This window comes from Rattus rattus, chromosome 2 (assembly GCF_011064425.1).
Source record: "Rattus rattus isolate New Zealand chromosome 2, Rrattus_CSIRO_v1, whole genome shotgun sequence".
Classification (NCBI taxonomy): domain Eukaryota; kingdom Metazoa; phylum Chordata; class Mammalia; order Rodentia; family Muridae; genus Rattus; species Rattus rattus.
In genome coordinates, this window is record NC_046155.1 from 119,290,559 (window position 1) to 119,360,390 (window position 69,832).

The 69,832-nt window shown below is 46.5% G+C and overlaps 4 protein-coding genes across 5 annotated transcripts in view; 3 read left to right on the plus strand and 1 right to left on the minus strand.

Moving 5' to 3' along the window:
* The first annotated feature begins 3,342 nt into the window (after window positions 1-3,342).
* On the plus strand, window positions 3,343-32,630 carry Sec11a (SEC11 homolog A, signal peptidase complex subunit). The gene is made up of 6 exons (XM_032893330.1): window positions 3,343-3,692; window positions 15,072-15,181; window positions 20,801-20,950; window positions 25,443-25,562; window positions 31,770-31,827; window positions 32,103-32,630. Exons 1-6 carry the CDS (start codon window positions 3,642-3,644, stop codon window positions 32,151-32,153), a joined length of 540 nt encoding a protein of 179 aa, XP_032749221.1. The 5' UTR covers window positions 3,343-3,641; the 3' UTR covers window positions 32,154-32,630.
* Window positions 32,631-41,817: 9,187 nt separating this feature from the next.
* Nmb (neuromedin B) lies at window positions 41,818-44,666 on the plus strand. 2 transcript variants are annotated; one of them, XM_032895981.1, is made up of 3 exons: window positions 41,818-42,173; window positions 42,705-42,877; window positions 44,411-44,666. In XM_032895981.1, the coding sequence occupies exons 1-3, from the start codon at window positions 42,017-42,019 to the stop codon at window positions 44,462-44,464; spliced, it is 384 nt and encodes a 127-aa protein (XP_032751872.1). In that variant the 5' UTR covers window positions 41,818-42,016; the 3' UTR covers window positions 44,465-44,666. The 2 variants fall into 2 exon arrangements, with proteins under 2 accessions (XP_032751872.1, XP_032751873.1); XM_032895982.1 differs by having other exon boundaries at window positions 41,826-42,173; window positions 44,406-44,666.
* Window positions 44,667-45,660: 994 nt separating this feature from the next.
* On the plus strand, window positions 45,661-53,837 carry Wdr73 (WD repeat domain 73). The gene is made up of 8 exons (XM_032893331.1): window positions 45,661-45,742; window positions 46,185-46,252; window positions 46,455-46,543; window positions 46,850-46,938; window positions 47,467-47,531; window positions 51,548-51,712; window positions 51,984-52,349; window positions 53,215-53,837. The coding sequence occupies exons 1-8, from the start codon at window positions 45,702-45,704 to the stop codon at window positions 53,445-53,447; spliced, it is 1,116 nt and encodes a 371-aa protein (XP_032749222.1). The 5' UTR covers window positions 45,661-45,701; the 3' UTR covers window positions 53,448-53,837.
* An 11,385-nt stretch (window positions 53,838-65,222) lies between these two features.
* The window catches only part of Zscan2 (zinc finger and SCAN domain containing 2), an 11,668-nt gene continuing 7,058 nt past the window's right edge, over window positions 65,223-69,832 (minus strand). Inside the window, exon 2 of the mRNA XM_032893332.1 lies at window positions 65,223-66,802. Coding sequence (XP_032749223.1) covers window positions 65,361-66,802 — 1,442 coding nt within the window. The 3' untranslated portion in view covers window positions 65,223-65,360. The remainder of the gene's footprint in view (window positions 66,803-69,832) is intronic.

A 69,832-nucleotide genomic window follows, 5' to 3' on the forward strand; every position in this document is an offset into this window, starting at 1 on the left:
TACAGAAATTCTACCTTGAAAAACCAAAACCAAACCAAAACAAAACAAAACAAAAAACAAAGAAATAAACAGGTCTGTTCTAATTACTAGCGTGTTTTTTTACATTAGTTTATTTTGTGTGCACATGTATCTACATGTGTGCTTCTGTAGGTGTCATGGAGCACTTGTAGAGGATCAGAGAACAACTTGAGGATTGAGGTCAAAGGTCAGTTTGTTAGGCTGCAAGTACTTTTACCTGATGAGCCATGTCAAAGGCCCTTTTCTTCTTCTTCTTCTTCTTCTTCTTCTTCTTCTTCTTCTTCTTCCTCTTCTTCCACTAAGGTTTCAGGTTTCATCAGCTGTATGGCTCTCCTCTCCTTTTCTCCTTCTCACAGTGGAAGCCAGGCTCAGCTGGAATTCCTGGGCTCTGATGATCCTCTGGCTTTGTCTTCCTAAGCAGTGGGAAAGGGGTTTGTGCCCCACCACACCGAGCTTAGGCTGCTGTTTGACCATATGTCATCAAAATCACCTGTTTAACAAAACTTGCTTCCTAGAGGTTTATCACATTCCACATTAGCATGTTTTTATTCAGCTGCTCACCAGAAAACAACAGACTTGTGGATCAGTGAGCAGTCGTCTTTAAGCTAGATTCTTGGTCAATGATTTACTCTTTTACTGAGTTTAAAAGTTCACTACGTGGACTGTAGAGACCGTTGAGCAGGGTAAGGCTCTTGCCACCAAGGTTGACAACCAGAGTTCAATTTCTGGGATTGTGCATGTTGGAAATAGAAAATTGACTCCTTAAAGTTGTCCTCAGATCCACACATGGACACCGCAGCACATACAAGCTCCTCCCTAGTCAGTCAATCAATCAATCAAGCAATCAAATGGGATTTTTAAAGAACCCAGTGCTTGTGGGTATGGTAGTGCATACCTTTAATCCCAGCACTTACAAAAGCAGGTAGATCTCTGTGAGTTCAAGGCTGGCGTGGTCTACACATCTAGAGAGTTCCAGACCAGCCAGAGAAAATCAATGAGGTCAGTCTCAAAACAAAAGAAACAAACAAAAAAACCCCCAAACAATCGAAAAATTTAAAAATTAAAAACATAGCACTCAATATCCTGGTTTATGTCTTGTACAACTTGTCTATGCTCCTAACCCATTTTTGTGAGTTGGTGATAAGTGTAACAGTAAAATGTCAAGTTTAGCCTTTAATATACATGAAATAACATCACAGCAACTATGTTCTTTAAAAGTTACTGTATTTATTATGTGTGAGTGCTTATGTGGCATGGTTAATGTGTGGAGTTCAAAGTGCAATTTGTGGGAGTTAGTTCTCTTCTTCCACTGTGTGGATCCTGGGTATTGAATTCATGTTTTGAACCTTGACAACAGCCCTACATCAACTGAATTCTCTTTATTTGATATTTATTGAGATAAACTGTAGCACCAATCAATCTGAAAAAAAAAGAAAATATATTTTGGTGGGTTGTGATCCTAGTACTCAGGAAGCTAAAGTTGGAGGCTTCCTGTGAGCTTGAGACCAGCCTGGCCTACAGAGTACATTCCAAATCAGCCAGGACTAGCAGGACTAGACACACACACACACACACACACACACACACACACACACACACACACACACACACCCTAGTGGGCTTCAAATTTCCAAGTGCTAGGATCACAGGTGTATACCATCTGTTCTAGCAACAACCTAAATGGTTTGTAAGTACGTGTGTGTGTGTGTGTGTCTGTGCGCGCATGTTTGTGTATGTATGCATGCCTGTGGAGACCAGAGAACAACTTCTGGTGCTGTGACGCAGGTGCTATTCACTCATTTAAAAAAAAAATTAGAGATTTATTTTTACTATTTTAAAATTCTGTGTGTCTGTGTGTGGGTATGTGCGTATGAGTATGGGCACCCATAGAGTCCACAAGAGGGCGCCAGATCCCTTGAAGCTGGAGTTACAGGTGAGCTACTCGAGATGGGTGCTAGGAATTATCGGGGAGTACTCTGGAAGAGCAGCCAGTGCTCTGAAGCACTGAGCCATGTTTCCTTCCAGTCCCCCTCTCTTTTTGAGATTAAGGTCACTTTCACTGACCTGGAACTTGTTAAGCAGGCTAGGTTGATTGGCCAGTGAGCTCCAAGGAATCTGTCTGTTTCTGCCTCCCCGTACTGGCATTACAAACCTATGCTGCTATGTCCAACTCTTTTTTTTTTTTTTAAAGATAGCATCTCTCTATTATAAATCTCTGGCTGTCCTGGAACTCACTATGTAGACCATCAGGCTGGTCTCAAACTCGCAGAGATCCACTTGCCTTCCCCCCCCATTACCCACTTGTCCAAGACGCTTTTAAAGTTTCCCAACTAAATAGCTATTCACCTTTTTGGACCCACAGGATATTGAGTCTTTCTTGGGGCTCTTTAAGGTAAACAAGAAAGAGACATAAGCTCATACCCACTTAATTTGAACTTTAGGTTGAAATTAACACTGACAAACTTTATGAAGGTTTCTACAGGCCAGAATTTAGATCGAGAACCACAATCAAAATTTATTAATGAATCGGTCATTCTGATGGGGTACCTATGGGGTACCCCATGGAATTTTTATGTATTTTCTTTCAAAAAGCTTTCTAACTTGGAGATTCCAAACAGTTCATTTTCCATCTCAATAAATATGAGGTTTCTACTAGTAGCTGAAAATATTCTTTCTCTCTATCCCTCTTTAAATGAAAGTACTGATTTTGTGCCTTACACATGCCGCTGTGCAGCCACCACTGGGAATCTAACAGTGAACAAGACAACGTTTTTTTCCCATTCTCACACCTACTTTATTGTGATATAATTCACATACCATACAGTTCACCGAGGCGCGCAATTCAAGGTTTTAGTATATACACGGAGCTGTACATCTATCACCCACCAAAAGAAAGCCCACAGCAATGATGTCATTTATAATCCCCGCCCCTGTGAAATTTTGCGGGTCAAATAAATGACTCACATCCAAGTGTCAGGAGACAAAGCAAATTACTGTTGTTAAGGGTCAAAATTGAGGCGGGTCTTCCTGGCTACCTGCACCTTTAGTGGCCCTCAAGACACTACGGCATCTTGTAATCAACTGATGTGTGTGTGTGTATTTATGCAATGCTTTCAAAGACACACAGTTTCCGGTAGCGGACCGCGGCGTGCTCTACCTGAGAACAAACAGCTAGGCAACACGTCCCGGGCCACACCCATGTCCCAGCAGCACGCAGGAAGACACCAACTTCGCGCTGGCGCACACTCGGCTTCCGATTGGCCAGGCCTGTCTGAGGGCCCGCCTTCCGCATACTGTGGGCCTATCTAACCTAGGGTCACCGCCTTCGCAAACAGCCGCGCAGGCTGAGCACGGAAAGCGGCCTTCAGCCGATTCTCGGGCGGAGAAAGTTAGGTCCGTCCTTGACGAGGCCAGGCCCTGGGCTGTTCTAGGAGGCTCACAAGTCATTCTTTGTCCATTCTCCGCAAAGAAGGGAAGGGCTTCGCCTGCTCCCGCCCCGGAAGCGGAAGTGCAGGCGTCAGGGGGCCCTGTCCACTGTGAGCCCGGCCCGTGTGGCAGCGGTTCCTCTTGGTGATTGTATCGCGCCCTCTTTGCTGCTAATTACCGCGTTCTCCATTCTCACCATGCTGTCTCTAGACTTTCTAGATGATGTACGGCGGATGAACAAGAGGCAGGTGAGATTGGCCGCCCCTTCTGCTAGGGTTACTCTGGTCCCTTTGCCGTTGCGGGGGCCCCGCGGACCTCTGAGAGGGATTAAGGGCCTGCATGGGTCGGTTGCCTGTATGGATCATTTCTTTCTTTGCAGTCTGTAGCCAAGGCTTCTTTGCTCCCATTCATAGCACCAGTTTCGGGGGACCCAGAGGGAAGGCGACCCTTTGCGATCCCTTCCTCCCAAGGATGCAAGGGAGTTAAGTGAAAACTGTAGGCGCTTTGTAAATGGGAGTTTTGGACACTGTAAGGCGGCAGGAGGACTTACCAGTTTCTGGTGGGGCTCTGGGGATAGCCATTGCAGATCCCACAGGAGCCGTTTTGTTGCTTTCATTCTCTAGCCATCTATCAGCCCAGGTAGACCTCAGTGGACTTCATCCATTTTAACTTGGGTCAGTCTAAGCTCGGAGTTGAATCAATCATACCACTTGTGTGACAGTCCTGGGAATCGTTAATGACAGATGACAGTGGGACAGAAATCTTGAAAATTAAGTCTCCAGATTTTATTTTTAGGTTATGTGTCTGTATGACATATGTGTTTTGGAAGCCCCTGGCACTGGTGTTACAGGTGGCTGTGAATAGCCTAATGAGAGTGCTGGGAACTGAACTCGGGTCCTCTGCGAGTGGGGCAAGTGCTCCTACCCGCTGAGCAATCGCTGCTCCAGGTTTTATTTTTAAATCTTGCTCTCTTGCCTTCTAGCTCTTGCGTTAAAAGGTACTGAGAGCACTTTCACCTTTTTGTCTCGTGAACCAAATGTCCTGGTGGCAATTGACCTTTTCCCCTCCCCCGCCGCCTCTTTCTCTCTCTCAGCATTTTGGTATTAAGAATTGTTTTATGTAAACATTTGTGGTTTGTTTTGTTTTTTTGTTTTTGTTTTGTTTTTGGAGTAGGGCATTTGTTTTGCACTGTTTATAATTACATAGAAAGAAAAGTAGGTCCATCTCTTCTTGGAAATACATACAAAATCGTGAGAGATTCCAGTCAGAACAGCTTTAAATCTGGAGTCTTGTATGTACTCCTATCTTGGTGCTGGGGATCAGTCCCAGGGCCTTGCATTCATCACAGGCTCCCAAGCTGCACTCCTAGTTTTGAAAGACCTTATTTTTATTACCTTATTTATTTTGAGACAGAGTCTTGCTATGCAGTCCTCCTGCCTCAGCCTCATGAGAGGTAGATTTATAGATACATGTCATCACATGGCTTCACTGACTACTCTGACTATCTGTCCATTGTAAAGCAAAGTCTGTATGTAGCCCCTGCTACCTGACACTCACTGTGTAGCCCGAGCTGGCCTTGAACTGGACTCCTGCCTTTGCCTCTTGAGTGCTACACTTAACCGTGTCAGAGTAAATAACCATATTTTCTTTTTTAGGTTTCTTTATTTTTCAAATGTAGTGCTGAGAGCCATGCCTAGCACTAGGCAAGTGATCTGTCACTGAACACATATATCCCCATCTGGAAAGACTTTTTTTGTTGTTGTTTTTTGTTTGTTTGTTTTTCAAGATAAGGCCTCAAGTATAGGCCAGGCTGGTTTGGAAATCAGAGATCCACATGCCTGCCTCTGCCTCTGCTTCCCAAAGACTGGGATTGAAGGCATATTGCCTGGCGGGGTGGCACCACCCCCCTCTTATTCCGTTCCCAGAAGAGAAATTTTGTGTATGTGTATTGCTGGGATCATACCCAGGGCCTTTCATGTTCTTTGTTTGTTGTGAGACAGGGTTTCTCTTCCTGTTCTTGAACTCATTCTGTAGACCAAGCTAGCCTGGAACTCTGCCTGTCTCTTCCTCGAAAGTGCTAGAATTTAAAAGCATATGCCACTACCTCCCCAACCCCAACTTGGTATTTCAGTTTCTAAACAAGTGCTCTACTAGTAAATTATACCTGTAACCCTTGTTTGTTTGTTTTTAAGGGTTTTTTTGCTTTTAAAAAAGTGCGTATGTTCACCATGTGTATACGTCTGCTGCTGGGTGAGGCCAGAAGAAGGCATTAGATCCTGTGGAACTGGATTTACATTTGTGAGCTGCCGTGTGGATGCTGGAAACCAAACCTAGGTCTTTTGCAAGAGCAGCAAGTGCTCTTAACTGCTAAGCTGTGTCTCCAGCCCCTTACTTTTGTTGTTGTTGTTGTTGTTGAATATGTGTGAATGTGGGTATGCACAGCTCACAGACTGTGTGTGACAGAGAACAACTTAGGAGTTGGTTCTCTTCTACCACCTTCTTGAGCCAAGGTCTCACTTCTTCTTGCTATTTCTAGTACTCCAGAGTAGCTGGTCCATGAGCTCCTAAGCTGAGCTTTCTGGCTAGTGCCCCTCCCTCCTTTTTAAAGTACGTTTATCTTGTGTGTGCATAAATGTGTATGGGTGTGAGTGTGCTGTGGCATGCACGTGGAAGTTAGAGATTGACTTGTCAGAATCAGTTCTTTCTGCCAGTGGCCCAAGGATTGAACTAAGGTCATCAGGCTTGGCAGCACACACCTTTACAGGGGCTATGCTGCTGTTTGCCCCTGGCTTTTTGAAAGACACTTTTTCTTGAACCAAGCACAATAGTACACATCTATAATCCCGGCATTGGAAGGCTGAACTACCTGGGCAACTTAATTGAAGGTTGGCATATAATTAAAAGCAAAATCTTGTCTCCGAAAGAGAAAAAACCAACCAACCAAACCAACCAACCAATCAAACCACCAAACACAAACCCTACACTGAAACCCATGGTGGACGCACCTGCAATCTCAGCACTTGAAAGTGGAGATTGGGGCTTGGGGTGTGTGTGTCCAGAATTAAAGGGTTAAAGGATGACTAATGGGATTTGGTTTTCTTCTTCCCATCCCATGGGTCCTGGAAATCAGCCCGACACCTTAATTCTCTGGCCATCTCTTCATAGACACGCACACACCCCACGATCACCTTTTAACTAGGTCTTTTCTTTGATTTTTTTTTTTTAAGATTTATTTATTTTTATTTTATGTGCATTGGTGTTTTAACTCCATGTATTTCTGTGTGAAGGTGTCATATTCCCTGGAACTGGAGTTACAGACAGTTGTGCATTGCCATGTGGTTGCTGGGAATTGAACCTGGGTCCTCTGAAAGAACAGCCAGTGCTCTCAACTACTGAGCCATCTCTCCAGCCCCAGCTAGGGCTTTTCTTAATCCAAGGATCCCAGATTTGTAATTTACCTATTTCTATCATATAAATCCTTCTAAAGGGTTAATATCATGTCATTAACATGTCATAGAAGCGGGATTAAGAAAAGACAACCGCACAAAAGTATAATTTTTACTTTGTAGACAAAATAGAAAAAGCATAGGTGACAGTGAACTAATAAAATAGAATGTGATGAATTAGGACATTAATATTTTTGTTATTAATATAATTATACTAATTTCTTTTTTTATTGTGTTAGAAATTGATTCCTGGGCCTCAAGCATGCTAGTCACACACCTCACCTGACTTACACATCTATTCCCCCTGAACAAACTTTCTCTTTCTTTGGGTACGTGACGGGTTACATGGGGTGTCTTCTTTCCTTCTCCATCTTACTTCTTTTAAGATATTAACTTTATTCTCCAAAACCACTTTAATTATATATTTTCATATTAAGAAACAATGGTAAATTTTGGGTGGATCTATAACGCATCTATATGGAATCACTTGGATTATGGACCATTTTAAAATCTTTTTAATTCATTTTATGTCTTTAATGTTTTTATCTGATATAGAGTTAGATTACTTTCCCCTTGCATTTCCTTCCCTGCCCCTCCCAGGTGCCTTTCCCCAAGCCTATTATGTCTTTCTACTTTTAAGTTAATAGCTTCTTTTTCTTTGAATATTATTGTCACAAACATATGTGTGCATGTGTATGCGTGCATATGCACAAATAAATATAAATATAACTGTTGAGTCTTTGTGTTGGTAGTATGTGTGGTTTAAAGGCTGGCCACTCTACACTGAACACTGATAGGGGCTCATCCGAAGGAGAGGGGAGTTTTTCCTTCATCCATAAGTCATTAGTTGCCTGTAGTTCTTTATCTAAGGGAGGGACCCCTCAGAACTTCCCTCTTCCGCCTTAACAGGTCCATTGTTCTGGTCCTGTTTATGGAGCTATCTGTAGGAGAGACTTGGACAGCAGGCTTCCTGGAACTCTAGCTCTTAGAGTTTTTTCACTCCTTTTCTGTCATGTTCTCAGAGCCATAGATGCAGGAGCTATGCTGCAGATGCATCACTGGTGCTGGGCTCCCCACTGTCTGTGGGTCTTTTTATTGTGTGCAGCTTTGGTTTTCTATGATAGCCTCCATTTTCTGTAAAGAGAAGCTTCTTTGACTAGACGTGATAGCTACACTTATGGCCTCTGCACAAACCACCTTGCTTTTTGAGACAGATCTTTTCATCTGGAGATCTGCCTTTCATCTAGAAAGGCTGGTCAGTAAGGCCCAGGATGTATTTTGTCTCTGCTCTCTCAGTACTAGGGTTACAGGCAAACACTGCCACGTCTAGCATTTATGTGCATGTGGGGATGTACACTTAGGACTCGGGACCTTACTTTACCCACTGAGTCACTTTCCTAGTCCCTATGGGGTTTGTTATCGTTGTTGGGTTTTGTTTTATTTTTTTATTGTTTTTATTTGTTTTGAGACATAGGCTCACTCTGTATCCTGGGTTAGTCTGCAGCTCTCTAGGTAGCCCAGGCTGGCCTTAAGTTCATGTTGGTTCTCCTTTCAGAACCTCTCAAGGGCTGACATCACAAGATTAAGCCATTTTACTTGGTTTACATTTTATTTTTTATTATTATTTTAAAGCTTGTTCTCCTTATGTTGTACAGGCTAATCTCAAATACACAATCTCCCCACAGTAGTCTCCTGTATACCAAGATTATAAACAGGAGCTATCCTACTCAGCAAATTTAAACATTTTTGTTACTTTTTATTATTTTGTCCTGTGTGTCCTGTCTCCATCTCCATCCCCATCCCCATCCCCAAGCTGAGAACCAAACCTAAATTTAAACATTTTAAAAATATTAGGGGTTGGGGATTTAGCTCAGCGGTAGAGCGCTTGCTCAGCGAGCGCAAGGCCTAAGGGTTCTGGGTCCCCAGCTCAAAAAAAAAAAAAAATATTAAACAGAGCTGGGAATGGTGGTGGTACATGCCTTTAGTCCTAGGACTCGAGAGGCAGAGGCAGGTAGATCTCTGAGTTCAAGACTAGCCTGGCGTGCAAAGCAAGTTCCAGAACACTCAATATTATACCTAGAAACCATGTTTTGAAAATAAAATAAACTCAAGGCTAGGGAGATGGCTGTACAAGCATGAGTACCAAGGTTCGGATCCTCAACACCTATGTAAAAAGCTGAGTGTGTCAACATGTAACAGTGATAGGGAGTGTAGTGGTTCATTAGGAGTGGCCTCCATAGACTCCTGCCTTTGATGCTTGGCCCAGAGGGAGTGACACTATTAGGAGATGTGGCCTTGTTGGATGAATGTGTCACTGTGGGGGTGAGCTTTGAAGACTCCTATGCTCAAGCTACAACAAGCGTGGTACGCAGCCCTTTTGTTGCCTGTGGTTCAATACGTAGACCTCTCAGTACCTTCTCCAGAACCATGTCTCCCTGCACACTATGACGCTTCTCACCATGATGATAATGGACTAAACCTCTGAAACTGTCAGCCAGCCCCAATTAAATGTTGTCTTTTCTAGGAGTTTCCATGGCCATGGTGTCTCTTTATAGCAATAGAAACCCTAATACAGGGGCTAACACAGGTGGATCCCCCTGTGGGCCTGCTGGCCAGGCCTTCAAATGGAAATGACAAATTTTAAGTTCAGTGAGAGACGGTCTCAAATATTAAGATCAAGAGCAGTTGAAGAAGACTCCCACTACTGACCCCTGGCCTCTGCACATGCCCACATGGATGGATGCATTTGCACTCCTGCATACACCACACAAATATACACACTTCTGCAGCACAGAACACACACAAAGTTAACACAGTATTAAACTGAATTTATAAATATAACTCCCCTTTAATTTTTTTTACTTTTTGAGATTATATATATTTTTGAGATTTGTATATAATTATGTATTATATAATTTCCCCCTTTTTCTCCCTGCAAATCTTTTCATGAACACCATGTCTCTTTGCTTCTTTGAAATTCATGACCTCTCTATTTGTTACATATAACTGAGTGGGTGTGTATGTGTGTTTCTAATGCATAAATACAAACTGCTCAGTCTATATAATGTTTATTTGTCTATATAATGTTTTTAGGGCTGTGGTGGTTTGAGTAGGTATTGCCCCCATAGACTCTTGTGTTTGAATGCTTGGCCCATAGGGAGTGGCATTAATAGATGTGACCTTGTTGGAAGTATGTCACTGTGGGAGTGGGCTTTGAAGAATCTATGCTCAAGCTATACCCAGTGGAGTGCACAGCCCTTCTGCTGCATGTGGATCAAGGTGTAAAACTCCTCAGCTCCTCTAACACCACCATGTCTGTCTCTGTGCTGCCATGCTTCCTGCTGTGATGATAATGGACTAAACCTCTGAAACTGTCAGCCACCTTAATTAAATATTTTCCTTTATAAGAGTTGCTGTGGTCCTGGTGTCTCTTTATAGCAATGAAACCCTAAGACAAGGGCTGACCGCTTAGTGTCAGATAACCAGTTGGTGTACTCTTCTTGGGGAAGATTGTTTTCCCACTGTTAGCTTTCCTTAGTTGCCAGTAGTTCTTTGTCTAGGGTTGGGGCGGGGTGAGCTTTACCCCTTTCACATCAGCATGTGTACTGTTGATGTCATGCTTAGGCAGTCAAGCTATGAGACCACATAGGTGTAGCTTCTGGCACAATCTCACAGCAAACTTCCTGAGCCTGGGCTCTCACACTCTTTCCCTTTCTTTCACGGTGACCCCAATCCCTGGTGCAGAGGTTAGGATGTAGATGCATCTTTTGGGACCGGGCTCCACTGCTCTGCATTTTGATTGGTTATAGTTTCCTGTAGCTGTGGGTGTAAGGACAAGTGCTTAGAATAGCTAGAGATTAGGCTGTTAGTAAAGTGGTGGTCGTAGGTTCTCTAAGACACATGACTTCAGTAGCCTGTGTAGTTGGCTAGGTTTCCAGTACCAGTTGTGAGTTCCCTCTTTGTTGAGTGAGTCCTGAGTCCAGTTAGAGAGCTGTTGGTCACCAGGAAGGTACGTGTGCCACTGCTTCATTCTCGCTGTGACTGTCGCATGGTGGTCACTGGTGTGGTTCATGGGTATTGTGACTGTTGCTGTCCCGTGGTGGTCACTGGTGTGGTTCATGGGTATGGTGACTTTGCTGTCCCATGGTGGTCACTGCTGTGGTTCATGGGTATTGTGACTGTTGCTGTCCTATGGTGGTCACTGGTGTGGTTCATGGGTATGGTGACTTTGCTGTCCCATGGCGGTCACTGGTGTGGTTCATGGGTATTGTGACTGTGACTGTCGCATGGTGGTCACTGCTGTGGTTCATGGGTATTGTGACTGTTGCTGTCCCGTGGTGGTCACTGCTGTGGTTCATGGGTATTGTGACTTTGCTGTCCCAGGGTGGTCACTGCTGTGGTTCATGGGTATTGTGACTTTGCTGTCCCATGGTGGTCACTGCTGTGGTTCATGGGTATTGTGACTGTTAGTGTCGATGATGGTCACTGTTGTGGTTCATGAGTATTGTGACTATCACTGTCCTATGGTGGTCACTGCTGTGGTTCATGGTTATGGTGACTGTCGCTGTCCTATGGTGGTCACTGGTGTGGTTCATGGGTATTGTGACTGTTGCTGTCCCGTGGTGGTCACTGTTGTGGTTCATGGGTATTGTGACTGTTGCTGTCCTGTGGTGGTCATTGTTGTGGTTCATGGTGATTGGTTAGGACTTTTGGTTGCTTCCCTCCTTTGGAAGTTTGCATAGTCCACAGTTCACGGTGTGTTCAGCAATAGATACATAACCTTCTCTTCTGGGGTTCGCTCCCCCAACCCACACTCGTCTCCCTTTTTTTTTTTTTAAAAAAAGATTTATTTATTTTATTTATATGAGTACACTGTAGCTGTCTTCAGACACATCAGAAGAGGATATCAGATCCCATTACAGATGGTTGTGAGCCACTATGTGGTTGCTGGGAATTGAACTCAGGACCTCTGGAAGAGCAGTCAGTGTTCTTAACCGCTGAGCTCTCTCCAGCACCCCATCAAAGTTGCTTAACTACCCACTAGGCCATCTTTTTCTTTGGACTTTTCAAAACCTATTTTGTATGTATGAATGTTTTGCCTGAAGAGTATATGTACTCTACATAGATGAATTCTAGCCACAGAATGTGCTGGTCACTGAGTCAGTACATGTGACTCCCTGGAGGATAGTAAACATTACTCCAGCTGCACAGAACTAGGTGCCATAGAGCTGGTGCCCTACCTCCCAAATGCAGAGACCATGACGACTTCTTAACAACGTCAGCCATGGCAGTTACAAGACCCATTGTATGGATTACTTTTGTAGGTGGAGCCTACACATTTTTGTGTTGTAGTTTTATTCTCATTCAGGGTTAAGTACTTTCTGGTGAAATGGCTGGATGGTTAAAGTGCATGTGAGGCAAACAACAGGGCCGGATCCAGGATTCCCAGTACTCACAAAATGCTGGATGCTGGGTAAATGTAGCCATGGGCTTGTGATCCCAGTGTTGAATGTGGAGAGCTGAGGAGATCCCCTGGACAGCTTGCGAGTATGAGTAGCCATGTCAGTGAGCTGTGGTTTGACTGGGAGACATTGCCCCAAAGAATAAGGTACAAGAGTCACTGAGGAAGAGTCTGTAGTGGGGATGGATTTGAATTTCTGATCCTCCTGCTGTCATCTCCCCAGTGCTGGGTGTGTTATTACACCCATTTTATGCATAGCTGTCATCTAACCCAGGGCTTTGTGCTTGCTAGGCAAGTGCTTTACCAAGGGAGCTCAGCCCTAAGTAGTTTTTGAGACAGAGTCTCACTGTACAGTCCAGACTGACCTGGAGTTGGCGTTCTCCCTGCTTTAGCCTCCCAAATGCTAAGGTACAGACGTGCTCTGCCTTGCCTGTCTGAAAGGAGCTCACAAGTTGACTCTACTCCTCTCTCCCTCTCTCCCTCTCTCCCTCTCTCCCTCTCTCCCTCTCTCTCTCTCTCTCTCTCTCTCTCTCTCTCTCTCTCTCTCTCTCTCTCTCTCTCTCTCTCTCTCTCTCTCCCCTCTCTCTCCTCTCTCTCTCCTCTCTCTCTCCCTCTCCCTCCCTCTCTCCCTCTCTCTCTCTCTCCCTCTCTCCCTCTCTCTCCTCTCCCTCCCTCTCTCTCCTCTCTCTCTCTCCCTCTCTCTCTCCCCCTCTCTCCTCTCTCTCTCTCTCTCTCCCTCTCTCTCTCCCTCCCTCCCTCTCTCTCTCTCCCTCTCTCTCCCTCTCTCTCCCTCTCCCTCTCTCTCTCTCTCTCCCCCTCTCTCTCTCCTCTCCCCTCTCTCCTCTCTCCTCTCTCTTCCTCTCTCCTCTCTCTCCCTCTCTCTCTCTCTCAGAGTCTCGTGAGGCCCAGAGTAACCCTTCCACTGCTGATCCTCTCTCCCTTCAGCTTCCCAGTGCAGGAATGGCAGGTGTGTGGAATGGTCAGGGCTTCGTTGGGCTTAATGATATTCTTTTAGAGTTTGACCTTGAGAGACTAGGAACTTACTGTCTGGTCACTTCTTAGAGAGGGCAATTCAAGTGTGTGGCTGTTCTTGTACCCATGTCACCGTTTCTTCCTAATAGCTTGATGTGGTCAAATGGAATGAGGTTGGGTTACTCATTTCTGCCAATACTAAACAGATAAAATGGCTTTGTTGTTGTTGGTGATTTATGTTCGTAAGCATTCGCGTGCAGGGAAAAGCGGCAGGAAGTAGAAGCTGTCTATTTGACTGCTGAGTAAAATCTCTTGGCAGGAAAAGAAGACAAGGAGTGAAAGAGTAAGACCATCAGACAGGATGTTTGCTTAGCATGGTGTGCTCTTGTCTACATTGTGCCCCAAGACCAGCTTACTAGTCCTTTTCAAGGAACTAGCAGCTACACAAACACACTTCAAGGGACTTTAACCTCTCTGTGTGGGCTGCTTGATGCTGCTTGTCAGCTTGACTGAACCTAGACTTACCTGAGGATGTGCCTGTTGGGGATTGTCTTCACTGAGTTAGTTCATGTGGAAAACGCCTTTTTAATTATGGTGGGACCGTTCCCCAGCCAGAGGATCATACACTACACAAAATGGAGAGAGTATGTGTTGTTTGTCTGTCTGTTTCCTGGCTGTGGATGGAATATAACCAGCTCCTTCAGGCTCCTGCTCTTTTGAGTTCCCCACCATGAAGGACTGTTCATTTGAACTGTGAGCGCTAATAAACCTTTCCTTTTAGACTCTAAGTTGTTTTTTTCATTTCATCATAATCAGGAAAAGAAACTGACACACTCTGCTCAAAGTGAAGGTGATGTTGACTAGCTGAATCAATCTCAGAGTGAGCTGCTGTAGTCAATGTGGTGTCGTGTGTCTAATGGAAGGGGCAGACCCATGCGAACAGAGTAACTTCTTACAGAAACATAAATCTCCATTCTTTAACAAGTTTTTCTTTTTTAAAACTTTATTTTATGTGTGAGTGTTTTGCCTGCATGTATGTATGAGTGTGCTTGTATATGTGTCTGGTGCCTACGGAGGCCAGAAGAGGGCATCTGATATCCAGAACCTGGAGTTACAGATGGTTGTGAGCCACCATGTGGTGCTAGGAAGTGAATTCTGGTCCTCTGGAATAGCAAGTGCTCTTAACCATTTTTCCAGCCTGAAACCTTAAATCTTTTTTTTTTATGAATTATTTTTCTTTTGGTTTTTCGACACAGGGTTTCTCTGTGTAGCTGTGTGTGTCCTGGAACTCTCTCTATAGTCTAGGCTATCCTTGAACTCAGAAATCTGTATGCCCCTGTCTCGGGAGTGCTAAGGTAGGCCTGGAAGTCTATAAGCAGCCTGACGTTGATGGTCTTTTCACCCCTCTCCTGACTTCACCTCCTGATGGCTAGGACATAGGCCTGAGTCTCTGCACTTGCCTTTATGCAGTGCTGGGGATTGAACCCTGGGCTTACACCTGCTAGGCAAGCATTGTACCAGCTGAGCTGCATCCTCATCTTGGCTACTTGAACTTTTTTTTTTTTTTTTTGGTTCTTTTTTTCGGAGCTGGGGACCGAACCCAGGGCCTTGCGCTTCCTAGGCAAGCGCTCTACCACTGAGCTAAATCCCCAACCCCAACTACTTGAACTTTTTAATGATAGCTACAATCATTTTCCTTCATGGAGGAGAACAGTAGTGGATCTGATTCCTTCTCTTTGTTCTTGCAGCTGTACTACCAAGTCCTAAATTTTGGAATGATTGTCTCCTCGGCACTAATGATCTGGAAGGGGCTGATGGTGATAACCGGAAGTGAGAGTCCCATTGTAGTGGTGCTCAGGTAACACGATTCCTTTTCAGAACACAGAATTGCATGGGATTACTGGGGAGAGAGGTGGAGGTATTAAATAAATAGTTGTGTACCAGTTCCTTGGTAACTGTTACCTAGGAGAGCCTGAAAAGAAATCAGTTGCTACTCAGTTGTGCAAACTATCATGGGAGGTGTTCCCATTCCCGTAGGACCCGTATCCTTTTCCTTAAAAACAGTTGCGTTTAATTACATGCATGTGGATGTAAGTACCCAGGGAGTCTAGAAGGTAAACAGGTGATTCTCAGCTGCCCAACCTGCCTATCATACTCAGGTCCTCTGTGTGAGCAGTGTGTGTCCTCTACTCCTGAGCTATTTCTCTGCTCACCATTCCCAACCCCAGTACCCTACAGGCTGCTGTGTGCTGGGTGTGGTGGCTTATACCTGTAACCTCACCACTCAGCAACCAAAGTCAGGAGTCAGGAGTTCAAGGCCAGTCTCATGGGAACCCTAAAGACTTTCATTTGACTTTTGGCTCATCCCTTAAGAGACTGAGTGCACTTTATTCAGTGTCCTTTGTTTTCCTCAATTCCTCTGTCTTTAAGCATTCCTGTGTTTGGTATATCAGGCCTAGAACCTAGCACATTAGGCTGTGCAGGCCTCCACATCAGAGTTCTCCTGCATCGTGTCCTGCATCGTGTTCTCAGTGCTGGAAGCATCACCCAATCTTTCATATTTTCTGTCGACCTTTAAATATCATTTCTAAACTAGACTCCAGGACTTTTAGGGTAATAATCCACTCATTTAGGTGATAGCACTGAAGTTTTTCCCTACCTGGTTTCCACTCCTAGCTTTGTTCTGATAAATCTTGTGGATTTTAAAATCTAATTTAGCAACTAATTTTGGGGACATTATTATGTGGTTATTTAATTGAATCATTATAGGTGTGTCCTATTTGGGGATTCATTTTGTAACCCCCCAAGTCCTTCCTGGAGCGAGTACAGTACAGATATGAAGGAAGTAGAACTGTCCCCTATCTAGAGTTGAGACACGCTCTCCTTCAGAACTTCACTGAGGTGTGACTGACGTGCAAAAAGCACTGGTTTTTGAGGTCTGGAACTTGGTGTGTCTTTGGTAGGCATACACCTTCAAAAGCACTGCAGTCACCTAAGTATGCTCGTCACGTCACAAGGCTCCCCGCTCTCCATTGTTTTTTCACTAAGAATACTAGAATGTTTACCTTCATTCTCTTTCTTTCTTTCTTTCTTTCTTTCTTTCTTTCTTTCTTTCTTTCTTTTAAGTCTTGCCTATGTTGGCATTGAATTCATGGTTCTCAGAATTCTAAGTACTGAGATTATGTGCATACATCAACCATATAAGCTATCGGTTTTTTTTAAATCAAGTCCCCCAATCTAATTCCCCACTTATTCCAGCAGTCTCAGTCAGCTCCTGATAACTGTCCTTCAACCCTCTGCTAAAGAGAACTAAATCTGAAATAGCCCCAGAGGAAATCTCCCAAAGGAACCTCTATGCCCCTGCACTTCCTCCCAATGGTGTGGTGTCTTCCTTTAGTGCTAGAAGGCAGCACAAAAAGTAATGCTCTGGATGATGTTTCCAGTGTTGAAGGTGGGACCTAGGGACCTCCCTGTGTGCTAGGCGAATGCTCTACTGCTCACCAATCCTCACCAAAATTAGGTCAGTGCTTTTGGTTTTTGAGAGGTCTCAGTATTTGAGGCAGGATCTTGCTGTGTATCCTTGGCTGGCCTGGAACTTAGACCAGGCTGGCCTTGAATGTGGATTGCTCTTCAGTCTTCCTATGTCCATCATTCCTGACCAGGTTGTTTTTTAATTGTTGTTTTAAAGAGCTGTGTAAATGCAGCGAAAAAAAATTAGCTTTCTGCTGGGTGTGTGGGGCATGCGTTCATCCCAGCCCTCAGGAGACAGAGGCTCTGAGCAAGTGTGAAGACAGTCTGCGCTGTTCATTAAGTGCCATGTCCTATCTCGGCATGGGGAGGGAGGCTTGGCTGATAACCTGAAATCTCAGTTAGCAGAATAAGCCATGGCGGAGTGCTTTTTTTCTTATTCCCGGAGTTCACCAGCTTTGTCAAAGCCCAGAAGGTAAATGCTAGGTGGACACGAATCCTCCAGAGATATCTGATCCCAGATATCTGATCTGATCATTATGTTCCTGAAGTTCAGTACCTCCACTGAAGTAGTAACCAAGATCCAGCTCCCAACATCTTCCGGCTGTGTCGTGTCCTCTTCCCTGGGTGTTGGGATGGTTCATCGGTGGAGCTCTTCCTGGCTGCAGAGTCATGAGTTGGCTCTCTCTGCAGCGTCCTCTTTCCAGGCTACGTCTTCTTTAGACCAGGTCCTGCTGCATAGCTCAGGCAGGGCACAGGCTCACAGCTCTCCCCCTCTGCTGCTTCCTTTTTTCTTTCTCTTTTATTCTTTTTGTCTTGACTTTATTTTTTTGAGACAGGGTTTCTATGTAGTTCTGGCTGTTCTGGAACTTACTATGTAGATCAGACTGGCCTCGAACTCACAGAGATCCTTCTACCTTTGCCTCCCAAGTGTTGGCATTAAAGGGGTGCACCAACACACCTTACTTCCCCCATCTTCCCTTTGACAGGATCTCGTGTAGTTCAAACTGCGTTGAACTCTGTATGTAGTCAAGCATGGCATTGGGCTTTTGATTCTTCTGCCTCTCCAAAGTGCATCTTGGCAGCACACCTAGTATGGTATTTTATGCTTGATAGGCAGGTACCCTATCCAATAAATCTGAGTCCCAGCCACCAATATATAAACTTTTTATTACATTTTATTTATTTGCATATGTCTATAGTTGCACATGTGCCAAGATGCATATGTGGGAATCAGGTTTTATTATGTTTGAATGTTATTGTTTTATGTGTTTTTGCCTGCATGTATATCATAAGCTTGTGTATGCGGTGCCTATGGAGGTCAGAAGAAGGCATTAGATCCTCTGGAATTAGAGAGGCTATAAGCTGTTGTGTGGGTGCAAGGAATTGAACCCAGTTCCTCTGGCAGGGCAGCTTGGAACTGCTGAGATGTTGCTCATGGTTTATTTTGCTCAGGAACATTTTTATATGAGTCATGCAAGCATATTTTCTTCTGTGTCTCCCTACCCTCTCCTACATACGTTATATATTTTATTTTATTCATTTTGACTTTGGGGCCTTGGGATGTAGTTTAGGCTAGCATTGAACTCAGCCTTGCTGCCTGTGCCTCCCTCCCAGGTGCTGGTATTACAGACATTTACACAGTCATTACAGTAGTTTCTGACTACTTCCGTGTGTTTTAAACTGGTGTCTACATGTGAATTCCAAAAGCATTTCGTTTTTTGTTTCTTATTTTGCTCCACTGGACAGCTTCACCTGACTACTGACCAGATACTTGGTTCTCTGAGAGATAAAAATAAAATTCAGCTCCATTTTTGACCCCTACCCAATCCCTGTTTCTGTGACTGTCACATCTGCTCAGTTGCCTGTGACACAAACTAGGGGTCATTCTTGATTCTGCTGTGTCTAATTGACCACCAATTGTTTTTCTCTCTCTTCTCCTTTATTGCTGTTCTATTTCAGGCCCTTGTCATTTCCTGCCTGGCTGTCATAGTGACCTTTGAGAAGAAATGCTTTTCTAATAAGAAAAAGTTAATATATTCCCATAATGTGAAATGCTAGAAGCAGGAAAATCTAGATTGAACCTGTCTTTGTAACTTTGAGATAAAAATCATTGTTAATGTTGTAGCCTCTCTTTGAGTATAATTTTACAGATAATTGAGATAATTCTGTAAGTGCATTTCTTTTTCTTTTCTCTGTTTTTTCTCCTTATCGTTTGTATATGTATAATATACACATACACAGTGTATCTGTTTGAAAAGCTCTTTTTTTTTTTAAGTTTTTGGAAGTACTGGATACCTATCTGAGGGCCTTGTCTACTGAGCTGATAAGCCTGATAAGTCTACATAACAGGGTTGGTTGGTTTGTTTGTTTGTTTAATTTTGAGACGGGATCAACCTTGGATGGGCTGAAACTTGCCATGTAGGTCAGGATGGCCATGAACTCACAGAGATCTGCCTGCCTGTAATAAAAGCTTTAAGTATGATCATGCTTAGCATGGCAGTACAAGACTGAAATCCCAGCAGGAGGGTTGCTGTGAGTTCAAGTCAACAAAACAGTAAGCACAGGGACCAGCACCCCTGTAGCCCAGCACGGGAGGCAAGAAGAGGCTGTGAGCTATGTCAGCATGGACTGCTTAGTCGAAGCTAGCTTTCCATACAGGGTGACATCTTGTCTCAAAAATAAGACATAGACAACAAAACCAACCACATGTTTAAAAAAGAATTCATAAATAATAACAAATACAAACACAAACAGTGTTTCTCATAATTTTGATGCAGAAAAATTGTTGAAGGGGGTGGGGGCTGGGAGATGGCTGAGCAGTTAAGAGGACTTCCTCTTGCCAGGGACCCAGGTTTGGCTCCCAGCACCTATGTGATGGCTTTCAACCATCTGTAACTTCAGTTTTGTTTTATGGGGGAATTTCTGGGGACCCAGTGTTGCCTGCCTCCCATTCCCAGATGTTCTGAAGTGAATGGGTTTGTATGTGACCAGTGCATGAGGATTTTACTTATATTACTTAGGCCGTTCCAGTGTACAGGAGGGTTTGGGAGCCACTACTGTTCCATATATATCTTCAAACGATAGTGTCTGTGGCTGAATGATACCTGTCTTGAGGTTTATGTCCTGCTGATATTTCTTGTTATTGAAAATTTGGGTGAGTTCCTGATGATACAAATCTCCTTTTAGAACTGGGTATGAGGCAGAACAGGTAAGCGGGAAGAGATGATCTCATGAGTTTCTCCACTTCTTCCTAGTTTCTGAAATCCTTAGAAATCCCTACGTCTCTCATAAATGCCTTGATAACATAGTGTTACCTTTGTGCTGTTCTGTGACCTGATGAGCTGTCTCCCCCATAATCAGCTGGACTCATAAGGTCATCATGGTCTGTGTCTTCATAAATGGCAGAAGATGAGCCAGTTCTCATTTGAATATTTGAATATGTTTAGTATTTTCAGATGAAGCCAGAATAAGGGCAGTGTTTTTTAAAGTTCATTCTTTTATATTGTTTGTCATTTGAAATTTTAAAAGGTTAAGGAATTAGTAACACTGCCCTTTTCAAGACTTGAGCATCTTTGATTGTAATGCTTAAAATGGAACTAGTTAGTGAAGACTAATAATTAAAGAAAATTCCTTTATTAGTTGAGGGAAACCAAGCTGGGTATGGTAGTGTACACATGTAATCTCAGGACTGGAGACTGAGGTAAGAAAATTTCCATAGGTTTGAGGGCATCCTCATTCATATACTGTGCTATACTGTACTAACTGGGTCCCCAGAATGAATGGATGGATGGATGGATGGATGGATGCATGGATGCATGGATGCATGGATGCATGGATGAATGAGCATGAATTAGAACAACCTATTTTGTGGACAGAGTTATCTGTGGCACTGTGGGTGTTAAAATGCTGAGTACATCACAGGAGTACATTGACATCTGTTGCTTTGTTGAATTTCTAATTTTGAAGCAGATGTAACCTGCCTTTCTGTATCTTTTTTCCCTCCCAGTGGCAGCATGGAGCCTGCGTTTCACAGAGGGGATCTCCTTTTCCTCACGAACCGAGTTGAAGATCCTATACGTGTGGGGGAAATCGTTGTTTTCAGGATAGAAGGAAGAGAGATTCCCATAGTGCATCGAGTCTTGAAGATCCATGAAAAGTACATGTCAGCTTTTCATCTGTGATTTTGTAAAGTTTTGTTTGAGAGTTGATGTGGTTAATTTTGATGCAGAAAAATTGTTGAAAAGGGGGTCTGGGAGATGGCTGAACAGTTAAGAGGACCCAGGTTTGGCTCCCAGCACCTACGTGATGGCTTTCAACCATCTGTAACTTCAGTTTCAGGTGATCTGATGCCTTCTTCTGACCTCTGGGGGCACCATACACGAAGGCAAAATGCTCATATACATAAAACATTTTTTAAAAAATAAAGAGGGCTGCAGATGTAGCTCAGCTGGTGGAATGAAGCCCTGCATCAGCACCCAACACAGAAGGCCAGAACCCAGGCCTGGGGTACGTGTGTATCCTAGCACTCGGGAGACAGAAGCAGACAAGGTCAGGGTCATTGTTGACTAGGTAACACGTTGCAGGCTAGCCTGTGCTAATGAGCCCCTTCTCTAATAATAAAACATCGTAGAGGGTAAGGAATCCTTGATCTTTACTTCCCATCCAGTTTTATGAATGTCTGAAAGTTTGGCGAACATTTGGAAAACTCTGGTCAGGTATTTATCTATTTCTCTGAATACTTTCCAGAGGGGTTTGTTTTGTTTTGTTTTGTTCTGTTTTTGTTCTTTTCTAATTCTTTTTTGGTCTCTGTGTCACTCAAAGATCATGTTGTAAAGATTAATCCTAAATATAATTCCCTGCTATAATGGAATCTAACTAACCGTAATGAATAAAGAAACTTTAAAATGAGAACAAAAGCTATAAAGCACTATAGTGATAATAAATTGTGAACTTCTTCTAGAATACTGGAGTTAAACTGGCCCAGACCCGATTATAATTATTGACTTTTCAAAGTTCAATAAAGAGGGCTGGCCAGATGGCTCAACAGGAACTTGCTGTCAGGCCAGAATGACCTGAGATCTGTCCCCAGAACCCACAGTAGGAACAGAGAACCAAATCTCAAAAATTGTCTTCTAACCTCCACACATGCACTAATGGCAGTATATATATGTACAACAATAGTAAGTAAATTTAAAGAAACTGGTGAGGTGGCTCAGTGGGTAGAGGCATTTATCACCAAGCCTGATGACCTGAATTCAGCCCCTAATCATCCACATGGTAAGAGGCCTGACTCCCAAAAGTTGTCTTTGAACTTCCCATGTGTACCTGGTGTACACAACACTAAACAAATACTCCTGGCCTTTCTGCTTTTGCATCGTGAGTTCTGGGATTATAAGTATGTGCCAGTGTACCTACCAAGCCCAAGATAAATTTCTAAAATCTAAATTGTTTTTCTCACTTGAGTCTTACATTTTAGAAGCAGAAAGGACACCTCATTCCCTTTACCTTGGAGTGAGAACAGTGAGCCAAAAGTTGAGCTTCCCTGGTCTTGCCTTCTTAAGGTAGTGTGGAGACGTCAGAAGGATGGCTCGTGGACTCTCAGTGGGTGATCCCTGTGCAGCTGTGCACGCCCGTCCTTTCCAGTCTGTGGTACTTGCACTTACAGAGTCTTCCTCAAGAGGAAAGAAATGAACAAATGGGGTGGGTACTGGGGACCCGCAAGGCTCTCTTGAATTAAGTCTAATATCGGCTGGCTTGGCATCTTGTAGTTTTTCTCCATTTAATTGGTATCTGGGGTGGTTTCTACCTTAATCCCAGCACCAGAAAAGTGGAGCCAAGAGGATGGTACATTCTAGGCGGTCCAGGACAGCAGAGTGAGGAAAGGCCATTGTGTCCCAGCACTCACCCCGGTCAGGATTTTGGGTGATCTTTCTTTTGCCTCCGGGGTGTTGGGATTCCGTGCAGACACCACCACACCTGGCTGGAGCATATCTTGACAGGTGTATGAGGGTGGTCACCAGGGAAAGGTATTTGTTCTGCCATTACGTTGTTGAGGGAGATGTGTGCTTTTTCAAGAAGCAGTAGTAATCTCTCCTATTCCCCCGTATTTGAGAAAGCACAGTATTTGCTGGTTAGTAGGTCTTCGGCACTAGCCCAGTCGGTAGCACTCCTTCCCTTCTGGCCGCTTCTCTTCTGTTGGATTTTGCTTCAGCCTCTGAGGGCCATTTTTTTTTTTTTTTTTCTGGTTGAACTGCCCTCCCCCGTGATACTCCTTTAGCCCCCCAGGATATCTCAGGCATTCTTTCACTTACTGAATTGTCAGCTGCTGGTTACTTTTCTCTGTATATATTTGCATTTTTTAAACTGGAACCTCATTTTCAATGTGGCATTTGCACTTAACTGTCTTTGGTGTTTGCAACACCTCCCAATTTTCACCTGAATTCTAGCACTGGGACTCAGTTTCTGAGTGGATATTAGTCAGTAGAAACCTGAAGCTCATTTTCTTTTTTATAGACTGTGATTGTTAAAGACACTTGGATTAATTTTAGGCTGGTCTTTATTAACTGTAAATTCTGCTTTGTTTTCGGTTACATTTTAAACTCACTAGAAGATGGGCTGGAGAGATGACTTAGTGATTAAGAGCACTTGTTCCCCTCCCTTTACCCATGAGGCAGTTTACATAAACCTCCAGGTCCAGGGCATCCAATGCCTCTTCTTCCCTCTTCAGGCTCCAGGCACATGTAGGGTACACATACACATATACAGTCAAAGCACTAATAAATATAAAATAAATATGAGCAATTTTAATAATTACCAGAGGTCTTAACCATTCTTTATTAAATTCTTTGACTTTTTTTTCCTGAGATAGGACCTCGTGTAGCCTAGGCTGTCTTTGAACTCTGTGTGACCAGAGAACTCCCTCATTTTCCTGCCCTTACCTTTCAAGGATTGGGATTGCAGGCATGTGCTGCCACGTGCAGTTGGTTTAGGCTGGGATCAAAGCCAAGGCCTGATATAAACTAGCAAGCACTCATCACTCACATCAGCAGTCCCAAAGCAGTCATCTCTTGATTAGGCAAGATAGTTTGTGGTTTTGCTTTCATTTGTTTTTGGTTTGTTTTGTTTTTGAGTTGGGTTCTCTATGCAGCCCTGGCTATCCTGGAACTTGCTATGTAGATCAGGCTGGCCTTGAATTCAGAGATCCACCTGCCTCAGACTCCTTAGTGTTGGGATTAAAAGCATGTGCCACTACATCTTGCCCAAGACAGTATTCTAATAAATGTTACCATACCTGAAAAATTGAGGCTTTTCCCCCCTGAGACGGGATTCCTTTGTGTAAAATAGCCCTGACTGTCCTGGATTCATTTTGTAGACCAGGCGGGTCTTGAACTCACAGAGAGCTATCTGCCTGCCTCTGCCTCCCTAGTGCTGGGTCTAAAAGTGTGTACCACCACACCGGCTTTTCTTTTAAAACTTGTTTTTCTAATAACTACATACTTGTTAAAGAAAGAATAAGACAGTGTAAAGCTACAGTATACTTTAGTCAGCCACTGTTTATCCTTTGACCTGTGTTACTTTTGCTCTTACATTTTGTATTTAAAGGTTTTCTAACATGCACAGTGGGGTCTAATAAGTCCCATGTATCTGCCATCTACCAGACGGTTAGCATGTGGCCATTCCTGTGCGTTTTAAGCCAGATCCTCAGTATAGTAGCATGTCACATTAGCATTTCAATAAATTTCTATAAAATAACCATTAAGCTTTTATAAACTAAAACTATAATTAGTGTGGGGAATAAATATATACTATAAATAAAAATGAACAATTTCTTAAGATTATTAACTTTCTAGTTCAACTTGCCAGTTTTATTATGACTTGAACTGTTTGTTTGAACTTGGGTCAGATAAGGTCCTTGGCTGCAGCTGGTTGATAAGGTTTAATAGACACGTGGAATGTTATTTTAATTACCTTTATTGTTTTTAAATTACATTTCTTCATTTGGGAGTCACTGCTAGTACACATGGAGGTCAGAGGAACACTTGGGGAAATTGGTTCTTTCCTTGTACCATGTGGTTTCTGGCCACCAAACTCGGGTGGTCAGCCTTGGTGGCAAATGCCATTACTGATGAGCCATCTCACTTCTGCCCTTACTCTTGCTCCCTCTCGAGGTTCCTTCTCCAGCACTCTGTCTCATGCAGAAATGTTCATGCCACTTACAGGACTTTGCTGCTCCACAGTGTTGTATAGTCTTTACTTGACAGTTACCTCCTGAGGACAATTTAATGTGTTCTTTTATTTCTATGTTAGTAGAAAATTGGTTATGTATGTTTAATATAAATTGAGATTTATTTTATATGCTAGTTGATCTTCTCCTCACGGTGTAACACTTGCATGGTCAGCTACTGTCTCATACTCTCTGCAGCAGTGTTGGTGAGGCTGGTGTAGTGCAGCCGGCTCCTTCAATGCTCACTTCTCACCGACTTCTCAGCTTTCTCCATGCTGAACAGTCCAGCTGTCAACATTCTGTTAGCCAATGAAAGACTTGCTATTAGGCATGATAAGTACCCAGTGCTTGGTAACAAGAGCTGATCCTGTGCATTAAATGCCATGAGGGTGTTTGGTGACTTGTGTTTCCTTCCTCTTTTAAGGCAAGATGGGCATATCAAGTTTTTAACCAAAGGAGATAATAATGCCGTTGATGACCGAGGCCTCTATAAACAAGGACAACACTGGCTGGAGAAGAAAGATGTTGTAGGGAGAGCAAGAGGGTGAGTGAGTCCCTGGGAGAGTGTCATGGGCTTTTCATATTACTTTAAACATGGTCTTACTGGGCATGACTGAGGGCATAACTGTTGGTCCTGGTTATGCCAAGTCACCATTTTGTTCTTAAAAAGATATGAATCTGAAAGTGCACTTAAGTCTTAAGGTGTACTATTCCTGAGGGGAGGGATGGGGGGCAGTAGAGTCAAGTATAATGCTGAGATGGTTTAGTGGAGATCATGAATAAAAGAACGTTGGCCAGGTGCGGCGGGACATACCTGTAGTTCCAGCTCCTGGGAGATAGGCCAAGAGGACCAAAGAGTTCAAGGCCAGACTCACTGAAAAGCTGTGAGTTTAAGGCTAGCGTGGGCTACCTGAGACCCTGGCTCTAAAAACAAGAATCATGTATTCAGTTCACCCAAGGAGCATTGATACCTGCACATGGCTAGGCTATTAGGATCCAGGGTAGCATTACTACTGCTTCATGAAACAAGTTATTAGAATTTTATCGAGACTATTTAAATTATTCATCTGAATTAATTTTATTGTATAAATAGAGTTTATATTGTTTTACTTCATCTTGAAGTTGATGAGATCAAATGAAAATTTTCAATTATATTAAGCCTGTTTATTTCAGATATTATCAGAACAGATCAGTGGAGGACAGGATTTGTAAGTTACTGGTACAAGGAAATATGGATTTGCTACTTTAATGTGTTAATAGTATTAACAATAACTTACCTTTATCAGGGCTTGCTATATTCTAGACTCATTATATGTGCCTTATATTGCTTCATTTTAACCTTCAAACAACTCTTAAGATTCCCATTCTGCAGATGAGGAAACTGAGACAAGCCTTGTTACGTATCAAAGATCACACTGATAGTGGTATTAAGTGGCTGGAGGCTCCGGAGCCCACACTCAGCCATCACAATGGCACTGCTAGCGTGGCATCCCTCACATGGGTGGGTGGGGGTGCTGGTTCTCTGTTTAGGTGCTTCACAGCATTCTTACTGTTGTCAGACCCTCTCCTCCTTACTACATAACTCAGCTGTGTGCTGCCACCTCACCGTGTGACGCGGCTGTGCACAAGAGCTGGCTGTTTCTGAAAGTTTCTTCAATTATGAGAAATGTAAAGGAATCCCAGATCAGATCAAGAGCCCTATGTTGGAGCTAAACATAATCTACAGTAGGTCATCCATGGCTCTGAGAAAAGGGTTTCCAAATTTGTTCATTTCCAAAGATGCTCCTGTCATTTTCAGACTCGCTCACAGCTTTAGTCTTTGTCTTTCCATTAGCTTGAGAAGATTTCTCTGTGTAACTCACTCTGTAGACCAGGCCAGGCCAGCCTTGAACTCAGAGACCCGCCTGCCTCTGCCTCTCAGTGCTGGGGTTAAAGGTGTGTGCCTCACACCTGGCGACATTTGTCAGATATGACAATAATCCCACTGCTGTCTGTGTTGTTTTCACTCCAAGGCCATTAGTGTGTTCATTCATACATCAGTACGTTCATCACCACTCACAGAGCTACACTTTTTCTGTAGCTCACACGGCTACCAGCTGTCCTCGCTTTAGCCCTGGTTAGCAGCATTTCTAGTTTGCTTTTGCAAACACCATATTATCGTTAGAAATATCCAGTGGTTCTACCCAGTCTTCCCAGTAACATTTTAAAAAAACAGTTGAAGCATATGCACATTTTGAAGCTTTTTGACAACTTTTCTGTATGTTTCTTCTGTGTAAGAGTGCCCCTTTGTATGCATTTGTATGTTTCTTCTGTGTAAGAGTGCCCTTTGTTTGCATTTGTATGTTTCTTCTGTGTAAGAGTGCCCCTTTGTATGCATTTGTATGTTTCTTCTGTGTAAGAGTGCCCCTTTGTTTGCATTTGTATGTTTCTTCTGTGTAAGAGTGCCCCTTTGTTTGCATTTGTATGTTTCTTCTGTGTGAGAGTGCCCCTTTGTTTGCATTTGTATGTTTCTTCTGTGTGAGAGTGCCCCTTTGTATGCATTTGTATGTTTCTTCTGTGTAAGAGTGCCCCTTTGTTTGCATTTGTATGTTTCTTCTGTGTAAGATGCATTTGTATGTTTCTTCTGTGTGAGAGTGCCCCTTTGTATGCATTTGTATGTTTCTTCTGTGTGAGAGTGCCCCTTTGTATGCATTTGTATGTTTCTTCTGTGTGAGAGTGCCCCCTGTATGCATTTGTATGTTTCTTCTGTGTGAGAGTGCCCCTTTGTATGCATTTGTATGTTTCTTCTGTGTGAGAGTGCCCCTTTGTTTGCATTTGTATGTTTCTTCTGTGTGAGAGTGCCCCTTTGTATGTATGCATTTGTATGTTTCTTCTGTGTAAGAGTGCCCCTTTGTTTGCATTTGGTTCTTCTTTGTTCGGCTCTGCGGCTCCCTAGGCCGCCTTGCGTTGGGTAAAAAGAGATATCTTATTTTCCAGGTTCGAGTACTCAGGCTTCCCCTCCAGTAACTTCTTTTTGAAGAATTTTTTTTAAAGTTCCAAACTATATAAAATTTGGGTAAAAAATATCAATTTTCCAGGGGCTGGGGATTTAGCTCAGTGGTAGAGCGCTTTACCTGAAGAAGGCCCTGGGTTTTTAAAGTTCCGAAAAAAAACTATAAAAAAAAAAAAAAAATCTCAATTTTAACAGTATAAGCCCTTTAATGGCTTTTAATAAGAAATGTAATAATGTGAAGTAAGGAACTGATTCTGGGAAGTGTAAACCTGGGCATGGACAGCTGGCAGCCAGGCTTCACTGCCCAACTCACTTTTCATCGACTCCTGCCACTGAGCTGGACACTTAATGTAATGAGTCACCTTCCTTTGTGGAAATTGTATTTATAAAGCCTAAGCTGATATTTCAGAGTCAAGCTGTACCTTGCTCTCACAGGCAAACCTGTGACTGTGATGCAGCCACCTTTCAATTTAAAAAAAAAGTTTTTTTTCTGGATTACTTCACACTGATACCAATGGTTCTGAGTCTCATTGTTTTTAAAAATGTTACTGAACAAAATTCACATATAAGATTCTCTATTTTAAGGGACATAGTTCGCAGATTTTAATATATCTACAAGTTTGTGCAACCATCACTACTATCTAATTCCAGATCATTTCTCTCCACCCTCAAGTAATCCTCCACACTCTAGCAGGCAGGACTCACGGCCTTCCTCCTGCAGCTGCTGACAGCGCTAACCTACTATGTAGGTGCCTGGCTCCTGTGGGACATCTCATGTAAACAGAATCATAGTTGTGGTCTTCCGTGTTTGACCTTTGAAAATTAACCTAATTTTCAAGGTTAATTCATCTTGTAGCATGCAATACAATTTTTAGAAATGAAACTAATACCCTACCAACAAAAAATATTTAATAGAGATGCCTGGGAAATCAGAAAGTTGGACCTGTTAGTCACAGAGAAGAGAAGAGAGGGGTGTCAGAAAAAGATGAGAGACTGGCAGGAGAGTTGGTACAGAATGTCACAGTGAAAAGGAATGAGACTAAAGAGGGACCGTGACGCTGGAAGCAACCAGACAAAGCTGTCCTGACAAGTCAGAAGGGGAAGTGAAGTGCACCAGGCAAAATGTCTGCCCCTAAAGCGTGTGTGCTGCAGGCTTCGATGGTAGAGTGGCAATGCTCACTACATGATGTGTTTAGTGAACCCTGAATACATGTTTTGAAAGTCCCCATAAAAATGCTATGCCATAAAGTGCATGTAAATTACAGGTAAATAAAAGATAAAGCTGTGTCTAGGTGCGGAGGCACATTTGTCCTCCCAGCTGCCTGGAGCAGGGACAGGGTGCTCTTGAGGTGACGCTGTTTGCAGGAGCACAGTGAGACCCTGTTGTGAAAATTAAAAATATGGGGCTGGATAGTTGGCTCAGTCGTTAAGAGCCCTTGTTCTTCCAGAGCTTTGCAGTAATTTGTGGGTGTCTCCTTTCAGCTCTTGGAGAGCCCATATGCTGACGCAGGTTTGCTGTGGTGAAACTGCGTGCCACCGTGTACCTGTGCCACACACCTGTATTAGACCTAAACGTCTTGAACTTGAGTGTACAACAGCATTGTTTGGGGTGCACGTTTCAGGGATTTGTTTAAACTCAAAAAACATGGAGACACTAGAGAAGTATAATTTTGTGTTTTGTGTAGCCCAAGCTAGCCTTGAACTCTCTGTTGTAGTGGAGAATGACTGATCCCCCTGGCTCTCAAATGTTGGCATTTAGGTTTGTAGCCCTACACCTGGATAATGTGATTTGGAGATCAAACCCAGGGCTTCATGCCTTTCTGCTAGGCCAGCGTCTGCCTTCTGAGCTACAGCGGCAGCCCCAAGTGACTCTGTTAAGAAGATCCAGCTGTGGAGAAACATTAGCGTACAGAAAGGGAATTTGGGGAAGGGAGGGAGAAAGACCAAATTAGTTTTTAAAGAGTACAGGAGATGGGAAGTAAGAAGAGTTCTTAGCAGGACACTAAAAACAGTGTCTGTTGAAGTATGCCAGTGGCTTTGATGGTGGAGATGTTAACTGGGAGGTGCTTTCTGTTTCTCTGACCTGTGGCAGGAAGGGTCTGTGCACACAGTCAAAGTGGACAGTGATAAAAGAGTTCAGTCCACACGGGCCATTGCCACATTATGGCCAGTCTGTCTGAAGTCTGCCGGTGGCGGGGAGGATGAAGAAAGGTGAGCCTTGGAGCTTGCTCACCTCCTTTTCTATCACAGTGGTGATACCTGATAACTCTCTTGTTTTGTCCTGAATTATTATTGCTGCTGTTGTCATTGTGATAGGGTATCATTGTATAGCACTATTTGAGCTAGAACTTGATATATAGACCAGGCATTAAGATTTGTCACCAGGTGGTTTTGCTCAGTTTGAGGAGATGAAGAAAAACAAAGCTAGTGAAAACACAGGGCTGGGGAGATGGCTCAGTGGTTAAAGTGCTCGAAGCTCAATTGTAAGTACCCAAGTTCAGATCCCCAGAGCCTCTGTAAGTGCTGGGTGGGCTTGGTCACCCATCTCTAATTCCAGTTTGAGAAATCAAAGTACAGATACAGCAGTCTAAAGGTAGGTGTAGAAATAGGTTTGTGAGTTATTGGAACAAAAGAGGAAGGATTTCAAGAGCAAGTTGTAGTCATTAAAATCAAATACTGGGGCTGGAGAGATGGCTCACTGGTTAAGAGCACTGACTGCTCTTTCAGTCGATTCTTGACTCCCATGAGCAGCTCGCAACCATCTGTAACTCCATTTCCAGAGGATCCAGTGCCCTCTTCTGTTCTGTGGGCACCAGGTATATGTACATACATACACACAGAAAACACTCACACATTAAATAAATCTAAGAATTGAAAAAAATTACTAAAGAAATATATAGGGAAATGGAAGCTAAGACTGGTTTGCTGCATGTGGTGATAAAAATGGTTCTAGAGGCATCTCAGAGATAGGCACAGTGACACATGTACTCATCCAGCAGTTTAGGAGACTAAGCCAGGTGGAAGTGAGTTCAAAGCGAGCCTGGGCTGCATTTCAAGACCCTACCGAAAAATAAAATGAGGATTAAGAGGGCCAAAGCCAAACTATGGTTAAATGAGTGGGCGGTGGAGCCCTGCGTTCAGTGACTACCGGACATGAAGTACCTTGCAGTGTGCTGCAGTACGACTTATCTCTCCACCAAGATTGGCAGCTCCCTAAAGGCTCTGAGGCCACACCCAGCCCCTAGCCTAGAGATACCAACTAGAGGGGGCTGGAGAGATGGCTCAGCGGTTAAGAGCACTGACTGCTCTTCCTGAGGTCCTGAGTTCAATTCCCAGCAACCACATGGTGGCTCACAACCATCTGTAATGGGATCCGATGCCTTCTTCTGGTGTGTCTGAAGACAGTGACAGTGTACTTATGTATAATAAATAAACAATTCTTAAAAGAGAGAGAGAGAGAGAGAGAGAGAGAGAGAGAGAGAGAGAGAGATACCAACTAGAGATCTAAGATCTGCTTCTGCCACACACAAGCCGTGTACCTTGGGCCCGTGATCCTGTTTCCTCATCTATAAAATGGTGTAATCCTAACTGCCCTGTGACAGGTTGGAAGGAACAAATATAATGTATGCAAGTGGACTTTGTGAACTGAAAATTAGTCCTCTGGAAGGTACTGGTGATTCTGGTCAGTAAACGTTAGCAGCTGCTTCATCTGGGTGTTTTTCTGTGACAATAAGTTGTTTGTTTACTCGTTTGTCCTAGGTTTGTTCCTTACATTGGAATCGTGACGATCCTCATGAATGACTATCCTAAATTTAAGGTGAGAGTGCGGGAACTATATCTTTGAAATGAACTGGTCTTGGGTTGAGAGTGCAGCTCAGCGGCACGCATGCTCAGCGTGTGAGGCCGGGACTCAGCCCACCTCACCCGCAGTGCTCTTCTGTTTTAGCTTGGAAACTGCCAGGTGGATTACTGCTGACGCATGAAGGAAGAGTTTACTTCAGTAACTGGTCCTGGTCACGATAGAGTTCAGGACCGATGAGGACTAAGAGGTATTGGAAGTGACCTGACTTGTGTCCCTGTTTCCTTTTCCAGTATGCAGTACTGTTTCTGCTGGGTTTATTTGTGCTGGTCCATCGTGAGTAAGAAGCCGGCCTCGCTGGTCCTGGGAGGATGCTGTCTTGTTGTTACTGAATGTTGGAGTAGACCCTGGCCTGTGACTGGCGGGTATCCGGAGGACACACATGGCGGCACTTCTGGGTAGCACTGCTTTGCGTTACTTTGTGTTTCCACACCCAAGGATGTGTGGGCGGGTGCATGTGCACCATGGCGTGCACACAAGGGGACTGTCAATCACAGGCTTTCATATGTTGTCATTGTCACTCTTTCACATTTTTGTACATCAGTGAATTTTTTATATTAAAAGGTTGAGCCAAAGCCCCCAGTGTTTGTATTTTGAAGCCAAGCTTCACTTTTAAAGTGCCTACAGAGCTCTGTGCATGCAAACACAGCTCTGCATGAGTTCAAACCTGTCGTTCCTCCTTAACTTGGGAAGGGCACATAATGAGGCGGTCATAAGTCTTAACTTTTCAAAATTTTAAATAAAAGACTTTGCACATTGAACCCCTTCCCCTGAATTCTGTTTGTTGGGAAAGCTGAAATGTGCCTTTCTTGGCTGGTTCTTAGTACCCATTATGGGTTTATAAAGGCTTCGATGTGGCTGGGCCTGGTGACACATGCCTGTTACCCAGCTCCTGAAATATCTCAGCGAGTTCAAGGCCAGCCTGGGCTAAAGGAGAAAGGCATTAGCATGAAGAGTCCTTCAACTGTGACAGTTGATCAGATATTAACAAATGTCTTTTTGGTTTAGGTTTGTTTTGTTTCTGTGAAGCCAAAGTAGCCATTGACGTTCATAGGAAATCTGTTAGTCACAATCAACTCTTCACTAGCGTGTGACTCAGATATGTATAATCCTACATGGTGTGACTGAGAGAGCCAGAGAAACCTCACCTGGCTGTGAAGACACCTAACCCCTTGTCTGCTGGGGCTCGCTCACCTACGCCACGCTGTGGATTAGCATTCGGACGGGCAGGTGTACGTGCAGGAAGCCAGCACTGTAATTCTAATTTGCCTAAACCCATTCGTTTTAGTGGCCAGCTTTGCATTTTCTCTAATGCAGGTTTAAGGAGACAGCATAAGTAGTGACTAAGAGCCCAATTGTGTTTTCTTTTCATTTTGAAATCAGAATGTAGGGTAAACTAATATGCAGTAACACAAAATACTTCTAATTCTGCCTTTCTTGTTTAATGTGCAATTTCAAAGCAAGCTTGTGGTCGGCTTCTTTCTGTTTATTCAGCTGAGGTACAGCCTGTGCTGTTTGCTAATGGAATGGAGTAGACAAGCTTCCAAAGCCTTCCCTGTATAGAATACCGCTATCTGAGACCCACTAACTAGGAGACCTTTGCATATAGTGCTTAATGATACCAGCTCTTCACAGATGGCTTTCTCAGCCTGTGAAACTTACTTCCCAAGATCCCTGAGGGTACTCAGACCGCCTCTTCAGTGGCATGGCCGAGTACTATTACTCTTATTTCTAGTCATGTGTGGAGATAGAGTCCATACTCTTTGTCTCAGTGCCCTAGCTCTTTTTTCTTCCTTTGCTAGAAGCTCCTATTACAAAGGCTTCGTTTTTCTTAAAAAGTAGCCAGAGCATTTAAAACACTTGAATCATTCTATTAGCCAAAAATAAGAAGATTATTTTGGGGAGAGTTATTGTGTTCCCAAGTTTTATATTGTTGAAAGCTAAGACATAAGACTTAACACTAAGATCTGGGGCGCTAGAGAGCGGTGACTCAGCACTAAGTACTGGCTGTGCTTCAGAGGCCTCTCGTCCTGGCTTCCAGCAAGGCGGCTGTGCACAGCACCTGTATTTCCAGTTCCATGGAGAATCTGGTGCCCTCTTCTGACCTTCACGGCACTGATGACATGTGGTACTCATCCATCCATTCAGGCAAAGGCTCACACACAAAAATGAAGGCTGCATAGCTGGTTGTTGATTAACAGCACACACTGCACCTTTACAGGATGTGAGTTCAGTTCCCAGCACCGACATGAGGCAGGGAACTCCAGTTCAGGAGGTACAGTTGCTGCACACACACACACACATATAAATATGTAAATAAAAATATATCTTTCAAAAATAATAAATCTTTAAAACTTAAAAATTAAACATTTTGAGCTTTTTTTAAAATGTAAGAAATTAAAATAGTTCTTGAAATGGGGGTGGTTGGAGACAAGAATGCTCGCTGGAGTAATGGGTACTTAACCCACATGGCAGCTCACAACTGCCCATAACTCCAGCTCCAGGGGACCCACACTTTCTGGTCTCTTTGGGCCCCTACGCTTATATACATATACACAATTTAAAATAAATCCTAAAAAAACAGAAAGTGTAAGAAATGAGCCAGGCACATCAGTACACACTTACAATCCAAACCACGCAGGAGGCTGAGGCAGGAGGACTGTTTGAGCCCATGAGGTTGAGACCACCCATCATGTTGAGACCCAACTCACCAAAACAAAAATACAAAAGACCGTAAGAAATGCCAGAGAAACATAACTAGTAATTGAATTGGCTTCCCAGTTCTTTGGGATTTGGCAAGATTAGTGGAAGCGTGGAGGGCTCAGCCACTGGAAGGAATTGGAAATGGGACGAGAACTAATAAAACTTTAAACTGGAATTTGATACCAGGATGCTCTCTTGGCTCCCATAGCTCCAGCTAATAGATTGTTGTGTCATTTCCTCAGTTCCAGTCCCACGCCTCTGACTTGACCATCCCATTTTTAAACTCGAGCTCCTCAGCCAGTTCTCACATGTTCAGAGAGGTGCTAGGTGGTGCCTTTCCCCGTGTGTCTCATTGCTAAGCCCGAGTCTCCCTTTGCCGTCCATCTCCATTAGCAATTACTGCTTCCTGTTGCTTGAGTACCATGGCCCGAGTCCTTGCTCATTCCTCCCTCTCCTGCTGCATTCCCCAGCCCCATGATCCCGTCTGTGGGCACTGTAGGTCATTCCTTTGGGTGTGTGTGCCTCTTACTTCAGAAGTGTCCCATCACTGAAGCAGACAATTTGTTTTTGTCCTATCCCTCAGTCTTGCTCGCAGGCTCAGTTGAGGCTTTGGACGCAGATAGTAGTGAATGGACATCTCCACGTCATTGTCCTGCTGTCCCCACTGTATTGCCTCTTCCTCTCCTCTGCTTGAGTCTAACCATCTTTAGATATAATTTTCTTCTGCTGCTGATCCTTGACAGCTTTACAGTATTTTGGATTTGGGGTATGGTCTCAAGATTCCTGGCAGGTTGTGAGCAGCTCTCCTGCAGGAGCCTCATTTTATAGACGCTACTCTATTTCTCCAGTAGCATGAAGCAGCGTCTATTAAATGCTGGGTATAGTCATGCACTGGAAGCAGAGGCATAGTATCTTAGATTAGTGTTGTTGTGAGCAGAGCGTATGAGTCATTAAAGTGGTTTGTACTTTCCTGTTATTTAGTAAGTACATTCTCTTGGCCTTGCCAAATTTCAATCTGAAAACTTCCTCTCACCATGGTTCCATCTAAGCAGCACGCACCCCTTAATGTTAATTCTGCGTTCTTGCTTCTGGACGCCTGCAGACTCTTCCTGTATTGTCTTTATTGGCTGCGCTGTTGACGTTTGTCACTTTACCTGGGGACTCATAGGTTTTGAGAGCCTCATCTTCCTTGATTGCTCATGAATTTTTCGAGGGACTTGCACAGAGGCTCTCTAGCGTAGTGCTCGGGTGCGTGCTTCCGTGTTTTATCACGTTCAATAGCCGTTCATCACATGGGGGAGACACTAGTCCATCGTCTGCTGTCGCTCTCCTTATGACAGCGTCCTAACACCGTTGCACTTGCTTCAAGGGATGATCTAATTGTAGCTGGCTCCATGGACTCTCGCTTCCTTGGGGTGCTCTTTGAGCCAGGAAGGCGGTGCGAGCTGTTTTCTGCCTGTCTGTACTTACATTGCTATTCTCTGATGCAGGAACTGAACAATACCAGGGCCTGTGGTATTGTGTGGATATAGAAAACACTGTTTAATCGAGGAATGTTATTGAGGCTAAAATGATCAAGGCTTACCATGAATTGTGAAGACATTGCTTCCAAGGCTCCCTGTAAGCCTCATTCAGGGTCCTTCCTGTCTCTGCTCTCCTCAGACCCCATTCTCTGCATCCGCATGGGTCTTACCATGTAGACATGCCACTTTCGCTTATGCCAGTCACTGCCTGGGGTGCAGCTGACAATATTCTCATTCACTCAGCAGATGCTTATTGGACATCTGCTGTGTCAGCTCCAGCGACCCAGCCATGAGGGTAAGGAGCAGTCTTTGGTGCCCTTTTGGAACTCTGCCTTGGTGGGTGGAACATGTCTCAGTCTTTCCCAGGTAGGATCCTAGTGTGATCACAGAACAACGCTGGGAGCGTCCAATGGAGTGCTGCTTATCCTGATGAGTGTGCACGGTGCGTCCTGCTTCAGACTGCCCAGTGCTTTGTGCTTGTTCTCTCTAACGTCCTCTCAGGGCACAGGCTTTCTCTGTGTCCCTCTCCCCAGAGACTGACGGTTGATTCCTTTAGGCACTGAGACAGGTCTGGTTTTGGATTCATCTTTGGGTATCCCCTAGTTCCTGGTACAGTATTGTGTTTATTTTTATTTATTTTTTTAAGATTTATTTATTGGGGTTGGGGATTTAGCTCAGTGCTAAAGATTTAGAGCGCTTGCCTAGAAAGTGCAAGGCCCTGGGTTCGGTCCTCAGCTCCGAAAAAAAAGAAAGGAAAAAAAAAGATTTATTTATTTATTTTGTATATGAGTACACTGCAGCTGTCTTCAGACACACCAGAAGAGGGCACCAGATCCCATGACAGATGGTTGTGAGCCACCATGTGGTTGCTGGGAATTGAACTCTGGAAGAGCAGTCAGTGCTCTTAACCACTGAGCCATCTCTCCAGCCCCTGTGTTTATTTTTAAATTTATTTAAATACTTGTCTTGTTCTGTATAGATATGTGTAGTATTATATGATAAAATATAAATTTGTAACTGAAGAAATTAGAGTTGAAATCATGGTTGGAGTGGAAATGGATAAAACCAGATCTGCCCCCAGTTGCCTTATGTAAGACCTAAGATGGAGAAAGTCTGTTGTCTGCTGGAAGGGATCTGTAGCTTCTCACTCCCGGTTTCCTAGTGTCTAGTACAAAGAAGGAAACTGTGTGCTTTGTAGAATGGGCATAAAATGTAATAAAAAGAAAGTCGGGTGGCAGTGATGCATGCCTTTAATCCCAACACTCGGGAGGCAAAGGCATCTGTGTGAGTTCCAGGACAGCCAGGGATACACAGAGCAGCCATGCAAGAAAACATCATCATCATCATCATCATCATCATCATCATCATCATCATCATCATCATCATCATCAATCATCATCATCATCAATCATCATCATCATCATCATCATCATCATCATCATCATCATCATCATCAAGAAAGCTTATAGTAGTTTCCAAGGACAGAGCTCTTGGACCACACTGTCTGAATTAGCCTGGTAACTCGGCTGAGGCTGTCTCCCAGAAGCTTCTCAGTATGGTTAGTTTGGCAGCCCGTGTCTAGTCCTGGCACAGGGAGAAGTAGAGGCAGGCACATGAGGAATTTGAGGCCCAGCCTTAGCTACAAACAGCAAGCTCAAGGCCACTTTGAGCTACACAAGACTCAATCTCAAAACACAAACGAGAGCCATATCCGTCAGATGTCTGCGCTCTCCTTATGACAATCTTCTGTACACTTCCATGGAGTAGAAATCTGATATCCTCGTTATCCTGACACTCCTGCCCCAGCCTCTTATTCTGATCAGTCAAGAACATGTTGCCTTGTTGTTTTTCTGAAGCTTGGGAACTATTGACTCTGACTTACAAGTGCCTGTCTCAGGCATTCCCAGCATGCCTCTGCCCGCTGTCAACCACTTCACCCAACCTTGGCTCTAAAGCCTGCTCCCTGCTTTAATTCATGGAGTCCAGTCAGACAGACTTATGCTCAGAACTTAATGTTAGGCAAGTACATGAATTATCTGACATCCAGCTTTGATCAAAGCTCTCACTCAGCCTTCCAGTGTATTCAAGCCAAAACCAGGGTGCTGCAGAGTTCTTTCTCAGAACTGGTCAAGAATTGAGGTAGTACCAAGTGTGGAAGGAGTGATGCAGGTGTGCTGGCGTTTTGATTTAGGAACCAAGGCGTCACAGGCACGCTTTGGGTGGGAACATGCTCTGTTGTGTGGACTCGCTGCTCTCACCACTAACAAGTGAACATGCCCTGGTGATGGGCTTCAGACTTCCCCGGGCTCTGCTCTCCCTGGGATCCCGCCCTCTGTCTACTGAAAGTACTTTACAGTTTATAGCAAACCTTCATTCTTTCCTGTTTTCCCACATAAGCAGGCTTTAATGAAAGTTGGACGTGATATGCTTCTACCCCTGCATCTTCTTAACCTAATCGTCCTTGTATTTGCCCTCCTTCTCCCTTCTGGGCGGAACTGGGTTTCTCCTTCTAGGATTTTCTTTCTGTCTCTGTCCAGCTTTAGCCTGGTGATCCCCACTGTGCTGGGGTGGACACCCACATGGACAGTTAGGCCATTCATTCGCCTTTCCGAGCCGCACCTTTTCAGTGTGGATGACACATTGTTTTCTGTACACCTGGACCACCTTGCTAATCTGTTGACCTTTGTGGTGTCCTCGGACAACCTGAACTTCATCATCCTATCAATTGGGCACTATATTTCTGTTTCCGCTTTAGAAAGGGGGAAGACATCATGTTCTTTGGAACGTGAGAGGGTGCACTTAAATGCTACTTAATTGTCAGAACTCACAAAGGGATTGAGCTTCATTCTGTCGGCCGGCTGCTCTAGTGATGGCTGCAAAGACAAGAGCTATTGTTTCCTATTTAACAAGCCTCAGAATAACCTGTTCCACACAGGAGAGAAAGCAGAGTTCAGGCGTTTACACTGAGTCTTTGCAAGGTCAGTGCACAGCAGCGGTCTGCTCTTTTCCCAGTGCAGGCTGCTGTGCTGGGTGCCTTACCCTGTCCTATCCTTGGAAATTGAATAGGCTACTGCAGAAAACATAGATTTGCAAAGTCCTCTCTTCCTCGGGTTTGCTCAGATTATCAAATCTCTTAGAAATCATGAGATTCTGTACCAGATTCCCAAGTATTTAAACCTCTTTGGACACACATCCCAGCACTGAAGAGGTTGAACCAAGAGGATTTTGAGTTCAAGGCCAGCCTTGGGCTCCACAGTGAGTGTAAGTCTCTAAAATCCAAATCGATTTTTAGAAACCCTCTGTGGGGTTGAAAATATTACTTGAGTTGTGTAACTGTCACCTTAAATGTGCAAACGTTACATGCACGGTTAGGCCTGCCCGATACCTGGCCTGCTCACTCTGCAGGGCTTCCTGACATCCTGAGCTCTCACTCCCCTCACTGAGTAGCGGCTTCCTGGCTTTCTGTGTGTGTCAGATGGAGCTAGGTTTTGCTCAGATCAGTGAGCCTGCAAGAACAGAACTCAGTGTTACGTGCAGGAGAGCAGTGAGACTGGAAAGGCAGTGTCACTAGCTCTGCCCCCCAGAGAACTCGAAACTTACCCTGGTGCTGAGACGATGGCGTGGGAAAACAGGCGTGCATGTGTTAGGGAGAGCTGTGTCTGTTCTCACAGCTTTGGGTGCGTGAGGCAGTGCCCCAAAGGTGTCATGACAGACTTGAAGCCTGACTCTAGTGAAATGTCTGGGAGGTTACGCAGTCTCTGAGGGGATCTTCGCAATAACATAAGAGAGAAGCTTGTCAAGTGAGTTCCTTCAAGTGTTGGCTTAAGGAAGTCAGCGCTCACTAAATACTATTCCCCTTGGTTTCTCCATCCACAGACCACAGAGATAGTCTGGGTGTGGGGTGGCTGCAGAAGGCGGGAGGCAGTTAGTTGCACGGGGAGTGATTATTATGGGAAGGTGTAAGAGCTATATCTGAACACCATGGCTAAGCTGTGACAAGAGAGCAGGGAAGTGTGAATGTCAGGTTGAGGGTGAGAAGCAAGGAGACTGAAGGGAAAAGCCAGAGCCAGAAATGGACTGTCATTGTCCCGTGCTGCACTCCAGAACCTCAGCAGCACAGCCTCCGAACACTTCCCGGGGCCTGGGTGATGGCCCAGCTTCGTAAGGTGCTTGCCATGCAAGTATGAGGACCTGAGTTCAGAGTCCCAGCACCAAATAAAAGGCCAGGGGTGTGGGCAGGCACCTAGAATCCCAGTGCTGGGAGGTGGGGACAGGAGGATCCCCAGGCATACTGCCTAGCCAGCCTTAAATCAGTGAGCTTCAGTTTCAGCAAGAGACCCAGCCTCAAGGCAATCGGTGCAACAAGGCTGAGCTAAGCTCAGGTTCTTACAACGTACAAGACAAACTGTATGTACACATATGTGTGACCAGTGTCCTACGGTGAGATGAGAGTATGATGAGAGAATAACCCAGAATCTGCATGGCAGACAGCAGAAGCAAGAGACCCTGCCCCAAACAAAGCAGAAGGCAAGAACTGACCCCTGAAAGTTGTCCTCTGGCCTCTACATGTGGGTGTACACACACGCACACACACACACACACACACACACACACGGAGTACAACTGAGGGAAATGCCTAATGTGCTAACCCCTGACATCCACAGAATGCCAATCCCCTCCTGGGACGGTGATCCACAGGACACCTGCTATGTGGAGGAGGAAGGACAGCAGACCAAGGTGAGCAGAGTGGCTCACACTGTGGTCTACATAGCGAGTTCCAGGACAACTGAACTACATAGCTCATGTCTCAAAGCAAAAAGATTATGCTAGGAGGCTCAAATGCTGCAGCAAAGGGTCCAAGACCTAACACCACATTCCGTCATCCACACCTTGCCCTAGTTTCCAATGAGAAGGTGAACTCTTGGAAGCCAGGAGTTGGCATCCCCTTCTGTCCCTCCCACAATGCTCGGTTGGCACATACCTGCCCCTGCTCACTCAGTGGTGCCACTGATGGCTGAAGATATTTTCCAAGACTGGTAAGGACAGCTCTGGAAGACAGTTCTGCTCCTCAGCAAGTACTTGTACTGTCAGGCAGTGGTGCACACCTTTAACCCCAGCACTCAGGAGGCAGAGGCAGGCAGCTCTGAATTCGAGGCCAGCCGCGGCTCGGTAGTGAGTTCCAGGACAGCCAGGGCTACACAAAGAGACCATTCCTCGAAAAGAAATAAACAAGCCACAAATAGTTGTACTAAAAAATGTAAAACTATTAAAGGTATATATAGGTGGTGTGGTTATTTCCGTTTTACAATAGAAGAAAGTGTCATCTGGCCCAGCAGTCTTTCTACTGATCTGACCTACAGGGTAGGTCGGCCTAATGCCGAGTATGGCAAGCCAGGCCCTCCAAAGGGCGCCACTCCGGTCCCTTCCCCATCATTCTGTCCCCATTCTGGGCACAGAACTTTTCCAGGTTGCCCAGTGTGTGCCATTTGTGAGAGCAGAGCGGTACAAGCAAGGCTCAGATGGCTTGAGACAGGAGGTGACAGGATTCTTTCGTTGGAGTTTCTCTGCCGGATGATGCCAAACACATGCTGCCAAGAGCAGGGCTTCTTGTTCCACTTTAGCTTTAAGGAGAAGCTTTGAGGGTTGTGTTGGTGGCCAAGGAGGGTCTTGGGAACCACCTTTGCTGGGGTGGGGGCGATGCCACACGCCAGGTTGCACGTGACTATAGTGGGTTTCTGCTAGAAACCTCAGGGTGGCAAGGCTGTGTGGGCGGAGCCTGCAGGGGGCGGGGCTCTGGGGCGGAGCGAGCTCCGCTCCTCAGGCAGGCTCCGCTCCAGACTGTAGTTTAAAAGGCTGGAAGGCGGGCTTCAAGAACTAGCTAGTATCCTGAGAGTGCCAGAGAAAACCCGTTTGGCACAGCCATGACCCGACAAGCAGGGAGCACTTGGCTGCTCCGTGGTCTCCTGCTCTTTGCCTTGTTCGTTTCCGGCATCACCCCCTTCACCTGGGATCTCCCGGAGCCCCGCAGCCGAGCAAGCAAGATTCGAGTGCACCCTCGGGGCAACCTCTGGGCGACTGGTAAGTGTTAGGGGACTCCGACAGGGATGCCTCACTCACATTGGTATTCAATTGTCTTTTCAACCCTCTGGAGGCTCTTAGTAGCGGAGCTCCTGCAGACCCGTGAGCTCATCAAGTTTGAGAGACGGGAATCTTGGGACCCTAGCACTCACAGACATGGCTAAGATAACCCACTTAGCAAGTTTAAGACAGAGCTGGGCCAGCATCTTAGATCTGGTTACCAGTCGATCCCCCTTCCCTTAGGCAAACTACTAGGTTTTCTCACCTGGTATCTTCTCTGCATATCCATCTCGAGGCACCTTCTCCATTTCCTTCCCTGGTAGGTAATCTCCCTGGTCCTGAGCTATCTACCCTTCTTCTGTCCTGCGCGGGTCAGCTTTCCTCCACCCAGAGATCTGTGGCTTCCTGCTGAGGAGAATGTTTCTTATCTACCCTCTGTGAGAGCTGAATGGTAGAATAGACCAGAACTTGCTTATGGTAATAGGGCCCTCATTCCTAGCTTCCATGTACCTCGGCACCTCCTTTTTGTAGGTCACTTCATGGGCAAGAAGAGTCTGGAACCCCCGAGCCTGTCACTGGTGGGTACGGCACCCCCTATCACCCAGAGGGAGCAGAGACTACAGCTGAGTCATGATCTGCTCAGGATCCTCCTGCTACAGAAAGCTCTAGGCATGAACCTCAGTGGTCCAGCTCCCCCAATCCAGGTAAGTCCCTTCCCCAGTACCAGCACGGAAGAATTGCCACCCTGTATGGGTTCAGGGTGGGACTGCCTAGCCAGAGCAGAATGCGAATGGATTCCAGAAAGCCAGGGTCCCAGGGCTCAAAGGAGGAATATCCCAAAGACTGAAACATGACGCAGCAGACTACAGGGGAAAGGAGTTCCTCCTTGCCCATCCCAGTCTGAAGTCACAGACTAGGAGTACTCCAGCCCTTAAATAGAGTGTTCTCCAGGCCACACAGCCTTGTCCACCCCAGCTGTCATCCGGTGTATTAGCCAAGCCCACCTTTGCCATGCCAGTCTGTGCTTGTGTCCCGAGCTGTGATCCCTGAGGCCTAGAGGTGGAAGGGAAGTTACCAGTCGTGACAACTCAGACGCAGCCTGCTCATCAACCAGTGCTCCTGACAGAAAGGCTCTGCAGGGCTGTCTTGAGCATTAAGGATGCTTAGCACATCCCTGGTCTCTACCTACCAGATGCCAGTGGGACATTCCCTCCTCACCACATTGTGATAACCAAAATTCCCTCCAGACCAAGAGCAATGCACTTGCCTGCAGTCCCAAATGCCTCAGAGGTTGAGGCAGGAGGATGGTTTGAGATAGGGAGTTTGGGGAAAACGAAAACCAAGGCCTTCAGACATCAGTGTTGGTTGTAAAGCATTGACCCGTGGTGCTCAAGGCCGTGGGGTTCTGCCTGGTTGGGTGGCAGCCTCTCCATTCTTGGCTCCTGGTGTTGTCCCCACTGCACACTACTGTCCTGGTATTTGTAGCTGTGTGCAGAAGGTAGTGTGATGGGGCAGAATGCATGTGGAGGCCATACCTAGCTAAGTAGCTAAGTGACCTTAGAAATGTGTTCTTCATCAAATAGAAACAACAGGTCCACCTCCCAGTAGGTGAGATCATTAGTGTCACATATGCAGTCCAGTGCCGGTCACACAGAAAGCTCTTGGTAAGCAGGAGCTCCTACCACATGTCTGCAAGCCTCTGGCAGGGCTTTGCTGGTGACACCCTTCCTGTCCCCCACTGCACTTAGCACGGTGTGCACATTCTCAAAGAAGAGACATTCCTTAGAAGCAGGTCTACCTCCAGTCCCAGCGAACATCCCTGGAACCTCGGATGCAACAGCGAGAAACTTGGGCTGGCTGAATGGGGGGCGGGGGGGGAGCATCACCTCTAGGGACCAATCAGAGAATCTCAGAGGGTGCAAAACTGCCATGGCCAGGGACAGGGAGAATTCAGTGAGATCTGGAGCAGAGCTTGGGGGTACGGCATGTCACTGACACTTGTCTAATGCCTTGGGCTTGATTTCTGTAGTGCCCTTTGGTTGTCATGACTACCCTGTGAAAGTTAGGGCTAGATTCTGGGAAAACCATTACCCCTGACTCCTCAGGTCTTTCAGGGAGAAGGGTTCTCACTCAGAGGCTCAGCTGAGAGCCTGTCACTACTGCCCCCCTGTGTACACTCAGCATATCCCTCATTCGTGGACTCCAGGATCGAGTCTTCTCTTTTGCCTTCAGTACAGGAGGCTGCTGCAGAAGTGACGCCAATAACGGAACAAACCCGGCACTGGGCGTAGCATGCGTCCATCCAGGGAAACTGAGGAATGGAACCCTAGCAGTGGCCTCCTCTGGATGTGAAACCTAAGCTCAAATGTGTGACTCTGTTACTGTGATTTCTGGTTGGGTCACCAGGAATGTTGACGATGCAGACACAGTCTTTCCTGCTGTATTTCTTGCTTCCCTGGTGAAGTTGTGAATAAAAATACTGCTCTTTACGAAGACTGTCTGGGCCTCTCCTTCCACCCACATTTGAGGAAAGAGGGAAGGGCTCTCTGGAGGGTAGCATGTTCAGAGAGATGGGGTGGTCTTGGGAAAGCCCCATCACCCCTCACCCTGGCACCAGCCAGACAATAAGTGGTTGCCAACTCTTAGCAACCAGGTATTGTGTTGGCTGCACTGACCATTGCCAGCTATGAGTTCTGCTACCGAAAGTCTGCAACAGGAGGCTGCCTACACTATGCTACACTGGCCCCATCTTTCATCCCCATGAAAAACTTTATTGAGGTACCTGGTGCATACGGGAGAGAATCACGCTGGACTCCAGCCCTGCTGTGTTCTTATTCACTGGATGCAGGGTCCTCCATACATATTGCCAAAGTTATCGAATAAAAATTAAATTGGAATGTCAGATACTTTATTGATAGCATCTTGTTTAACGTAGACTGGCTTCGAATTCCCTATGTAGCAGATGATGACCTAAAGCTTCTGATCCTGCCTCTATCCCCTGAGCCCTGGAATTACAGTCCTGTGCCACCATACTGGGTTTTTTGTTTGTTTGTTTGACTATGGTACTGGAGAGCTAACTCCGTGCACGCTAGGCAAGCACTCTAGCAGCTGAACTACATCCCCAGCCCAACAAGATTCCTTTCATTTAAAAAGAAAATCCTAAAGTATCCTGCACGGACATATTCACGCAAACTTTTAAATTAACTGTTCACCTGAAGTTCCAGTTAAGTCTGTATTGTACCTGGCTTTGGGACATTGACAGCTCTTTGCACAACTTGACCCTAAATATACAGAGGTATATTTGACGTCTCCGATCCTGCTTGTAGCTGACCTCGATGAATCTGGGGGTTTTTTTGCCTCGTTTTCATCCGGACTCTGCACACAGAGCCGAAGAAACATCAAGGCTTCGCGCAGCTCTGAGCGCTCACGAACCAGCAAGGCGGAAGACCACGCCCTCTCCTCGCGAGAACGCGCGCCTATCCAGGAAGTCTGGCTGGCGGAAGTGAAGCGACGGAAGCCACAGTTGCTATGGAGCTCGCAGAGGACTGGCTCGTGGAGTCTTTGCGCTTGTAAATCGGGTCGTGGGCGGGTCTGATGGGCAATGGGGGAGGGCGCGGGCCGTCGCGGGCTCGCAGGCAGTGCCCGGGCACGGACGAATGGAGGTCCTGATCTCCGGTTCTAGCTCTGGGACCCTCGGCCCTTTGTAAGCAAGTAATGTGGCCAGATCCGTGCTTGTGAGAGCGGATAAAACACACATGACCGGTTACCTTGTGCCGGCCTCTAGATTAACTTGAACACAGATTCTCTTACTGATCATCTCAACTTGGGGAAATCAACTTTGTGGGAGTTCCACAGGTGAGGAACCAAGTCTCGGTTCCTTATGGTCATTCTGGCCTCTAAAATGCAGGAAAAAAAGATCCAGCCCCATGCCTATCTAACTCCAGAGCCTCGCTCCACCAATCCTTCAGCAATCTCTTGGTTAGCTGTGATTTTTCTTTCCCTGTCCTGCAGGTACCAAGACTTCCATGCATTTGACCTCTCAGGAGCCACTCGAGTTCTTGAATGGGTTGGTGAAAAAGGTAATATACCTCGCCTGCCACTAAAAGAGGTGGGTTTCTGCCTCGGGCCGAACTTTTAGAGAGACCCATTCAACTTCCGTGCCCTGACACAAGGCTGCTCAGAGAATGGGGAAGGTATTTATCCTTTGGGGGAATTTATGAATCCACCCGTGATCCACGGTATTTCTAACACTTTATCATAGTTACTGTTTTGTTTCCTCAGGAGTCTTTGTTGCTGGTTATGAAAGTTTGAAAAAAAATGAGATTCTTCATTTGATTCTACCTCTAAGACTCTCTGTAAAGGAAAACCAGGTAACTTAAATAGAGAAGCTGATGTATGTGTCAGTTTACTGTGCATTTCTGGAGTGCCTGTTATACCCACTATGTCTGACAAGTACCTGGGTCTGCCTTTCAAGTCCACAGAAGAAGCTGGGCGGTGGTGAGCACCTTAAATCCCAGCACTGGGGAGGCAGAGGCAGGTGGATCTTTGAGTTCAAGGCCAGCCTGGTCTACAGAGTGGGTTCCAGGACAGCCAGGGCTACACAGAGACTCTGCCTAGAAAAGCCAAAAAGGACAAGAGAGTTGGTGCTGTCTGACTGCTCCGCCCTTTCATTTTAGGGCTTATACCCAGAGAGGGACTTCAAAGTACGCCACGGAGGATTCTCAGACAGAGCTGTCTTTGACCTAAAGCACGTGCCGGATACCAGGTATGGCCAGTCTGTGTCCCAGACTTTCGGTTCTCTGGTGATGACAGGAGATGCTCTGCAGGGTCTGTCTTTTTATCCGCATGCCCTCCTCTCAGTGTACAGACGTGGGTGGGTATACATGGTGCTGTCACACACAGATGTAGCATCTGAGGAAATCGTTAGCTCAGCAGCCGTTTCGATTAGTGGAGCCTCCTAGTCTATGGGGTTGCTCCGGGGACCAGATACAGAGTGGAAAAGTACTCTGAAGCTTGTCCGAGAGCTGACAGACCCCTGTCAGCTTTTAGTCACGGTTCTGTGTTCAGGCTTCCTACGTGTGTCCTTTCTAGGAGACCATTGTGACCTGTGGCAGCCTGGGCTCAGTCTGTGGCTCTCTCTGAGCTGTGATCCTGTCCCTAAAGCAGGATCCTGCTCATCTGTTGAATGAAGGCGGCTGGTCCCGGGGCTCCTGAGTGGGCTGGACAGGAAAGGCTGTTGGGGTGAGGGCAAATTTCCTGTGTGGATTTACGATTTTCCGTCTCTTTGGAACAGGTTGCTGGTGACCAGTGGGCTTCCAGGGTGTTACATACAAGTGTGGCAAATTAGAGAAGACAACGGTAAGTGAAGCTCACTTGTCGGAAGGTGAGGTTTTAGGAAAATGGCTCACACACTCCTGTCTCTAGCTGAGCCAGTGAAAAAGCACTTAAGGGAGGGGACGGGGGACATCACAGTTTCTGTCTACTACGTGCATGAGTTAGCATGCACAGTGTAGCAGACAGGCCTAATGGGACTTCTTTGAACTTCCTCCAGGAGTCCAGTTTACCTCCCCAGCTGCTGGCAGAGCACCTAGAGAGCCAGGGCCTCTCTGCCGGGTGTGGGCAGAGGAAGGGCTGAGCCTGAGCCACTCAGGAGCACTCAGCGTGGAGCAGGCGGCATGGAGGAGGTCCCTCCTCGTACAGAGTGCTAGTTCTGGGGAAAGCAATTCGCAAGACGCTCACTGACTGTCTTACCTAGAGATCACACCACTTCCCAAGGGGCACAGAGAAAGAGCAGGAAGTGTTGGCTGTCCCTTGTCAGAGTTAGGAAGTCCCCCTGTGGGGACTAGCAGTGGGACTGCAGGCCCTCTGCAGACACCAGAGCATGCATTCCTCTTGCCTGATGCAGCCGTTCATCCCACCGGTCCTCAGAGACATCTCACAGCAGGAAGTGGGCCGCTGCACCCTGCCTCCACAGAGCCTCCACTGGCAGGCAGCAGCTCTCACTTCTCCCAGGCTTCCCTGCTGCACAGGCTGCTGTGAGGCTCATCCCTGACCACGTGCTCTCTCAGTACTTGTCTGTGTGGTTGTTCGCTTACTATACATGGGGAAGGTTTTTGTTGTTGATTTTTTGTTTTGTTTTGTTTTGTTTTGATTTTCAAGGCAGGGTTTCTCTGTGTGGCCCTGGGTGACCTGGAACTCACTAGAGTAGACCAGGCTGGCCTCAGAGACCTGCCTGCCTCTGCCTCCCTATTAAAAGCTGGGGCTAAAGGCAGTCACCACCCCACACACACACCCCCAGCCTGTTGCTGCTGTTTTAATGGGGTGATGGGGTAATGCTTCACCTACCAAATGAGTCGTCCATTTTGAGTGCACAGGTCAGTGATTTTTAAAGATAATTTGCCAAGTTTTGCAGCCATCCCTAGAAATCAATCTTAGAACATTTTTATTGTTCCCATAAAGATCTGTCAGGCTGTTTACTATTAATCTCGCTGTCACACTGTGCCCCGGTTATTAATCTATCTCCTCTGTCATGGATTTGCCTGTTCTGAAGACCATCTTACCAGCCGACCCTCTCTTGTACCCAGCCTCTGTCCCTTGGCAGAAGCTTTTTAAGAATGTCCGTGATAAAGTGCACAGCAGTCATCTGTTCCCTTTCACTGCTGATGCTGTGCCCTTAGTGTGGCACCTTGTTTTCTGTCCCTTCCAGCCCCAATGTACAAATCTTTTATTTATTTATTTATTTATTTTAATTTATTATATATGAGTACACTGCCTTCAGACACACCAGAAGAGGGCACCAGATCCCATTACAGATGGTTGTGAGCCACCATGTGGTTGCTGGGAATTGAACTCAGGACCTCTGGAAGAGCAGTCAGTGCTCTTAACCGCTGAGCCATCTCTCCAGCCTGTACAAATCTTTATATGGACATATATTACTGAATTATGTGGTAAATTTATGAGATTTTGTTTTGTTTCTGAGAAATTAAAAGTAGACTAGAGAGGTGGCTCAGTGGTTAAGAGCACTTCCTGCCGTTACAGAGGACGGGGCCTTGGTTCCCAGCATGTTGGGTAGCTCACAGTCCTCTGCCCTCTCTGCCCTCAGACCTCCTTAGTCATGCGCACGCGCACGCACACACACACTTTTACAAAATGGTTTCATTTATGTCCCACTAGCAGTGTGCAAAGTCACCGTTTTCCGTGTGTTCACTGACATCTGTCACCATCTCTGAGTGCCTAGGGATTAAACCTTGTCCCTAACCCTGGCTTTTTTGTGAGGCCACGCTGATGGGTGTGGTATTGAGTTTGCACTTCCCACTGATCATGCTTCGTGTGGTTGTGAAGCCCCTCACTTACTTGTGTTATAAACATTATATGTGCTGGGTACACGTTCTTTATTAGATATATTTGCTGATAATGTGTCCCAGTTTGGTGGTTTTCTTCTCTTTGGTGTATGGTGGTGGTGTCTTGCTGTTTTGTTTTGTTTTGTTTTGTTTTGTTGAGGCAGGGTCTCGCTATGTAATCAGGGCTGTCCTGGAAGTCACTGTGTAGCCAGGCTGGTCTCCGTCTCCCAAGTGTGTCCCCTCTCCTGGCTCTTAGAGCATCCTAACATGCAGGTTTGGTATACTAGGTGGGGGTTTTCTAGAGGACATACTCTGTACTGAGTGGAGAGAGAGGCTGGACTTGCTCTGTGTGTGTGCAGTTATTATGGTACTGGGTGGAGAGGTCATCCAGGCCTCAGATAGGTCAGGCCAGCGCTCTGCCATTGAACCGTAGTTCTAGCCCTGCTAATGCTCAATCTTTGAAATAGGTTTCCTTCCTTGCAGCAGCTGAGAAGTCTCTCCCAGCTCAGAGCAGCAGGTCCTGGAGCTCCAGGCTCCTTGGGATCAGTGTGAGAGAGTCAGGGAAGTATGGCCCAGGAGAGCAGCCTTCCGTGCTCCCTGGAGACCAGCTAATGGCCCCAGGCTCAGCTGTTGTGTCTGCTGCTAGTGCTTCTCAGCTGGCGTTGAAAGGCAGGATGGGATGCCCCAGGGCGCTGTGGGAGCCCAGCAGTCCCTGCATCTGGTTTGAACTGTCTGGAGGGAACACACTCCCGTTCAGCCTTTTAGCACCTCTCACACCGGCCACCCACTGTCTCACCAAGGCCTGTCTTTTAGAACTAAAAAGGCACACAGAGCTTCGTCTCCACACGTGTGGACATGGAGTAGTGAGTTGTTTTGGGGGCAAAAATACAAAGCAGAAAATGAGATCTCCCTTTTCAGTAGTTTGTGCAGCAGATACTTGTTCCAAATTGTTCAAGAGACAGCAAGGGAGGTATCAAATGAGTCAGCACTTGGGAGGCAGAGGCAGGTGGACCTCTGTGAGTTTGAGGCCAGCCTGGTCTACATAGTGAGACTTATCTCCAAAAGCTCAAAAGAAAAAGAAAAAAACAAATGATACAGAGCACGGAGACTAGGAACAGTTAGCTCACCTCGCCTCCTGAGCCTGAGACAGTGAACCACAGAAAGGAGAACCACACAAAAACTAATGCATTTCGTTCCAGTACTTGGAGACAGAGACAGGAGGATGAAGGGTTTGAGGCCAGTCTGGGCTACACATCAGGACCCTGTCTCAAAAAAAGGAAGGAAGGAAAAGAGAAGGAAAAGTCCAGCAAGATGGCTCAGCAGGCAAAGGCGCTTGTGCCAAGCCTGACCATCTGGCGATCTAAATTCAATCCCAGAACCCACAGTGGACACAAAGAACTGACTTCCTGCAAGTTGTTCTCTGACCTTCTCTCAGGCTTCATGGTACACCACACACACATACGGTAATAATCAAAGTGAGTGGTATTTAAAGATAAAAACTAAACTAAAACTTTACTTGAAAATGCATCTTTGTTGCATTTTGTTTGAGAGGTGGCCCTTCCTGGTTTCCCATTTTTATCTGTGACATCTGTGACGTCTGCAGCGCAGCTGGGAGCTGCCAGGTCTGGCAGCCATGAAGCCGTGAGGTCACGGAGCATATTTTGGAAGAACCAGAACTGGTTCATGAACTCGGTGCTTGTCACATTTTACTGTAGTGTGACTGACATCAGCAGTGTGTCTTTTCCCTTCCTTTTCCTCTCTATTCTTCATCAGATATGTCAGGACCTGTGATTTCAAGATGGCTGCAGTGACGCATTGTCTCCCGTCTGCAAAGCAGTTCCTAAGATAGTTTATGAGGACAGGAGAGGGATCTGGCAGCTTCAGATATGTGAACAAAACCCAGAGTGCCTTTGTGTCGGCCCTGGCTCGCCAGCCCTTAGCTCCCTCTCTCCTGACCTTCTAAATGTCAGGGAAGGTTCTGACCAGCCACCCTCACTGACATTCTGCCCTCTGACCTCTTCCCCTTTGCTGCAGATGTCATTGAAGCTGTCAGTACCATTGATGTGCAGGACAAAGAGGAGAGTCTCTGGCCTCGGGTCTCTATCTTCTGCTCTGCGGCGCCTGGGATCCTCCACGGGGCGCGGCTCAGCGGCCTGAGGACTGTGGACGTAGAGTCCCGGAAGATCACATACAGCTCAGGTACAGTGCCCCTGCTGGCTCCCCAGCCAGCTCTGTCCCCTAGCCAGGCTCGGCCACTGTGAGACACCGCTCAAGATTTCTGTGCCAGGCACTGGGGAAACCTGGAGCACACGATGCCAGCCCTGGCCTTCAGGCCCTGCAGCTGCCAGCAGAGTAGACTGGCAAGATGAGGGAAGGGTATGAACAGGAGGCCTGGCACGGCCCTCCGGCCCTCCGCCCGCCAGGCCCACCTGACACCAGCACCTTTTCTTCTTTGCCCTCTGTCTTGTAGATACAACCGACAGTGAGTCCCTGAGCAGCCTTCAAGTCCTAGATGCAGATACCTTTGCTTTCTGCGGCACCTCAGGTCGCCTGGGGCTTGTGGACACCCGCCAGAAGTGGGCGCCATTGGAGACTGTCGGCCCCCGCGCTGGCTCTAGTGGAGAGAGATGGTGTGCAGAAGTTAGGAGCAAGGGCCAAGGCCCTGCGCCCTGCATTGCCAGCCTTGGCTCAGATGGGCAGCTCTGTCTCCTTGACCCCCGGAATCTCTGTGATCCTGTGAGCTCAGCCCAGTGCCCAGTGTTGAAGCCCAGCCCTGACCCAGAGCTGCTGCGGGTGACCTGGGCTCCAGGCCTGGACAACTGCTTGGCTATTTCAGGTACGGTTGAGAAACTTACTCCACTGCTCTCCCAGAGGCGGTAGGTGCTCGGGAAGGAACCTGTAGCCCCGTAGTTAGCCTGGCTCCAGAGGTTTTAGGTTGCCTGTCAGAATGCCAACTGCGGGCCTTGGAGTCCTCAAGGCAGGCCCCACCCGTGCTGACACTGAACTTACAGCAGCCGGCGGTGGCTCTCACCAGCCTCGCAGGGGTCCAGGTGTGTTGAGAGCCTTGTAGACAGTGAGGTCTGGGACAGCCAGAGGCCGCACCCACAGCATCTCAGCGAGCTGTTTGTTGCTTGGTTTTTTAGCTTTAACTATGACAAGAGGCTCCTGGAACCTGGGGATTCTCGTGGTGAGGGTGTGTTCAGGGGGGACATCCAGGAGCCAGTGAGAAAGGTCAGTTGCAAACACAAAGGGGAACTTCCAGGATCCAGAGAGGACAGGAGAAACAGTGCCAGGGAGAACAGGGTGGGTTAGGGACAGGTGGACAAGAGAGCAACACTGAAGAGAGACGAGGCTTCCTCCAGGAGCAGGGGTGGAGGGATTGGGATCTGGAGCAACCTGAAAGCTTCTGCTGCCTCCGTTTCCTGTGGAGATGCTGTCATGGGGATAAAGATGTCACAGGCAGAAGTGGAGGTGTAGCTCGGTGAAGCTTGCCGTGCAAGCGGGGACCTAAGCTTGGTCCCCAGAACCTGTGTAGCAAAGCTGGACGATGTACACACCGATGGGTATCCACAGCTCTCATGGAGACATCCCTACACGGGTGCAGTGCAGCTTTCTCTGTGGGTGACCTCTGAGTGTCAGTGTGACAGTAAGTCCTCCGAGAAAGAGTAGGGTTGCAGCTTTCTTTCCTCGGTCTTCTCCAGGCTTTGATGGGACGGTGCAAATCTATGATGTCACATCATGGGATGGAAAGAAAACCCAGGTGGAGCCTCTTTTCACCCACAAAGGCCACATCTTCCTGGATGGGAATGAGGTCGAGTCTGCTCCTCTGGTCACCACCCATACCTGGCACCCAAGCAAACCCAGAACTTTGCTGTCAGCAGCAAGTGATGCCACTCTGCATGTGTGGGACTGGGTTGACCTCCAGGCCTCCTGACAGCAGCAGCTTCTCTCATCTGACAAGAGGAGCTGCCTGAGAGGCTGATGAGGACTCTGAGTGACCACAGGTCTACCACAGCCATTGGCTTCAGGCAAGTTAGCCTGCCCTTCCGTTGTTCTTATCTGTAAAATAAGGTGTAGTAACTACCACCTAGTACTGTGGGGAGCGTCACAAGAAAATTACCTGAGAATAATGGCATAACATGTCTGGAAGCGACCATTGTCTCTAGGAGCCTTGCCTGTCCAAGTCTATCAGCAGACTATGTTCCTGTCTTCACACAGCAGCAGCATCATGGTGAGAATCAGGAGAGCTAGAGTGTGAATATGGGTGTGAACTTTTTCACAGAAGGAATCAATGCCTCAGGGCCAATAAACATTGAAAAGAATACCAGTAAGAAGCAAATAACAATTTACTTAGCGTTTGTCCATGGGATTGAACCCAGGGCCTACTATACTGAGTTATGTCCCAACTGGTTTCTTTTAGTGTTTCCTCGTGAGTGTGTGTGTGTGTGTGTGTGTGTGTGCGCGCGCGCACGCGTGCACGCGTGCTGGGAAGGTGGATTCGTTCTGAGGCCTGTTTGCTTGGCTAAAGGATGCACCTTGCTTTCCTCGTGCACACGTGACTACTCTGTGTGACAGGAGTGAGCTCTGTCTTCCTCACTGTTGGATACAGGTCCCATCCTTATGACCTTATTTAACCCTAGTCTTTCTGGGGGTTGGGACTTCAATGGATGAATTTGCAAGGGGTACAGTCTTCCTACCACAGCACTTAAAAAACATTTGTGGATAAGAAAAACCTAACAGGGCTGGAGAGATGGCTCAGTGGTTTAAGAGCACTGACTGCTCTTCCAGAGGTCCTGAGTTCAAATACCAGCAACCACATGGTGGCTCACAACCATCTGTAATGAGATCTGATGCCCTCTTCTGGTGTATCTGAAGACAGCTTCAGATATATAATAAATAAATCTTTAAAGAAAAGCCTAACAGCTTTTTTTTTTTAACTTTTTTTTAAACATTTATTTATTATGTATACATCATACAGCTTTCTGTCTGCATGTATGCCCACAGGCCAAAAGAGGGCACCAGACCTGATTACAGATAGTTGTGAGCCACCATGTGGTTGCTGGGAATTGAACTCAGGACCTCTGGAAGAGCAGTCAGTGCTCTTAACCTCTGAGCCATCTCTCCAGCCCGCCTAACAACTTTTTAAAGTAAGATTTATTTATTTGTATTTTATTATTTTTGAGATATAGAATCAGATTGACCTTGAGCGTGCAAGCCTCCTGAAGCCATTCCAAAAGATGTAGACACAGATAGATTCTCTTCCCTTTCTCAGGCGCTATGCCCCTCCTCCCTCAGCTTCCTGAGTAGGTAGGATCCCAGTGTGTGACACTGAGACCAACAGGGGAAAGAATTACTTGATAATTTAACAGTGAAGTTGATAAAGGTTGGTTTTGGAGAGCTGTGAGAATTGCCGTTTCACGACAGGATCTCGCTCAGAGTTTCGGAAGTTTCTCAGTCATCCCCACCCCTCCTAAAGCTCATCCCCTGGCTCTCCCCGCCACCCATGCTCCATGGTGACACATTGACAGCTTGAAATCAGCCTTGGTGGGAGTATTTACATCTCAGGAGCTGGCAAATGTTACAAAGCAGAGCTCTTGTTCCCCTGAGATCCCGGTTACCAGCAGCCGCTGGCTGAGCTCCAGGGCTTCAGCATGTGGAAGCTTCGTGAGTAATTCAGAAGTTGGTTGTGGAGGGAGAAGGTGCTCTGTTGAAACGTACCAGCCAGGGTCCGACCAGGAAAAGCAAACCCACGCCGGGCGACTGGGCTGGTTTAGTGCTGTGGAGGAAGTGAAGGAAGGAGAGATGGGTGCACAGCTGCAGGAAGTCTCAAGGCCAGAGGCCTCCAGGTAAGAGCTGCAGGCTTCTTGTCTGGCCAGAGCCGGGTTCCACAAAGAGAGCCGACTGCTACAGAATGACAGAGGACAAGTTTGAAGGTTCACAGAGGCAACGCAAACTTCCCTTTGGATGAGCTATCTGAGGAAAGGCAACCATGCCCCAAGGCAGCAGTGGTGGGGCTGTGAAGGGGGAGAGCATTAGCTGAATGAGAAGGCCAGGGCTGTGAGAGTTGTAAGGGGGCCTTCCCTCAAGTCAGGATAGTAGAGTTAGGACTAACACTGTCGCTCGCTCAGTGGGACCCAGAGAATAAAGGGAGTGTCTTGTTCTCTGAGGTGCAGTGTTTCCTTTTTTTTTTTTTTTTTTTTTTTTTTGGTGAGGAGTGTTAGTTCCGTATCTTATGACCTAGCCTAGCCTGGTCTAAGTGCTGAGAGTCAGGAAAGCACTGACAAAAGCTAGCTAGAATTCAGTGTTTTCTTCCCTCTAGAAAAAGGGGGCGGGGCTAGGCGTGCTCACTGGTGGGAGGGAGACTAGCAGGCTACCGCATGCTCTCTGGTCAGCTCTGTCCCAGAGAAGGGGGAAGGGCTGGATTTGGAGGAATGAGAAGGAGGCAGCTGTGGAAACAGTGATGCTGTAGGCTCCATCTGTCTCACTTAGCCATTTCCAGACGTTCCTGAATGCCTCGCTGTGCCAGCCTAGGTGCTAAGATGAGATACTGAACTGGATACATAGGGCCTGGCTTAGAAAGGGGGCACATGCCCTGCAGCATGGGCTCCGTTCACATATGTGCTTGGTGAGAGTAGGCTCACTCAGGGAAGGTGACAGTTGAGTTATATCCTGTGTTCAGGCAGAGGGGACATCACTGGGAAAGTCAGAGCCCCAACCCCAGGAGTAATGGGGCTACACCTGAGGAAGCGGGCTTGGGGCCTGTCAGTGATGCGTGCAGGGGGCTGTGAGTGATACTGGATTGGGCCAGGCAGCAGGAAGAGTGAGCATGCAGACCCATGCGTGCACTTAACACAAGGAGCAGAACCCAGCTGGTCAAGTACATGGCGTTCCCTCTGCCCAAGGCTATCCTTGGACTTGGGCAAATGAATCCTAGGAGATGAGCCAGCCCAGAGGTCAAATGTTACAAGTGACCACTCAGGGTACCTACAGCAGTCATAGTAGCAAGGACTCAGCAAGGACACTGAGGCCAGTGTTAGGTGGGAGACGGGGCATTATTGTCTAATAGATAAGGAATCTTAGGTTTGGATGATTAAAAGTAAAACATTTCAGGGCTGGAGAGATAGCTCAGAGGTTAGGAGCTCCTGATGCTCTGGGAGAGGACTGGACCTCAGTTCCCAGCCCCCACACCTGTCTGTAGCTCACTCCAGGGAGACCCACTGCCTTCTTCTGCCCTCTGCAGGCACCTGTGTGCACACATACACAAATAATTTTTTAAAAAATTCTTTAAAAGGGGGCTGGAAAGATAGCTCAGTGGCTTAGAGCACTAACTGTCTTCCAGAGGTCTTGAGTTCAATTCCCAGCAACCACATGGTGGCTCACAACCATCTGTAATGAGATCTATGTCCTCTTCTGATGTGTCTGAAGACAGCGGCAGTGTACTCATGTGCATAAATAAGTAATTCTACAAAAAAAATCTTTAAAAGGCATTCTAAAATAATCTGTGCCATTTTTGTTTCCTGTCCTCGGAAGAAACAAAAGTTGCAGCTTGATTTCTGGAATATTCCTTTGAAAATGATCTCCAAACAGGTGCTCTGCAGTCTGGAAGGCTGCAAGTCCAGTGAAAGCACTGGCCTGGAAAGAGGAAACTGAGCAGAGCCAAGTCTCAGGGGACAGGCGCTTCTGTCGGCACTCACTGAGCACTTCCCATGTGTCCAGCACCAAGTTCCAGGAGTGCGTAGGTGTGAAGCTTTCCAACGTAGTCTGAGAGTCCAGCCTGGTGGCCTAACCTTTAATCCCAGCACATGGATCTCTGTGGTCTACACACCGAGTGCTGGGCCAGTCAGATACAGAGCGAAGTCCTGTCTCAAAAAGTAGTGTGAAGACATCTTGTAACCCAATTTACGTATCATTGATTTGTAAGATGTGTGTTATATGTGTACCTGCTAAAGCATGCGTGTGGAGGTCAGAGGACACTGGGTATTGGTCCCCATCTTCCACTGTGTTTGAGGCAGGCTCTCTTCTGGTTCACTGCTGTATAATAACCACCTGACCCTTGAGCTTCTGGGATCCTCCGGTTTGCCCCCACCAAGCTGAAGGGACAGTGGGATTACAGATGCATACACTGTGCCTGGGGATCAAACTCAGGGCCACATGTTTGCAAGCAAGTTCTCCTCCCTCTGAGTTCCCTCCAGCTCTTTAAAAAATGTCTGTGTGTACACCTGCATGCAATCATGCACAGGGCACATGTGGAGGTCAGAGGGCACCTCAGAGGCAGCCCTCACCATCTGCCTTACTTGAGACAGGTTTTCTGTGTTCTTTTTTCTCCCCCACTATGTACACCCAGCTCGCTGGTCAGTGTTTTACCCACTGAGTCATCTCCCCAGCCCTAAATTCTTAAACTCAAAGAACTTCTTGAATTCTAAAATGACAAAGACCACAGTCCATGAGAATGGTGCTTTCAACAGACAAGGTTCTCCTGGGAGGCTCTTCCCTTCTGCTCTGTGTCCGTTAGAAGCAGACAGGAAGACACCTTAGCTATAGAGCCGAGGAAACCCCTTCATGGTCTTCGTGAGTCGCCCTGCACTTGTAGTTGTGTGGAGAGCTTGGTTGAGCTGTGGAGGTAAATATTTCCCCAAATCTTCTCCCCTGAAGAAGACAAAATGAAAATCCTGACTAGCAGCTCGCAGCCCCTAATTCTGCCCTTGAAGTTGAATCTCTTACTGTTCCAGCACCCTGGAGAGGAGAGCTTACTGCTGAGATCATCCCTGGTACCCAAAGGTTGGGCATCAGCCTCTGGGCTCTCCTTATGACTTCTCTGACACTGTTTCCATACGCTGTTCACCCCTGGTGCTGCTCCCTGGGAGCCCCTTCTGCGACAAAGAAGACTTCCCATCACCTCTAAGGCATCAAAGATGTCAGCATGCACCCGGGAAGACTCCCTGGGCGTGTCTCTCTTAGCCTAGAAGGTGCTTGGTTCTCCTGGCTTTGCAGCAGTTGGGCTGCAGGCTCTTGAATGAGTAATGAGGTTGCTCCTGGGTGCACAGGCGCTAGGAACTTGTAGCAAGCCAGCTACAGTACAGTCCCCTCTGCAGTTCTGATGGCAGGTGGGGCTTTTCTTGGGAATACAGCTCACTGAAATGTCCCAGAACCCCCTTGGTCTCTGCAGCCCTCTATGTTCCTACTCCTGGTCCTCCTCCCTGGCTGAAGGACTCTGCAGAGACTGTGTAGCTCTTTCTGGGCCAGTGTTACTCAAGCCAGTCGTTTGGAAAGAGAGAACTTCAACAGAGGAAAATGCACCCACCATACTGGCCTGAGGACATTTTCTTGATTGATGATGGATGTGGGGGTGCCCAGCTCACTGTGGGTGGGGCCACCTCTGGCAGACAGCACCTGGAGCCATAAGAAAGCAGACTGACTGAGCAAGCCATGCATGGGCAGCCAGTAAGCAGCACCCCTTCATGATGTCTGCTTAAGTTCTGGCCACCAGGGTCTTGCCCTGCTTGAGTTTCTATCCTGACTTCCCTTGGAGAAGGACTGTAACTTGGAAGAATAATAAACCTGTTCTTCCCCAAACTGCTTTGGTCATGGTATTTTATCACGTCAACAGAAATCAAATGAGCATAGAAACACTAAGGCAAAGGCCGTGGCTGTTAACAACTGATACCAGACCACGCTAGGCTCTTAACCACCTGCTAGTCACTCTCCCTGACGGGTGTGAAGTAGCCCTCACCTTTAACTCCAGTACTTGGGAGGCAGAGGCCAGCCTGGTGTACAGAGCTTGCAGGAGCTACACACAGAAAAAAAAATTAATTAATTAAGGGCTGAAGTGATGTCTTAGAGATTAAGAGCACTGGCTGCTCTCCCAAAGGTCATGAGTTCAATTCCCAGCAACCACATGGTAGCTCGTAACGATCTATAACAAGATCTGGTGCCCTCTTCTGGCCTGCAGACGTTCATGCAGGCAGAATATTGTACACAATAAATACATGAATCTTAAAACTAAGCAAAGGTAACTCGTCCACTGGGACTCCACAGTGCTCGGGTCTTCCCTGCTCTAGAGAGAGTGGCAGACCTGCGACTAGCACACATGAGGACCTCAGCTCAAGAACTAGGGGAGGGGGGCTGGAGAGATGGCTCAGTGGTTAAGAGCACCGACTGCTTCCTGAGGTCCTGAGTTCAAATCCCAGCAACCACATGGTGGCTCACAACCATCTGTAATAAGATCTGATGCCCTCTTCTGGTGTGTCTGAGGGCAGCTGCAGTGTACTCATATACAATAAAATAAAATCTTTAAAAAAAAAAAAAGAACTAGGGGAGGGCTGGAGAGAGGGCCAGCACTTGTTGCTCTTAAAGAGCAGGGTTCGATCCCCAGCACCCACGTGGTAGTTCACAGCCATTCTTAATCCGGCTCCAAGGAGCCTGACACACTCTTCAGGCATCTTTGTGCACTAAGGCATGCGCAGCCTTACATACACGCAGGCAAAACACTCGGGCACATAAAACAAATGGACGGAAAATATTTTTTTAAAGAAAGCAGTAGGAGTAGGAAGGGAAGAGGAAGCATCCTCTCCCCTGCCGAACGGTACTGACTCTCTGTTTCTTTTGCAGTAGGATTGAGGAAAGGAATGAATTTGAAAATTTGACATAGAATTGTTCAGGGATTGGAGAGATGGCTCAGCAGTGAACAGCGTGGGCTGCTCTTCCAGAGGACCTGGGTTTGGTTCCCAGGCCCCATGTTAGGCCGATCCCAACCACCTGTAACTCCAGTTCTCCTATGTGTTTTATGGCTTTTACCTGCACACGCATGGCATGCACATACATGTGACATGTACACACACATACATGGACATAAATTCTTTTTTCTAAGGTGCAGTGCAGAGAATACTACAGAAACTCCAATGCTAAGTTTGACCCTAAAGAAAGTGACAGCCTACCTAGTAGGACTCAATGTATGGAATTCTCTAAGTTATTTCTTTTACTGTCCCTTTTCTCTATGTTCTGGTGACCTCTCCACCTGGGAGACATAAAAAGCCACCTCACTAAATATCATCAACTCCTGGGAAAATGTAGCAAAATGACTGGAGGAGTAGCCCTGTGATGGGACATTTGCCTAGCACGGGTGACACCCCGGGTTCTGTCCCCAGCAGCGCAAAAACAAAAAAGGAAAAACATGGCCTTGTGTGAAGCTAAGGGAGGAGAGCTCTATTTTGGCTCCCGGTTTCAGGGATTTTGAACTACCATTGCAGGGAGGGCATGGTAGAGCAGAGAAGCTCACACCAGGCAATCAGGAAGCAGAGAGAGTGCTGTGCCTCAAAAGCCTTTTTTTTTTTTAAATTAGTGTTGATTTCCTTATCCTCCAGATGTAAAACTGCATTCTATTTGTTTGTTGTCTTAATAAGCATGGGTCTCTTACTTGGTGATATTACTTATATTATTTATATTCTTTTTATCTTTGTATTGTTTTGCAGCACAAAAGCCTTTTTCAGCCTTGTAGCCCTGGCTGACCTGGAACCTCACTGTGTAGACCAGGCTGGCCTCAGACTTTCAACGATCTGCCTGCAACTGGTGAAATTCTTTGGGAACTACTGAGGCGTGAGTGTTCGTTATAAAGGGCCTGCTCCAGCAGTCAAGGGTGACCTGAGGAAGAGAGAAGCCTGATTTCAGAGCAGCCGGTCTCACACTGGTCTCCACTCCCCTTGAGGAAAGGCTGTGAGCACACGGTTCACCACTGAGTTCTGAGGCATCACCACCGTCTGCTTCTCTTCCTATCAAAGCAGGGCTGGAGAAACAAACAGAAAACCAAAAAGATGGACTTCTAATCCAGTTCAAAGCATTTCCCTTCTGTATCCATCCAAGCGTTATCAGGAGTTTGTGGTTCTGTTTTCCTCTGTAACACATGAGCCATCTGAGCTGGTTTGGGGACACTTAGCTGTTTTAAAGATTACTACTCTTGGGTTTAACCCTACCTTATACCTTTCCACCAACCAGGCCTAAAATCTGTCCCTATCATAACATAAGGGGCCAGAAATATCACTCACCTCGACAGAGGTGTGGCCGGCCCGGCTGTGCTGTTTTAAGTAGCCCGGGGGTGGTGGCACACATCTCTAATTCCAGCACTCAGGAGGCAGAGGCAGATGAATCTGAGTGCAAGGCCAGCCTGGTCCAGGGCTACACAGAGAAACCCTGCCTTGACCCCCACTCCTAAGGAACATGCCGACTACAGTCCTTCTCCCCACCCTCCAGGTAAGGAGTTCGGCTTTCACGGACTTAGGAAGTCAACCTCAGTTCGCCTGCTTCTGCTGCATCTTTCAAGTTCACTTGCTGCCTCACACTCCTCACTCAGAGAACCAATCCATGCCCTCCCAGCAGAATGGCCCACCTTGTCTTCCCACAGACTCACTGCTCCTACGGGTGGATGGGAACTCTACTGTGGGATGGGACTCAAATGTCCCTCCCTCTCTCCTTCCCTCCCTCCCCCCCTTCCCTTTGGTTTTTCTAGATATGGTTTTTCTATGTAGCCCTGGCTGTCCTGGAACTCACCTATGTAGACCAGGCTGGGCTCAAACTCAGAGATCCATTAGCCTCTGCTTCCCAAGTGCTGGGATTAAGGGTGTGTGCCACCACTGCCCAGCCAATAATATGTTCTTTGAAAAGATTAATTTTTGCTTCCTCAAAGGCTTAGGTTATTTTCAGCTGTAGTGGAAGGTGGATAGGATATGGAAGTGAGGTAAAGGTTTGCTAATAGTTGAGGTCAAGTTATTTTTTTCCCCTGGGTCTCACTGTGTAACCCTGGTTGTCCTGGAACTCACTTTGTAGAGCAGGCTGGTACTGAACACACGGAGATCTGCCTGCCTCTGGCTCCCAAGTGCTGGGACTAAAGGCATGCACTATAGATGGCCAAGTTCAAGTTTTTAAAACACATTAGAGGATAAGACTCAGGAGCTGGCCATGGAAACCCAGTCATGTAACCCCAGCACGCAATAGGCTAGTCTGAGCTAGATAGCTCAACCTTTTGTTTTTTTTTAAAGGCAGAATCAGGAAAAGAATGGGTCTCTACTTGGCAATAGTCAATGTTCTTTAAAAAAAAAAAAAAAAAAAAAAAGCCAGGGCTGGAGAGATGGCTCAGAGGTTAAGAGCACTGTCTGCTCTTCAAGAGGTCATGAGTTCAATTCCCAGCAACCACATGGTGGCTCACAACCACGTATAATGAAATCTGGTGCCCTCTTCTGGCCTCCATGTGTACATGCAGGTGGAACACTGTATACATAATAAATCTTTTTTAAAAAAAAATGTCCCTTCCAAGTATAAACCTCCTAAATATCAGGTGATGGCCTCACATTTCTCCTCCTTCTAACAGTAACAACCCCTTCTCCAGTCAGCATTCCTCTCTTTACTTTTCAAACATTGGCGTCCTAGGAATAAAGCCCTGGTTGGTAGTAACTAAGATAACATGTGAATCTGCAGGACAGACTCCTGATTCAAGACCAGTCCTCATCAGGGAATTCCTTCCTTCCTTTCTTTTTCTTTTTTTATTTATTATAGATAAGTACACTCACTGGAGCTGTCTTCACCAGAAGAGGGCATCGGATCCCATTATAGATGGTTGTGAGCCACCGTGTGGTTGCTGGGAACTGAACTCAAGACCTTTAGGAAGAACAGTTAGTGTTTTTAACCACTGAGCCATCTCTCCAGCCCCCTTCTTTCCTTTCGATTTTGAAAGATTTTTTACTTTGTGAGTGTGTGTGTGTGTGTGTGTGCGCGTATGTGTGTTGCCTGCATGTGTGTATGTGCACCATGTGCAGATAGTACCAGTGGAAGAGGCCGATCAGATCCCTTAGAATTGAAGTTTCACATGGTTGTGAGCTGTCATGCAGGGGCTGAAATCACCGAGCCATTTCATTAGCTAATGAGATTTCTAATATCCTCAACGCTGACACTTCCTTAAAAAGAACGCCCTTCATATAGGAACCCTACGGACAGTATGCTAGATCCACATACGTAAAGTTTCAAATGTATGAGATAGCTCAGTTGGTAAAGCACATGTTGTAAAAGCCCAGCACCTACACGGAACCACGTGAGGTGAGCATGCTGGTAAGCCAGCACTGGAAAGGCAGGTCCAGGGGCTGTCCCCAGGAGCTTAGGCTGAGCAGAGTCCCAGGGCCAAAGAGAGACTCTCCAAAACCCAAGGTGACTGGTGCCTTAGGAATGACACTGGAGGGCTGGAGAGATGGCTCAGCCGTTAAAGGCTAGGCTCACAACCAAATATATAGGAATGACACTGGAGGTCAACCACTGGCCTCCACAAGTACCTGCAACACACCGCAACACACACACCACACACACACACACACACACACACACACACACACACTGCAACATACATCCCCCCCCACACACACACACTGCAACATACATCCCCCCCACACACACACTGCAACATACCCCCCCCCACACACACACTGCAACATACATCCCCCCACACACACTGCAACATACATCCCCCCCACACACACTGCAACATACATCCCCCCACACACACACACTGCAACATACATCCCCCCCCACACACACACTGCAACATACATCCCCCCCACACACACTGCAACATACATCCCCCCCCACACACACACTGCAACATACATCCCCCCACACACACACACTGCAACATACATCCCCCACACACACACACTGCAACATACATCCCCCCCCACACACACACACTGCAACATACATCCCCCCCACACACACACACTGCAACATACATCCCCCCACACACACACACACTGCAACATACATCCCCCCCACACACACACCACACACACACACACACACACATACACACACTGCAACATACATCCCCCACACACACACACACACTGGAAGATGTAAGGGACTGAGGATGTGACTCAGTAGTGTGATGGCCACTGCATAAATCCAGGCATGTTGGCACTTACTGGTAATCCCAGCACTCAGAAGGTAGAGGCAGGAGGATCAGGAGTTCAAGGTCATCCTCAAATACATCGTAAGTTCAATGCTAGCCTGAGCTCTATGTGTGTGTGATTTGGAACTGTGTACATGGTGCACAGCACACACGACTGTTTCACCCTGATGGGACAGCTGGAGGACAGAGGCCTCACGCTCCAAACATAAAACTGTGTGTCCAAGTGTGCTGTCCACACAGACACATAAATCTAAGCTGATACCCTTCCTGGCAGTCACTGTCCCTCTTACCATCGGAAGAGACATCAGTCCCAGGCCATACTTCCCCACCTGTTCTGAAACCAGGAAAGGCTTTGCCTTCCTACAGAGGACTCGGAGCTGGAGAAGATCTGTCATCCTGACCTGACACAAGTCATCAAGGTGCAGTCTAAAATGGGGGAGAGAAGCCTGGGATGCTAGCAGCTGTGGGCAAAGGCACCTTAGCGGGACAACGTGACAGCAAAGCATTCAGGGCCACATAAATAATGTTCAGTATTTCTCTGAGGGCTCAACCTAGGCTGTGGACCAAACTGCCATCACATATGAGAAGTATTTCCCATTTCGAGAGAACCGAAGCACAGAGGAATTTAAAGGGAGGAGAGGAATCAAATCATGAAATGTAATAGACAAGATCAGACTTCCAACCTTGCACTCCTAGACTCCCTTCTCCAGCTGCACAGGACTCTAACAAGATTACAGTGTCCTAGAAATGAGAAGAAACAGGGCATGGTTCTGGCAAAAACTCACAAAGAGTATTTAGGAAAAATGGTTCTTTGAAAGGGACAACACGGGGGGGCGGGCGCCCACTGTGGGAATTCTCCCTTCAGAGTCAGCTGGGCTCGGCACTTCCCTTCTCTCTACAGCCGCTTCAGTAAAGTTTCTCTTTCAGGTGAGTCCTCTGGTGCGTGATAAAGTTGGAGCTATTGCTGAAGCCTTTGCCACACTCGGGGCACTTGTAGGGCTTCTCTCCCGTGTGAATCCGCTGGTGTATGATGAGAACTGAGTTCCAACTGAAGCCTTTCCCACACTCGGGGCACCTGTAAGGCTTCTCTCCCAAGTGCGCGCGCTGGTGCATCACCAGAATGGAACCCCGGCTAAAGCTCTTCCCACACATGAGGCACTGGTAGGGCTTCTCCCCCGTGTGAGTCCGCTGGTGCACTACCAGCTGCGAGCGCTGGCTGAAGCATTTCCCACAGTCGCCGCATTTGTATGGCTTCTCCCCGGTGTGGATCCTCTGGTGCTTGATGAGGTTGGAGCTCCAGCTGAAGCTCTCTCCGCACGTAAGGCACTCATAGGGCTTCTCCCCCGTGTGCATGCCCTGGTGTGCGATCAGGCTGGAGCTCTGGCTGAAGCTCTTGCCACACACCCCACACTTGTAGGGCTTCTCCACCAGGTGGGTTCGCCGGTGAGTGGCCAGATTGGAGCTGCGGCTGAAGCTTTTGCCGCACTCGCTGCACTGATACGGCTTCTCCCCCGTGTGTGTTCTCCGGTGGGTAATGAGCGCTGAGCTCTGGCTGAACTTCTGTCCGCACTCGGTACATTTGTATGGTTTCTCTCCCGTGTGGATCCTCTGGTGTCTGATCAGGTTGGAGTTGTAACTGAAGCTTTCGCCACATTCCTTACACGCATAGGGTTTTTCTCCAGTGTGAATTCCCTGGTGAGTATTAAGGCTGGATCGGTTGCCAAAGCTCTTCCCACACTCAGGGCACGAGTACGGTTTTTCACCTGTGTGCGTGCGCTGATGAGCGATGAGGTTGGGGCTCCGGCTGAAGCTCTTGCCACACTCGGCACACTGGAAAGGCTTCTCGCCCGTGTGGATCCTCTGGTGCGTGATAAGGTTCGCGCTCCGGCTAAAGCTCTTCCCACAGTCCCGGCATTTGTACGGTTTCTCTCCGGTGTGAGTCGTTTGGTGTCTACTGAAGTTCGAGCCGTCACTAAAGCTCTTGCCACACTCCTCACATTTGTAGTACTTCTCTCCTGTGTGCGTCCGTTCATGGGTGATGAGGTGGGACTTCCGGCTGAAAGTTTTCCCACACTGGGGACACTCATAAGGCTTCTCACCCAGGTAGGTGCCCTGAAGTCCTATTAGCTGGCCAACTTCCCTTCCTTCCGATGCCAGGTCCCTGTGCTCCTCACCTGGGACATTTCCCTGGGCGCCTCCTGAGCCACAGTCTCTCTCAAAGTCACTCTCCCCATCCGACTGCTGACCACCCTCCCCTCGAGGGATTTTCAAGAACGTCTCGTGTGATTCCACATCCTCAAACACGTCTTGATTCGAGTTCTCCCCATTCTCACTCTGTATCTCAAAATCTGAAAGGAAGAAAACATACAATGTCTGCTCAGTTCCCCATTGTGATGAGAAAAAGAAACCAACAAAATTAAAGGCTTCCGCTTCCAACAAACAACAAAAGCCCACAAGGATTCGAGTTAGTTTCCTCCTGACTGACTATTTAGTTGCGGGGATTCCTTCTCTGTGGCAGTCACTGAGATCTCTAATCTTAGATTGGAGTTCTATGTCTCCACTCACTTCTGCATGAGCAAATCAGATCAGGTAGGGATCTGAAAGTACCCCAACCAAAGGGCAGTGACAAGGTACACAATGGCCCTAGCAGTCACCGTGATGTCTAGAGCTTGGACATATGCCATATGTCATCAATGAATCTGACATATGGGTGAACGAAGTTTTTTTTAAATTGGTATCACAGAAATGTTTCTATAGCTTAGTCTCATTTAAAAGGTGAGACTACAGAGCCTTTAATTCCCAGAACTTGGAAGGTTCGGGTACACAGCAGGCCTATGGCTGTCCTGAGGACCTCTGCATTTCCAACCTAGCTGTGGGCCCTTTCTCTCCTACAACAGAAAGCATTTCAGGATGAGTGAAAAAAACTGATGGTAAAGATGGGGCATAAACTTCAATTGGTCTCGAATAGTCCCCCCTTATCTCCTGTTTCTATTCCCAAAGTTTCAGTCATCAAGTCAACCAACGTCCAAAAATAATTACGTGAAAACTCCAGAACTCATAATTAATTAATAAATTAATTAATTAAATTTTGAGACTGAGTCTCTCTATATAGCCCTGGCTGTCCTGGAACTCTTTATGTAGACCAGGGTGGGCTTGAACTCATAGAGGTCTGCCTGCCTCTGCCTCCCAAGTGTTTGAATAAAGGCGTGCACCATCACACGTGGCTAAATAACTTTGCAATCTAACATTGTTATTTTTCTATTGTGGCCTTTACTGTCTCTTACTGTGTATAATTTATAAAGTAATGGTTATCATTGTGAGTACGTGGGAAGTGCTATACAGAGGGTTTTAGGAATGCAGAGTGGAGTGTGTCTTAGATTGAATCACCTGTAATAAGGGATGACCTATAATTTACTTATAGTCAGAAGCTTGAGTTGGCTCAGTCCTTCCAATTGACTGTGACACACTGCTACGTCTCAACACTGTGGTTGCAACCACTGGTCTAAAACAGTGATCAGATACTGATTTGATGCCCACACCATGTCCCCTCCATTTTCACTGGAGCCCCCTCCACCACTCAAAGACACCCATGCAGGAGACACCAGGATGGCTCAGCAGGTAGCGGCTTTTCACCAAGCCTAATGACCTGATTTCACTGCCCAGAACCCGCCCACATAGGAGAAAGAAACAACTCCCGAAAGCTTTTCACATGTGCACTATGGAATGTGCCTACACACACAGAGGGAGAGGGAGAGGGAGAGGGAGAGGAGGGGAACTATACATAGGTGTTTACAGTCATTGAGGAACAGTTAGCTATACAGCAAACCTCAAATAGATAACCTGTTGGCTGTTGCCACTGAACATTGGAAAATACTAAAGACAGCTGGACAGCGAAGCTGTAATTCTTTGGCTCAACTGTGGGACAAGAACGGGTATGAGTGTAATAGCCTGTTCCTCTCTAATACAGGATAGGCTTCTCATTCTCCAAGGTGTAGAGGAGCCACCCAGAGATCTAATTAACCGTGTACTTTTGTGCATTTCTCCTCGGCTTTCTGCTGAGATTAGTGCCAGTGCTCCAGAGCCTACCCTTTGAGTAAAACAGCAGCATTGCCAGATAGCTGCATTCCAGAACCACCTATGGAGCCTCCAAAGCCTTTGCCTGAGGACCAGGGTGTCATTCGGTAGGGGAGCACAAGCTTAGCATATGGAGATCACTGGGCTCAGTTTCTAGCACTCTTAGCTCACTCTAGGTTCCAGGTAATTTCAACACCTGCCAAGTTTAAAACCCAGAGACCTGCATAGTGGTTAGGAGACCAGTGCTTAATTAAGATCTCTACAGGGCTTGTTAGGACCCCAAGGGCTGGTCCCACTGTTAAAGTTTCTCACTCATTGGCTCTGGAGCGGAATTTACATTTTTAACAGTTCTGATGCTGCTGGTCCGGGGGACAACATTGTCCTAAGGGTTAAAGACCTTGCCTGGAAGTCACTATGTAGCCCACTCTGACCTTGAATTCATGATCCTCCTGCCTCAGCCTCAGCAGCACAGAGGTGTGTGCTACCATGTGTGAACATTAACAGGAATTTCTCAATTTTGAGATTAATAATCCCCTTTCCTTCCCTTTGATATCTACCAGTACATGAACTGGGATAATGGAACTCCATGAGGCCAGTGTATCTATCAACGGAGGGTTATCTCAAGCTAAGCCTGGTGGTACATGCCTTTAATCCCAGCACTCAGGAGGCAGAGGCAGTTCAATCTCTGTGAGTTCTAGGCCAGCTTGCTCTACAAAGCAAGTTCTAGGACAGCCAGGGCCGTTACACAAAGAAACCATTTCTCAAAAACACACACAAAAAAAGAGAGAGCAAGAGGGTGGGTTCAGGGCTGGAGAAATGGCTCAGTGGTTAAGAGCACTGACTGCTCTTCCAAAGGTCCAAAAATCCCAGCAACCACATGGTAGCTCACAACCATCTGTAAAGAGATCCGATGCCCTCTTCTGGTGTGTCTGGAGACAGCTACAGTGTACTCATACATAATAAATAAATAAATCTTAAAAAAAAAAAAAAAAGAGGGTGGGTTCACTGCTCTCCTCCTTAAATCCTTCTCTATTTCATCCTCTTACGGAAATAGGGATGAACTCTGGAACAGCAATTAGAACAGTTCAGAGGCAAACTGTCCCCATTTATACCAAGAACTATTGGAACTTAAATATTAGGGCCATGAACTTGATAAATGACTTCTAACCTCAGATATGAAACACATGGAAAAAATTAACTGCCAACTATTAGAATGTAAAATTGCTAGGATTTACCCCCAGGGCTTGGTATGCCAAGCAAATGCACAACCATTGAGCTTCCTCCCACAAAGGACCTCAATTTCC

Excerpts from the sequence above, each read along its gene's own strand:
- Sec11a (XM_032893330.1), top strand. The coding sequence starts at position 3,642 with ATGCTGTCTCTAGACTTTCTAGATGATGTACGGCGGATGAACAAGAGG. Across the intron at positions 25,563-31,769 it reads GTTGTAGGGAGAGCAAGAGG|GTTTGTTCCTTACATTGGAA; the intron begins GTGAGTGAGTCC and ends CGTTTGTCCTAG. Across the intron at positions 31,828-32,102 it reads ATGACTATCCTAAATTTAAG|TATGCAGTACTGTTTCTGCT; the intron begins GTGAGAGTGCGG and ends TTCCTTTTCCAG.
- Wdr73 (XM_032893331.1), top strand. The coding sequence starts at position 45,702 with ATGGAGCTCGCAGAGGACTGGCTCGTGGAGTCTTTGCGCTT. Across the intron at positions 46,939-47,466 it reads AAGCACGTGCCGGATACCAG|GTTGCTGGTGACCAGTGGGC; the intron begins GTATGGCCAGTC and ends TCTTTGGAACAG. Across the intron at positions 47,532-51,547 it reads GCAAATTAGAGAAGACAACG|ATGTCATTGAAGCTGTCAGT; the intron begins GTAAGTGAAGCT and ends CCTTTGCTGCAG.
- Nmb (XM_032895981.1), top strand. The coding sequence starts at position 42,017 with ATGACCCGACAAGCAGGGAGCACTTGGCTGCTCCGTGGTCTCCTGCTC. Across the intron at positions 42,174-42,704 it reads GGGCAACCTCTGGGCGACTG|GTCACTTCATGGGCAAGAAG; the intron begins GTAAGTGTTAGG and ends TCCTTTTTGTAG. Across the intron at positions 42,878-44,410 it reads GTCCAGCTCCCCCAATCCAG|GAGGCTGCTGCAGAAGTGAC; the intron begins GTAAGTCCCTTC and ends CCTTCAGTACAG.